The 72,089-nt window shown below is 44.2% G+C and overlaps 1 protein-coding gene across 1 annotated transcript; it reads left to right on the top strand.

The window, feature by feature from the left end:
- The first annotated feature begins 10,939 nt into the window (after positions 1 to 10,939).
- Positions 10,940 to 41,465, top strand: LOC134947823 (NTPase KAP family P-loop domain-containing protein 1-like). Its single transcript, XM_063935691.1, has 4 exons — positions 10,940 to 11,004; positions 21,957 to 22,088; positions 24,213 to 25,981; positions 41,120 to 41,465. The coding sequence occupies exons 1-4, from the start codon at positions 10,992 to 10,994 to the stop codon at positions 41,417 to 41,419; spliced, it is 2,214 nt and encodes a 737-aa protein (XP_063791761.1). The 5' UTR covers positions 10,940 to 10,991; the 3' UTR covers positions 41,420 to 41,465.
- Positions 41,466 to 72,089: the final 30,624 nt, after the last annotated feature.

Below are 72,089 nucleotides of genomic sequence, written 5' to 3' on the forward strand. Positions count from 1 at the left end.
ATGTACAAAGATCTTTTCAACCCCCTAGACAACAACACCACACACGACATTGGGAGCAGGGTCCACAGAGGCGGAGTTTTGAGCCACATACAGGGGAAACAAAAAGATATCCCCCAAACAGAGATTGGCATGCCTCTGGTAGTTCCCAGCTAACCCCCGCACAAGTAGTTGCTGCCAATGGGATTCAGGGCGGTCAGCATACCCAATAGGGGTGTGGCCATACCTGTAATCTGCAACCAGTTAAATTGATTGCCAGTCTTGGAAGCGAACCAGAGATTGCAATCAATGTGGCTGGTAAAACTTTAAACTTTCTTGTAGACACAGGGGCGGCCAAGTCAGTGATAAATTCGACAGTGGGCATGAGAACCACTGGTAGGACAGTTCCAGCCATAGGAGTAACAGGAGTAGTCCAGCACTACCCTGTTAGCAAACCAGCCGAGATTACAATAGGGCCTCTGCACACCAAGCATTCCTTTTTGCTGGCTGTATCGGCACCGACCAATCTCCTGGGAAGAGACTTACTATGTAAAATGGGTTGCGTCATTTATTGTACTCCTGAAGGTGTATTCTTGGACATACCTGAGAATCACGCTCAAGAAGTACGAGATATGTTAGACTCCCCATCAAAATTAATGTCACATTCCATTATGACAAATAGGAATCCATCCCAGGTAGAAGAGATGACATCTCAGATACCAGATTCACTTTGGACAAAAGATGGACAAGACACTGGATTAATGGCAAACGTAGCTCCAGTAGTAGTGCAAGTAAAAGATGGTAGGATAGCTCCAAAAATCCCACAGTATCCTCTGAAGCCAGAGGTGGAGTTAGGAGTTTTTCCCGTAATAGAGCGCTTGCTACAACAGGGCATTCTAGTAAGAACGTCCAGCACAGCAAATAGTCCCATCTTCCCTGTTAAAAAGAGTGGGGGGAGGGGTTACAGGCTAGTGCAGGATCTAAGGGGGATTAACAAAATAGTCGAGAGTCAGTTCCCCGTAGTGCCTAATCCAGCTGTCATCCTAATGCAAATTCCTCCCACTGCCAAATTTTTCACTGTTATTGACCTCTGCTCCGCTTTCTTTTCGGTACCTCTGCACCCTGACAGTCAATATTTGTTTGCATTCACATACAGAGGAGTCCAATACACGTGGACTCGATTACCCCAAGGTTTCATAGATAGTCCAAGTATATTTTCTCAGGCTTTGCATGATTGTTTACAGTCTTTCCAACCGGAAAGTGGATCAGTGTTGATACAGTATGTGGATGATCTACTACTGTGTTCTGATTCATTGGAGGCATCCCTGAAAGATACGAAACAGCTCCTGTTTCACCTTTCAGACACAGGTCACAAGGTCTCCAAAGACAAGTTGCAATTATGCCAAGCTAAGGTAAAATATTTGGGACACTGTCTAACACAAGGACTGAGACACCTGACCGCGGATAGAATCCAAGCCATTAGAGACATGACACTACCACAAACCCAGCAACAGATCAGAACGTTTTTAGGAATGTGTGGATATTGCCGTAATTGGATCCCAGGGTTTTCCATATTGGCACTACCTCTGCAGGAAATGGTCTCCTCAAACAAACCTGATCGGATTTCGCATACAGACGAATCTGAAACGGCATTTGAGAGACTCAAACAGTGTCTAACGCAGGCACCTGCACTAGGTATGCCAGACTATGGGAAACCCTTTGAACTATACGGAACAGAAAGTGCTGGGTGCGCAGCAGGTGTACTAACACAAAAACACGGTGACGCCAGCAGGCCAGTTGCATACTACAGCGCTCAGCTAGATACGGTAGCGCGGTCCCTCCCCACATGCTTGCGTAGCGTTGCGGCGATAGCATTGCTAGTGACGAAAAGCGAAGATGTCGTGCTAGGCCACAACCTCACAATCCATACACCACATGCAGTATCTGCCTTATTAAATTCTGCCCAAACCAGACATGTCTCATCAGCAAGGTTTACGAGATGGGAATTGGCATTAATGGCCCCAGTAAACATCACCATAAGGAGATGCAGCGCATTAAACCCTGCAACATTTCTCCCAGGTGTGCCTGGACAGGCACAAAGGGTGGGAGGTGAGAGTGATGGGGAAGGAGGATTTTATACAAAGGAAGATGCACATGATTGTATGGAATATTTGACCCAAAATTTTACCGCAAGGCCTGACATCAGTGACAATCCACTAGAAGATGCAGAACTCACGTTCTACACGGACGGTAGTTGTCACAGACAGTCAGACTCGGGAGACTTGTGTACTGGATACGCAGTCGTAGATGACCAAGACACCATAGAAGCGGAACCGCTAGGCCCACCTCACTCAGCCCAGGTTGCTGAACTGGTCGCCCTAACCAGAGCATGTGAATTGGCTAAGGGTAAGTCTGCCAATATCTACACCGATTCTAGATACGCGTTCGGGGTAGTCCATGATTTCGGAGCCCTATGGCGGCTCAGAAATTTCATGACGGCAGCTGGCACACCGATAGCGCATGCAGCGTATATAAAAAGGCTTCTAACAGCGATACAAGAACCCGACAGAGTGGCTGTTATCAAATGTAAAGCACATACGTATAGCCAAGACCCAGTATCCCTTGGTAACAGCCGAGCAGACGAAGCTGCAAAGCTTGCAGCTGCTACCCCCATACGGACAGACACCACACAGTTGATGGTATTTAATACCATCAACACACAGAAGTTGTGTGAGATGCAGAATTTGTGTTCCACTCAAGAGAGAGCAGTCTGGAAGGCAAAGGGATATGGCCAGGAGCCCTCAGGGCTCTGGACGGATGGACATGGTAAACCAGTGGCCCCCAGGGCATACCTTCCATGTCTGGCTGAAGCAGCTCACGGGCTGACTCATCTAGGCAAGGAGGGGATGTGCAAATTGGTAAGAGCATACTGGTGCGCCCCAGGATTCTCCTCTCATGCTGGTAAAAGAGCAATGTCATGCCTTACCTGTCTGAGAAAGAATATTGGAAAGGCAATACCTACAGAACCCTCCCATATCCCACCTGCCGGCGGCCCTTTCCAAGTAATACAAATTGACTTCATCCAATTGCCCCCATGTAGAAACTTAAAGTATGTACTTGTCTGTATAGATGTTTTCTCGAATTGGGTCGAAGCTTTTCCAGCAGCTACAAATACCGCCATGTTTACAGCTAAGAAAATTGTGCAGGAATTTGTATGTAGATATGGTATCCCTAGAATCATTGAAAGTGATAGGGGTACCCATTTTACAGGTGATGTCTTTCAAGGAATGTGTAAGTTGATGGGAATTGATAGCAAGCTGCACACTCCGTACCGTCCACAGGCGAGTGCGAAGGTCGAAAGAGTGAACAGCACTATTAAAAATAAATTGAGTAAAGTAATGGCAGAGACAGGATTGACGTGGCCAGAAGCTTTACCCATTGTTTTGTATAGCATCAGAACCACTCCCAGGTCCCCTCTTAATCTGTCTCCTTTTGAAATTCTGTTTGGTCGACAACCGCATGTCATGATTAACCCTCAGGATGATTTGAAATGTAACAATGAAGTAACTGTAAAGTACTTGATTAACATGAGTAAGCAGTTGAGGAGTCAAAATGATAATCTGAAGTTGGTGATTCCTGATTTACCAGATAGTAATTGTCATGACATTGAACCTGGGGATTATGTAATGATACGAAATTTTCTACGCTCAGGTTGTCTTATTGATAGATGGGAAGGACCATACCAGGTCTTATTGACTAGCACCACAGCATTGAAGGTTGCTGAGAGAGAGACTTGGGTCCATTCATCCCACTGCAAGAAGGTTGCTGACCCAGAGAAGTCCCGTGATAAGGAACAGACGGTAGAGGTTGTATCACTGGAGTGTCTGTTCCAGGAGGACTGAGGCGGCACCTGAGCCTTGAAGATCGAAAGCAGTTGTCGACTCCCTTCTCCCTTTTATTGTTTTTCTCCACTTCCCATCCCTTCTCCCTTGATATTTCTTTTTCCCCTTTCTCATTCTTCTCCATTTCCTCCTCAAAGATGGACTTGCCCAAAGAGACTGTGATCCGGATTTTGATGTTAACCATGATGTTGACCAGAGCAGTCTGTTCCGGCGAGAGTACCATAGAGGTCGAGAGAGGTTCTGGAATGGGTTCCGATAATGATGATGGAGGCGTAGTTTTCCAAGATCAACCAATCCAACAAGCAAAGGCGAGTATCAGAAAACGATCCGATAGAAGAAATTGTGATGGATTGTTAGCTGAGGAAAATTGTATCTGTAGGCTCTGTGGTAATCTGGTTGAAGATGGATGCATAAAGCAATGCCAATCTAGTTTTAATATCCATATGGACCGGCATCCATTGAGTGACTATCACTCTCTAGTGGGTAACGTGTTGAACCAAACAGATTGTTGGGTATGCTCTCAAGTACCTCAGGGTCACAGCAAATCAGGGCTAGTACCATTTCCTTTAACGTTAGGGGAAGTACTTGAGCTAAGTGGTGGGAGACCGGTGGACCGGAGGTTTAACATCTCCAGCCCTCCTAGTTTGAAGCTCCACCAATACCATGTGGATAGGTCCCTCTTATGTTTTAACATCTCCAATCCTAGAAAACCGGGAAATTGGGAAGTGTCATGGAGCAACCTTACCATGACCTTTTCACACAGAGCAGATAGAATGCCTACAGATACAGAGCTTGTACGCCACATAGCCAGTAGAGGAAAATCTTTCCGGTATAGGTATACCTTAGGAAATAGAATTACTAAAGTTGGAGAGGTATCACCAGGATACTGTGCACATATCGTACAAACCGATACATGTATTAGACAGATGGAAGAATTAGGGTCAGGAGATTTCACCTGGAAGGTTTGTAACATGGTCATGTCCTTCTCCGTCCCTTATGTTCTCCCCGATGATGCATATTTCATATGCGGGAGAAAGGCGTACAAGTGGCTTGCCCCAAACTCTGAAGGATTGTGTTATATTGGAAAAGTATTGCCTGAAGTGATGACTGTAACACATGACAAAATGAAGGACATACACCGTGGTGCCCAAGCTCCTTATACTCACACTCACTACGAACACCGAGTTAAAAGACAACTGTCAGAAAGGTTAGAGCATCCGGCCTCTGATCTTATCCATGAATCCACCGGGATTCAGGTTCTGGTAGCGTTAGATTTCACTCGTACCGCTCGAGGAGTGATGAATTATAAATACATTTCCGCACTCGCCAATTTGTATATTTAGATGCGGGCAGGCTTTAATGAGGTGCAAACAAAGTACGAAAGTGATGAGCTTGAGGAGTGAGGAAACTGTAATTAACCTGGATTTGATTTATGACCCAATGCTAGAAACCATGACGTAATGATGTAATGAGTATACGGTCCGTCTTTCACCCATTTCTATGTTTTCCTCCGAGGTACAAAGACCCACGTAGACGAAGGACCTGATGAGCCAAGGGGCCGACAACGGAAAGATGGAAAGAAGAAGAGCAGACGACCTGATATACAAGATTTTATGGACAATGCCATGGGTACCCCAGTTTCCCTAGGAACTTTAAAATCACGCTAGCCCAACATTTTTTTGTAAATCCATGGACGTTGTTTGCTTTACTCACGATTTATGAGCAAAAGCACAAAGAAGAAGACTGCAATCAAACGACACCACTCAAGACCTCAATCGACGAACGTACATTAACCTGACATAGAATATCATTGCATTTTTCGTAAGTGTTCTTTATCTTCATCTCTGCAACCCTCAGGTAATAACACACATAGTCGATAGGGAATACAGGCACAGATGGCAGCAACCACATACCCCCCCAATTCATGTATCATCAACTAAAATGTGCATCCCCATTGTGTTACAACCACAGCCGAAATGAGCTCGGTAGAGTTTGACAGCCCATCCACAGACCTGTACCACAGGATAAGAAGGAATTCAAATGTATACTTCGCAATACCTCGAAGCTTGATTTACCACACGTACGGCACGATGATACATGACCCCCCCAAACATGGACTCATACACACATGCTCCTGCTTTCTCACTAGGTCATACTCTCTTCACACCTACTCCATTCTTCCTCCTTTCCCCACCATGGAAATCAATTAACCCCTGACTTACATTTTTCTCCTTAAAAATTTTGTGGCAGTTATTATTGACTGCCAAAGGGTGGACTGTCGAAGTCAGAAAAATGTCTCAATGCACACTGCCATATTTGCACCGCACACTGGTCCGTGCTGCGCATGCGTACGCTCTCCCGTGGAAGCGCATACCCGCAATAGCGTGCACTCGCACGCGCAGTATGCGCATTTACGGTAGAGTTTATGTGATCGTAGCGTGCGACTCATTCGTTACAAAAGTTCACAATTAATGTCGTTTATAGATCATGTTCCCCTCAATAGTTTCTGTAAGTTTGGTTTAGATAGAATGTCCCTGAGCGGAGGAATCCCTCTTTGTATTGTACGAAGGGTCTAACAGGAGTCATACAGCAGTATTTGGTACCCATCGGAAGAGTATTTAATTAGCAATATTCCGGTGTTGGTTTGGAGCGTATTAATCGCTCGTGCGAATAGTTATGAACATAAGAAGTTTATGTCCATTTCTATTATTTACCCATACTCAGGTATGCGGCGGGAAACCCAGTTTCCCACCCACCTGAGCCGTTTAAACTCAGCACAGCCCACCTGTATGAATCAACCTATGACCTTTGGTTACAGTACAGGGCCGAATTCCTGTGTCCAATAAGCTGAAGGATTGTAGGACCAGGAGATTGCATTGTGTGTGGGGCATAAATAGGCAGGCCGACCACATCTAGCTCTCACTCTCTCATCAACGGTTATCTGCTGATAATCGGGAGCTGGATATCGAGGCGCAGGCGATCATACCCTTTGTGCGTAAGTTCTCTCCGTAATCATTGTCTTTCTGTGAGCCAATTCCTCTCTCTCCCTCTGTGTCTATTTCTCTCTCTCTATTTTCTCTTTTCTCTCGTAACTCCCCTAGACTAAACTTTATTGTATAGTATTGTATTGTATTGTACTAGATCAGGATAGTATTGTAGTTTATCCCTTAGTTAGGTGTTTGGTTAGGAAGGCTTTGTTATATTGTAGTGTATCATATGTACTGTGTTACTCTTTTACAAGTATACTAGATATAATACAGATAATAGGCTTTGGAACCCTAAAACAGTATCTGTGTATTTACTATAGTGTTAAGTGTTCACTTGAGCGTCGGTGACGCTCAAACAGCTTTGTAGGTAGTCAGGTTACACAAAGTTGCATTTACACCCTGTATTCACATTAAGGTATATAGCGCATTACATTGTTAAAAGGTTTAAATATAAAGGTATTGTGCTGTGAGCGTCTGCACCGCTGGTGACCTCCTCGTGGTCTCGAGTGTATGCTACGCCATAGCGAATCTTTCCCCTAGACATAACCATTAACGTGTCCTGTGATCGCTGGGCCGTGAGCGAACGTGACGCTTGAGCGTCTCGCCTACGGCTGAGCGATCGTTACGCAAATAGCGTACCATTACGGTATTTCTTAAGTAAACAGCGTACAGTGTTCTTAGCTTCATAAGGGTTGTTTATACGACATAGGAATTTAGCATTGTCAAGGGGGATGTACACAGTGAAAGGGGTGAGGAATCGGACGATCAGGAGGAGGGGCACATCTTGCCTCTGTAGAGCCAGTTTGTGCAAGGAGAGATTGATTGCTTCTTTTTTGGTTGGGTCCCAAACCAACCAGTCATTTCAGTCACAGTCGTGTGGCAGACCCTGTCGCTGAAATGATGGGTTTGTTAAAGTGTGCATGTCCTGTTTATACAACATAAGGGTGGGTGGGAGGGCTCAAGGACAATTCCGTCTTGCACCTCTTTTTTCTTTAATTTTTCTTTGCATCATGTGCTGTTCGGGGACAATTTTTTTGAAGTGCCATCCTGCCTGACACTGCAGTGCCACTCCTAGATGGGCCAGGTGTTTGTGTCGACCACTTGTGTCATTTAGCTTAGCCATCCAGCGACCTTGGTGCACCTCTTTTTTTCTTTGCATCATGTGCTGTTTGGGGACTATTCTTTTGAAGTGCCATCCTGTCTGACAATGCAGTGCCACTCCTAGATGGGCCAGGTGTTTGTGTCGGCCATTTGGGTCAATTAGTTTAGTCATCCTGCGACCTCGGTGCAAATTTTAGGACTAAAAATCATATTGTGAGGTGTGAGGTGTTCAGAATAGACTGAAAATGAGTGGAAATTGTGGTTATTGAGATTAATAATACTATGGGATCAAAATGACCCCAAAATTCTATGATTTAAGCTGTTTTTGAGGGTTTTTTGTAAGACAACACCCGAATCCAAAACACACCCGAATCCGACAAAAAATTTTCAGGGAGATTTTTCCAAAACGCGTCCGAATCCAAAACACGGCTGCGGAACCGAATCCAAAACCAAAACACAAAACCCGAAAAAATGTCCGGTGCACATCACTATTTGTTTGTATTTATTTATTTATTTATTTATTGGGGGTGGGCGACAGCAAATTACTGCCTTGCCCCGGGTGACGAAAATCTTAATTTCGGCCCTGGGCAGCTATCTAGTCAGTGACAGCCTGTGGGAGTATTCAGCCAGCCCAGCATTCAGACATTTTTGGCAGAAATCAGAAATGCCCTCCCGACTCCATGAACCTGCTGGGCTCTTGCAGCTGCTTTGGCTGTCTAGTGGTAAATCCGCTATTGCATGGGGGTGAGTTTGCTAACTTACTGTAATTGTCAGACTTCGTATAATGGAGTCACACTACAGGTACTTATATATAGTCAATACAGTCACTGATACCCCTTTCAGACATACGACCCGGGAATTTCCCTGCTCAGTCCCGGGTTTTTGCTGGGACCCCCTTTCACACTACACCTGAGACCTTGGTAATTCCTGGGTTGACCCCTTTTACACATAAGCCTGGTCTGCCCTGGCAGCCAGGGCAGACCAGGCTACTCTCATGTCACACACACACACACACACACACACACACAGACATCACACTCGTACATGTCTTACACACACGTCTTACACATACACATGTCACACTCAAACAAACACGTACAAGTGATATACACACACATGCCAAATTCATACACATACATAAACACACACACACACACACACACACACACACACACACACACACACACTTTCACCACAACAGGCCACCTCTCTGTTTTTAGGCTGCACCAGCTGCTTCAACTACTCCCAGCATCACGGACTACAGCAGCCAGCACACGCCCCCTCTTCACTCCGGCCCCCTCCAGGAAGCCCCACCCCTTCCACAAGTACACACCCCAATCAGGTGTGACCTGGGAGCAAATTCCCGTCTTGCACCTTTCAGATCTAAGCCGGGTTGTCAACCCGGGACTAAAGTCCCGGGAAAAACCCTGCTCGTTGCAGGGTCGGCAACCCAGGACAGTGTTCCCGGGTTGGTGCCTTTCAAACATGACAAAATCCTGGGTTGATGCGCGTTCATGTGCAAAAACCCGGGATTTTGGAGGATGTCTGATAGGGGTATAACTGAGGGGCACAATAATGGATATTATTAGTGATGGAGAACCTGCTAAAAGGGGATGGGGGATGTGCTACAATCAGCGGGGTGGGGGCACTTATATATAATGAAGGCACCCATACCTTATAATACTTATTATTACACACAATTACATTTTGTTGACTGCATTATATATGAGTGCCTCTCCCCCGGCCCCCACCCCTTACTGATTGTAGCAGCCTAGCAGGTCCCCCATCCCTTATAATGGCCCTCATTGAGAATTGATCGCTCGCTAGTTGCTTTTAGCAGCCGTGCAAATGCTAAGCCGCCACCCTCTGGGAGTGTATCTTAGCTTAGCAGAAGTGCGAACTAAAGGATCGCAGCGCGGCTACAAAAAAAAGATTGTGCAGTTTCTGAGCAGCTCCAGACCTACTCCTACCCTGCAATCACTTCAGACTATTTAGTTCCTGTTTTGACGTCATGAACACGCCCTGCGTTCGGCCAGCCACACCTGCGTTTCCCCAGGCACGCCTGCGTTTGTATGTGACACGCCTGCGTTTTGCCACACACTCCCAGAAAACGGTCAGTTACCTCCCAGAAACGCTCACTTCATGTCAATCACTCTGCGGCCAGCAGTGCGACTGAAAATCTTCGCTAGTCCTTGTGTAAAACTACTTCGGCTGTTAAAGTGTGTCGCACATGCGCATTGCGCCGCATACGCCTGCGCAGAAGTGCCGTTTTTTTTCCTAAACGCTGCGCTGTGAACGAAAACAGCTAGCGAACAACTCGGAATGACCACCAATACCCATTATTACACCTCTCAGTCAGTGTGAATGTATAGATTACATATCAGTGCCCCACTGATTGAAGCAGGCATCTCCTATACCCAGTAGTACTTAAAATAGAGTATAATAGCATATTGATATATCACCAATCGGTGTGTGCCTCCTCCCAGCCATGATTGTGGTGGTTGTTAGACACTGTACTTAAAATAACAATTGTGTACTATCTGTTCTATCTATTTTATTATTTTATTTCATTTGTAAGCACTACATGGAATACTGACCATTATTAATATTGTATAGTAAATATAACCATATCACATTTTCTGCCTGGAATGTTACAGCTGTTGCCAAGACAAAAGTGACCATTTGACTGCGGGATAACTAGAACTCACAGTAAGTCTCATTAGTATTCAGAGAGTTGTAGGACGTATTGTATGTCTGGTGTGTTAGAACTAATCTGTATAATAATATATACACCTCCAGTCCCTATACACACATATGGTATTAATCGGAGTATAAATATTACCTCATTGTGTTTTCACAAGAGAACAGAGAGAGGACATTAGTGAGGGGAGGAGAAAGGGGCGGACTAGTGTTTCTGCCAAGCACTTAGATCCATTGATGACTGAGAGGTCACAATAACACAAATGTCTCCCGCTCTCAACAGGTATACGGATCTCTGGTGGAGCACCTGATATCAAGTGCTGACATGGGGCTTCATGGTAAGGAGCTGCTTTCTCTCTATTAATCCATCTGTCTTTCCTACACTCATTTTATGTTATAATGGTATAATTTTTTCCCACCCCCTTGTATATTGTGATCTTTTATTCCGCACCACAGGGGCACACTCCCGCCCTGGCTGCTAATTCCAAGCCAGTCCAAGTGTGTGCTCCGTTCTCAGGCAGTAGAGGAATGTTATTTTATCTATATTACCGCTCACCTAATCTCCCCTCCCTCAGTCATTAAAGGCATACTAAGCATGTATGCATCATACTTGCCTACCTGACCCTCTCCATGAGGGAGAAAATGCTCTGTTCCTGGACTTTCCTGGTAATGTATGATTGCCATCACCTGTGGTGAAACACCTTTCTTATCAATTAACTAGCTCACCACAGGTGATGGCAATCATACATTACCAGGAAAGTCCAGGAACAGAGCATTTTCTCCCTCATGGAGAGGGTCAGGTAGGCAAGTAAGGTATGCATACCTCCCAACTTTCTAAATAGCAGAAGAGGGACGCACGCGCGCTCCCTAAAAGGGGGCGTGGCTTATTAAAAAGGGTCCGTGTCTTCGCGGTAGGACCCGCGATCGCGAGTCACGCCCCCGTTTTGGTCACTGAGGGGGCATGCGCACAGCGTCTATTCACCGCTGCTCTGCTAAGCAGGGCAGCGATGACAGAATACTCCCGAATGCCCCCCCCCCCCCACCGCGGGACACTGTGGCCCGCGGGTGGGACAATGGGACAGTCCCCAAAAACCGGGACTGTCCCGCGAAAATCGGGACAGTTGGGAGGTATGTGTATGGCTTGCATGAAAGTTCAAACAGTTGGTTTTGAGTATCTTTGTAAAGTAAGGATTAAAGTTACGGAGAAATTACTTGAGCTTAGTTACTCAGTTGAGTAAAATGACTGTTTCACATCAATAAATTAATGGAGTGCATGTTATTTCAGTTACAAAGGCAGGGGTTATTAGGGCAGTAGGACAATTACTTTGCATGCATAGCGCATCAAGTTTACATGAAGAAAATTCTTAAGTGACAATAATTAAGAATCACTATAAATTATACTAGCCATGGGACTGTAATTCTTATTGATCAAAGGTGAACGGCAACTATAACCTCTATGAATATACAGGCAAAAGGAGTATGATATCACAGCTGGAAGGGACACATCAAATTCTGATGCCTTTGATATGTAAATACAATATTATTGTGTCCAAAAAAGAAAAAGAAAGCATATATCTGCTGTCATAATCAAAAGCAATAATTTGCCTGAAGATAAATGTGACTAGATGTAGTGTTGCCTTTTAAAATCTTTTAAATTATAAAGTAATCTATCTTCCATTACAGACTCTCTCGCTCTCTCTCTCTCTCTCTCTCGCTCTCTTTCTCTCTCTCTCTCTCTCTCTCTCTCTCTATAAATATAGTGTGATATAGTGTGACAAGGTCACTGGAATAATGGTGAAAGGCAAGTATATTTGTCCCAGGTTTCTTACTTATGTGTTTTAAAACCCCAGGAATATTGTGTTGACGCTGCTGAGAGCTTTTGGTAAGAAGTGGATAAGTATCCTGGGGTTGGATGTGAGAAGAGAAGGCTGGTCTCAATCCTTTAAGGCCAAGTTCGGGTCTTTGGGCTTTTAGCTTCGCAGAAGGTTAATTAGGGCTTTCAGCTATATGGGTGTGTTAAAAAGGCTGCCAGCCTGATCATTGCTCTCTCACACTGCCTTGGAAAAGAGGAGAGAAGTATCTGTGAGAGAGAAACCTGCTGTGAAAAAACAAGGTGGTCTGTGCCTGGTAAACTTCTCCTTGTATTTTTTTAGTGAGCTAGGATTATCCTGTGTTTAGTTAGTGCCAGACGGCAAGGTATTTTATTTTGATGTCTCTTTCTGCTTTACTGCACAAAAAAACTGGTTGAGGACAGTTACACCAAACCAACAGCCTTGTGTGATCTCTCAGGTGCTGCTCACAGCCATCTACCCAGGAGATACTACCTGTTCCCTTGACCCTCTTATAATAAATAAATAAATAAATAAATAATTGAAATTTATATATATATATGGCTGACCCCATGAGGAAGGTGCAATAACCCAAACAGGCCATAGGGATAACCATGTACCTGAATGCTGACTGCATCCTTAATATCTGGATGAGTATATTGTTGCTATGTTTATAAAAGGACTAATGCGTCTTTCTTATGAAAGACTGTTTTTCTATTTTTTTTAATTGATGGTGTGCTGATCTCCTTGTGTTTGTCCCATGTGGACTTCCCGTGGTACGGTTTATAGTTAAAGTTGACCTGGCACCCCCGGACTGTTATATATAAGTGGGTGCAATTTGCTGCTGGATTTTATATATATATATATATATATATATATATATGTGTGTGTGTGTATATATATATATATATATATATATATATATATGAATATGAATACCGGATAGGGGTATAAGCGACCTGAGGTGTATGTATGTGACCAAGTGTAATAAATATATAAAAGATATATAAAAATATAATGTCAATTTATTTCACAACATTAGGAATAAGTTAAAGTACAGTACCAATGAAATAAAAAAAAATTTACATATAAGAATTAAAAAAATGAGAGTCCTTTACATAAAATACAGTTCTAAAAAACGGTTTTTAAAAAGGGAATGGACATATATTAAATTCTCAAATAAAGTGCGAATTGTTTGTGCAAATAAGCTAATTTAAAATGTGGAATACAGGTTGAGTATCCCATATCCAAATATTCCGAAATACGGAATATTCCGAAATACGGACTTTTTTGAGTGAGAGTGAGATAGTGAAACCTTTGTTTTTTGATGGCTCAATGTACACAAACTTTGTTTAATACACAAAGTTTTAAAAATATTGTATTAAATGACCCTCAGGCTATGTGTATAAGGTGTATATGAAACAAAAATGAATTGTGTGAATCTACACACACTTTGTTTAATGCACAAAGTTATAAAAAATATTGGCTAAAATTACCTTCAGGCTGTGTGTATAAGGTGTGTAAGTAACATAAATGCATTCTGTGCTTAGATTTAGGTCGCATCACCATGTTATCTCATTATGGTATGCAATTATTCCAAAATACGGAAAAATCCGATATCCAAAATACCTCTGGTCCCAAGCATTTTGGATAAGGGATACTCAACCTGTAATAGCATATATAGTCTTAACTGATATAGCAGGAGGTCTCTGGGTGAAGGCCCAACGCGTTTCGTCTCCAAGACTTCTTCATTGGGTAAGTGACAAGCTATAGCAGAGCTCCTATATATACCCCCCTAATTGGGAGTTCGCACTTTATTTGAGAATTTAATATATGTCCATTCCCTCTTTAAAAACAGTACTTTTTTAAGTACTTTAACTTATTCCTAATGTTGTGAAATAAATTGACATTATATTTTTATATATCTTTTATATATTTATTACACTTGGTCACATACAAACACCTCAGGTCGCTTATACCCCTATCCGGTATTCCTATCTTTTGTTTTGCGGCAACTTACCATTGCCGTTTCCTTAGGGGGCAGCTGACGCCCAAATAACTGGGAGTGTTTTTTCTAATTGGGAGTCTGTGGTATCATAAGTGGCGCGGCATTCTTTTGCAATCACATATATATATATATATATATATATATATACTGCAACCAAAGACCCAGCACTCCAGCATACAAAGCTTTAACATGGTATGGTGCCTGAGCAGAAAAAACAATATAGGTTCCCAATCCTCACACACGCCACTTAGGACTCTCGAATAATGAATCACAACTCAAGTTGATATGTCAACGTTTCATCAGGGACAGCAAAAGTATAATATATAAATATACCTTATAAGGCTGTAACACCTATGTGCTCCAAGCCTCTCTGGACGCATCCCGGGGAGTCTGTCGTGGCATCTACCAATCGGTGCAGTCTACAATGTCATCGCGACCCCACCAGAAGCAGTGTCCTGTGACTTGGAGCACATGGGTGTTACAGCTTTATAAGGTATGTTCTTTATATTAACCTTTTGCTGTACTGATGAAAGGGGTGAAATAGAGATCCCTGAAATGTTGATATATAAACTTGAGTTGTGGTGATTCAGTATTAGAGAGTCCTGAGTGCTGTGCGTGAGGATTGGAAACATATATATATACATTCACTGAAGAATTTGTGTATTTGTGAGAGTGCGCCCGCCACCTTCGTGGACACCAATATACTTAGCGGACATCGTTCTGTTGGGATAGCACCCACCCTGGAATAATTGATGCGAGTACAGGACTTTTGTTGTATATTACATTACTGGAGAATTTTCTCTGGCTTCCTGATACCCATCTATGCCAATTTGGATTTATTTGAGAATTGACTATACATGGGCTATGTTTTGTTGTATATGTTACATGTTATGTTTTAGTTTTTATTTGTGATGGTGGAGTATCTGAGCTTGCAAATTTACAGTAATATCCAATAATTGATTGAATATCCAACTATGACGCAAGAAGGTACATATTTGTTGGACGATGGGTTATTGTCATTGGCAGAACAGGGAACAATCTCCTTCACTGATGAAGAGGTTGAAAAGCTACTCTTTGAAAAGATAGATTTTGAGTATCTGCCTGCTGATACACCGGTCGATGTTTTCTATAGACTTATTAAACAACGTCAAAAAGAAGTTGACCTAAGGCTGCATGGTCAATTCCTATCAGAGTATCATCGACGACGGCAGATTCCCAGAGGATTGCGCATCACCAACACACCTACACTAGGCAGGAGTAATCCTAAATTCTGTAGTCGGTGGTACGGAATCCTCAATAAATGTTCCTTTGACCTTATGGCCCTAGTCATTGAAGAGGTCGGTTTGGAGTTAAAGAACATCAAGATTGAGATTGAGGCTGCCAACACCGCAGCAATACCACTCCTGATGGAGGATAAATCACAAAATTGGATTGACAAGCTGCAAACACAGATCGATACTTATCACCGAGAGCTTATCTCTTTCAAACGTAAAAAATTAGCCGTTGTCACCAGTGATTATAAAAATCATATGGTGTACAGATGGCTATTAGGTAATACTCAAAATCCTAACAACCAGACAGGTAGGTTCCCTAGGAGAAGACGAGCTCCCATGTACACACGGGAGTTCGGATCCTCCATTTCAACATCTGATACTGACCCTAATGAGAGCACTCAACAGAGACGTTTTTTAGATCAGGGTCCCGAGTCCACAACAACAGCAGGAAACAAAAAAAGCAGTGTAGACCACATCCAAGGAGAAGCTGGTACTCGAAGAAGAGGGAGACCAAAAAAGACGTGAATGTCGTCTTTAATCTATCCAGTATTCAACTGGATGAGGCTGATTTGTCACTTTTAGCACATGGCCTGTCGTTTGTTCCCACTTGTCATCATAACAACTTTGAGAGCAGTATTGACCAATTTAAATTTGGTCGGCAATTAAGATTAAAATAATTTTTTTCTGATAAAACGAACAAAAATACACCATCACTTTTTAAAAAAAGCTCAACATTTGATCCACCAACACAGAATGCTAGTCTTAAAACGTTCTTGAGGGTGGTCCAGAGGGACACCAGTAATTTTTCTCCACCTAGACACTTTGATAATTTATCACAGTCGGAAAGGAAATCTTTGACTAAGTTGAGAGCAGATCTTAATATTGTTATACGCCCTGCCGATAAGGGCGGGGCGGTGGTTGTTCAAGATTGGCAGGATTATGATCATGAGATCATGCGCCAGCTAGCTGATCGTGAGACTTACAAACAAGTTGATTCCAATCCTGTACCAGGTATTAAACGTATTATAGACGAGTGTCTAAGAAGAGGGAGAGATAATGGATGGTTTGATGATGAATTATTCTCTTATTTATCTGTTGAGCATCCTCGGTGTCCGATTTGATATACCTTACCTAAGGTTCATAAAACCTTGGTGCAACCCCCTGGACGACCTATAATAGCGTCAGAAGGCTCTTTGTTACAACCGCTGGCTAAATTTGTTGATAGTATTCATCAGCCTATTGTGGTCGAAAGTATTAGTTATATTAAAGATACAGGTGACTTTCTTCAACAATTAAAAAATGTTGACTGTAAATATACATCGTGTCTCTTAGCTACAATGGATGTGAATTCATTATATACAGTTATTCCACACGATGGTGGACTGGAAACAGTTCGAGCTGCGCTGGTGTCTCATTCCACATGTACAGTACCAACGGAATGTATCATTGAATTAACTGAATTGGTTTTGCGATCCAATCATTTTATGTATAAAGACATGTACTTTGTACAACTCGCGGGTACTGCGATGGGGTCGAATCTGGCCCCATCGTATGCCAACCAGTATATGACGGATTACGAAACAACCTATATTTTTCCACATTATGGTCATCAAATTTTATTTTACCATCGATTTATCGATGATGTTTTTTACTTTGGCTTGACACTGAGTCAGCCTTTCACACTATGGTCAATAATCTTAATCAGTTGGATTGTCCCATAAAGTTTACCTCCAGCATATATCATTCTGAAATTAATTTTTTAGATGTTCACATCAGTAAGGTTGGGGATTCTTTCGTCACTTCTGTTTACAGAAAGCCTACTGATAGAAATTTGACGCTTCATGCCACTAGCCATCACCCTCCTGCATTAAAGGAGAATTTGCCAGTGTCCCAATTCTTAAGAGTACTAAGAATTAATTCAGATAGAGCCAACACTGAAGTCCAACTTGAAGAGGTTAAAGCACGTTTCCTGGAACGTGGGTATACCCATAGGACACTTTCCCGCTGTTTATCTAGAGCTCGTGATATATATACAGGGACACAGACCAGGAATAAGGACAGACTAGACAACCGTTTAGTTTTTGCGACACGTTATGATAACCACTCAGGGCATCTTAATAAGGTCCTTAAGAAACATTGGCCAATTGTAAGTACCGATCCAGCATTACCCTTTACGCGTATGGACCCCCCGATGTTGGCATACCGTAGAGGTCCTAACCTTAAGCAAATGCTCATGAGACCTGTATTATATCCTAATGCACCCATGTCTACCACACAGGTGTTGCAGCAAAAACCAGGCTGTTTCTCCTGCGGGAGCTGCACAACGTGTCGCTCGATGATGGTGGGGCCTACATTTTCCCATCCTCACAGAGGTTCCACCATTAAACTTAAATATCATCTACATTGTAGATTAGATTTCGTTATCTACATCCTAAAATGCCCATGTGGACTGTTTTATGTCGGGTTAACTACCCATAATTTCAGGGATAGAATGGCGAATCACCGCTCATCTATACATGTCGCATTGAATAGTGGTAAATCAGATAAGCCGGTGGCCCGCCATTTTGTTGAAGCTCGTCACCAGGTTGCTAGTCTAAAATGTAAAATCATCGATTGGGTGCCCCCGATGGTTGCCGGTGGAGACCGAACCAAGAGGTTGAAACAAAGGGAGTGCTTTTGGATCAACCACTTGGATACGGTGTCCCCAAGAGGACTAAATGAATGTAACCCCTATGGGGTGTTCCTGTAGAGATTTATGAACATTTTTGTTATATTCTATGTTATCACTGTTACATATGTATATTTATGTGTGTATTGTCTTGTGTATTACTTTTGTGTTTATTAGCCCATCCTCTCTGGTCCCTGATGGCAAGAATTTAAATAATTCAAATAATATAAAATTTTATCATTTTACTTAATCAGAGCATCCATTGGAGATACTAAGCCCCCCTTAGGTTTAATTTGAGTTAATTGTGTTGTTAATTACATATATATTATTCTAATGGAGAATGGCAGTGTTTTTACACTTTTCACATGTCCCTATGGAACTGTGAGTAGGTGGGGTTGGTGTAAGGTCCTCAGGTGATGTAAATGAGCCTGAGTGGTAAGCGGCTTACAGCTGACTGGACAAGTGCGGGTCCGCTGTTACAGCTAAGTACTGTGAGACGAGCCGCGTGTCCACTTCCGGAGTTTGGAACGCATCGCGTCCCACTTCCGGTCGGTGGAAAGCAAGACGCGGCGGTGAGAGAGCCAGCAAAGGCTCTTTTGCCCTTTGACTGTAGCGTTTACATTTGAAACACGGCGGACAAGCGGGCAGCGCTGGGAGACAGTGTGTACTGTGATAATGTATCACATTGAGGTGTTTTGTCCATGGGGACACACTTCCGGCCTGAGGGTGTATATACATTTTGAATTGTAAATATCGTTCCAATAGGTTGTGTTGATCAGCAATATGGAGTATCAGTGAACTCAGGACACATTATACTAGGATTGTGACCTATATAGGTAAAAGTCAGTTTGAATTGTATGTCTCTTCTGTAAAACCGTGGAGTCTTTTGGTTTTCTAACAGTCTCACATTATACATCTAGTCTCTATAGAACTGCACATGCTGCTGGCAGTTTGTTGGATCCTGATACTGCCCTCCTTTAAGCTTTTTTGTAAGTGATACATATTTCTATCTAGACACTTTAATAAAACTTTTTGCATGAGTGGGTTAAATGGTTGAATTAGGCACGCACCAGTGGATTGGTATACTTTGTTAAGGGGAGTGTGGTGGTTATTCTGATACCTTTGGTGATATGTGTCACTTTTGTCCATGGTGTCTAATTATGAGAATATTTTTTTTTATAAATTGTATATTATATTCACTATATGAATAGGGTGTTTAAGCCCTGTTTATATAGATTGATACTTTTTGCCATTGTCATGGGGCCTGGGAGGCTGAGTCTTTTCTCATTTTTGTATTCATTTTAGGCCTTGTTCAATGATTGTGCATAATGAAACATATGATATCGTACTGCCTTTCTTGAAAAAGATCCCTTGGTAGGATCGAAACGTCGATTATATGAGGCTACAATAAAGAACAGTCGACATTCACTGAAGAATTTGTGTATTTGTGAGAGTGCGCCCGCCACCTTCGTGGACACCAATATACTTAGCGGACATCGTTCTGTTGGGATAGCACCCACCCTGGAATAATTGATGCGAGTACAGGACTTTTGTTGTATGTATATATATATATATATATATATATATATATATATATATAAGCATATATATAAGCATATATATAAGCAAGTGGCAGCTGCGGCACTCCAAGTGGCTTGGGTTACGGTCGTTAGGTCGACACAACTTACGTCGACACTCATTAGGTCGACCACTGAAGGTCGACAATGCCATTAGGTTGACATGTATCAGGTCAACATGGCTGTTAGGTTGACATGTACTAGGCCGACCGGTCAAAAGGTCGACTTTTCGGGATTTTTTTCATACTTAACGATCCACGTGGACTACAATTGGAATGGTAATCTGTGCGCGAAGCAGTAGCAGAGCAAGGCATCTTGCCCAAAGCATGGCGAGCGAAGTGAGCCATGCGAGGGGACACAGTGCACTAATTTGGGTTCCCCGTCACTTTACGGAGAAAACGACACCAAAAACAGTCAAAAACCTCATGTCGACCTTTTGACCTGTCGACTTAGTACACATCAACCTAATGACCATGTCGACCTATTGTCCCTGTCGACCTAATGCATGTCGACCTTCCATGGTCGACCTAATGACTGTTGACCTAAGTTGTGTCTATCCAAACGACCCATACCCAGGGGCTTAATCAAGACAAGAGAGGCGGCAGGGTGGTGGGCAACGTTTCAATTTTAATGTGCTTTTAATGTGGCAATATATATTATATACAGTATTGTCTAGTGATCTTTTATTTGACTTGGTGTTTGTAATTCTCTTTTAGTAACTACACGGCAGTGGTAGGCATCTGCTGCCTGGAAGTATTTTTTACAGAGAGGGAAAACTACTTTTAGATGCACTTAAAACTTTTAGTGGAAAAATGATTACACCAGCCGGCGGTATCAGTTTAGATTTGTCATGAATACAAAATTGTATGGTTTCTTTATGTTCAATACCATTGTGTTCTCTCACACCAATCCGCTAAGTACACCATTGTGTTCTGTCTCACCAATTCATTAGCAATACCTTTGTGTTCTCTCCACCAATCCACTAAGTATACCATTGTGTTCTCTCCATCAATCCGCTAAGTATACCATTGTGTTCTATCCACCAATCCGCTAAGTATACCTTTGTTTTCTGTCCACCAATCTGCTAAGTATACCATTGTGTTCTTTCTTATCAATTCATTAGCAATACCAATGTCTTCTCACACCAATCCACTAGGTATACCATTGTATTCTCTCACACCAATTCATTAGCAATACCATTATGTTCCCTCACACCAATTCATTAGCAATGCCATTGTGTTCTCTCTCACTAAACCATTAGCAATACCATTATGTTCCCTCACACCAATTCATTAGCAATACCATTATGTTCCCTCACACCAATCCACTAGGTATACCACTGTGTTCTCTCACACCAATCCATTAGCAATGCCATTGTGTTCTCTGTCACTAAGCCATTAGCAATGCCATTATGTTCCCTCACACCAAGCCATTAGCAATGCCATTGTGTTCTCTCTCATTAATCGATTAGCAATACCATTATTTTCCCTCACACCAGTTCATTAGCAATACCATTATGTTCCCTAAAACCAATTCATTAGCAATGCCATTGGGTTCTCCCATACAATCTATTAGTAATACCAATATACAACTACTTCTTCTATGGAGTAGAACCCAAAATATTTTGCGATAACAATATCGATATATAATATAACTTTTGGACTTAGTGGCTTTTTTTGTTTCTGTTGTGCTTTCTACAGTATCTACTACCTATAATGGTAAAACCAATTCTGATCCTGCCTCACATGCATCACAAGCTTCCTCTTTTAAGACTGAACCATACATATCTGTAGTATTGAATGGGTAGGGATTCTATTCCTGACAAATACTGTATATATTACTGTTAAATAAATAATAGTAAAGTTACATTATGTTACCACCTAGATCTATCACCATTTGTCTTGATCTGTGATTTCCATTTACTCTTCCTTAAGGCTTCAAGACCAAGGATGACATCTATTGCTATTCTCTGGCCAAGGCTCTATATTATGTTGTCTCTCCTGTAACAGTTGGATTTTATGCACCATGGGGCAGGAGTAAGGATATCCTTCTCAACAAGGTTGAATGTGAGTATTATAAGGGCAACATTTTGTGCGGCTGTCTCTGACTTATTGGCTACTACTGGTACTAGTGAGTTTCTTCAGCTAGGTGAATATATGAGTATTTCACTTATGAATCGCAAGGTGGATACATGTGTTCCTGTAATGCACCTTCATATATAGAGGACGCTGAGCAAAATACCTGTGACCCATCTTCATCTATAGAAAACTGAGCACAATACCTGTGATTCACCTCATCATTAATAGGTGGTCTCTAATGGTAATATCTTCAGCAGGGCCGTAACTAGGGTAGTGTCAGCGGTGCTTTGCACACAGCGCATATGCAATGCATATACTCTGTGGGCAGAGGACCGGCTGACAACAACCGTAGGGCCGCACTGTGCTGCTATTGTCCTCCTCCTTGATTTCTTTCATCCTTCACCGCCACTAGTTGCAGCGCTGTGATGTATGTAACTGTGCACCTGGCTCATTCTCTGCCAAGCACACAGTTACATACACAGGGCTGTTTCTAGCCAATTTGGTTCCCAGTGTGTGATGTAAAAATGCACCCGGCAAATGGGCATGGCCTCATGCAAATGGGTGTGGCATAGTCTGAAAAGACTACCTCCCATCCCAGTTTTTGACCCTGCACCAACAGATCACGCCCACCATAGGAAAAAAATTGTACCATATTAAGCCCCACACAGTAATGCCCCCTGCACCATATTATGCTACACACCGCAATGCCCTTGATACATTAAATCCCCACATTACGGCAGGCAAGAGTCTCCATTTTGCACATTACGGCAGGCAAGAGTCCCCATTTTACACATTACGGCAGGTAAGAGTCCCCATTTTCCACATTATGGCAGGCAAGAGTCCCCATTTTCCACATAACAGCAGGCAAGAGTCCCCATTTTACACATTACGGCAGGCATAAGTCCCCATTTTACACATTACAGCAGGCATGCGTCCCCATTTTACACATTACGGCAGGTAAGAGTCCCCATTTTACACATTACGGCAGGTGTCCACATTTTACACATTATGGCAGGCAAGTGACTGTGTCCCCATTTTACACATAGTGAGAGCGAGAGAGAGAATACTTACAGAGGCAATTCCCGCTCTTCGGCCCGCCTCACCAGTTGCTCCTCGCGCCGGCCGCCTCTCCCTCTTCATAGCTTGGCTCCCCCTCCTCCTTAGAACTCTTCTTGGAGGAGCGGAGTTTCACAGAATGATGCAGTTGTGTCGTGACGTCACAACGCAACCGCGTCATTCCGCGAAACTCCGCCCCCCCCCCCCCCCCGAGCGGGGTACTCGGGAAGAGGGGGAAGCAGGGAGACACAGTCAGTGCTGCAGCAGGTGCACGGCTCGCCTGCCCCCAAAAATGGCCCTGCACATACATTACAAAGCCGGCAGCGCTGCAGCTGCCCACGTGCAAACTCAACCGCAGTGCCCCAAAAGTTTGGTATGGATTTATTATCTATTTTAATACAATTTATTACACACCTGAATCAAGGTTGTGAAGGGGAGGGGGGGGGGTGTGGAGAGTGGGAATCATCTTCATGCTTTAATATAATAGTAATAGCATAATAGACGACAGTAGATGACAGGCTAGGCCAATGTGTTGTTGTTTTTTTAGAACTTTTTTTATTGAGGACGGAGCAAACAAAAACATAAGAACATTCCAGCAGTAAGAACATGTCAGTATGAATAAATGATAAAAAGATAAATAAATATACAATTGGGTATAAGACATATCAATTAGTATCATACATGACCAAGGCGATATAGGCATAGTCATTTTATCCCCATTGAATTAAAAATAGTTAGACTAAAAATGATCCCCTTTGATTCATGTGTCTAATAAATTAATAATAGAGGAAGTATGGGAGAGTGTTTTATTTTAATAAAATATTTTATTGCAATGTCAGTTTTTGGTTTTATAATATTACTTGTTTTGTAGTGCACAGGTTCAAGTGAACCAGAATACTCTGGCAGCCTTGAGTATGCTGAAACTTAAAGTTGTGCGTAATTTGGTATTTTTTCCCATTGTCAGATTTCACTATTGGGGCTCAGTAGATTAGATCATGGTATAGATTCTGATGAATGAAAGGGACAGAAGCTAATTTTACTTTCCTGTTATATAAGCATACCTATGTGCCGAAACATGTAGGAAGGAAAAGAAGGAATTCCTGAAGAACGGACAGAATACAAGGAAAACCACTGGAAAAGACCTCATCAAGCTTATCTTCCTTATAATATTTTACCATCCTGTCATCACAAAGGAGCACGACCTACGACAGAACAAACGTTATGTCTTCATCCGGTTCAGTGCATGGGAATTCGCAGGCAGTGACCAACTCTGGGCTGGGCTGATTACCACGCTATGTGATGGCATTGAGAGATGCTTTGGATTGGCGCCCATTAGTGTTTATCGAACAGTGGCCAAGAAAACCAAATTTATAGATGCTCCACTTAAACAGGAATGGGTTAGTAAGAAATTTTTATGTATCCCACTTTGGATTGCTACCTTGCTGGTCATCACCATTGGGATCACTGTAGGTGCTTTGATTCTTATATTTGGCTTTCCATTTGGTGATCCCACAGGAGATATGGTTGCTGCCGCTGAAGGTGTCGGGGCAACCGTGGTTGGCATCTCTGCAGCAGGAATAATTAGAGTTGCTATTACAGTGATTAGAAATGCTATTGTTACCCAGAAGGTCACAGTGGAGCAAAAAATGAATCGTACAGACATGAGCTCCCAGTTGGGCTTCATGAGCGATGTGAAGAGAGAGATTAAGACAATCACTTGTTACCTCAAACTCATTGAGGTCTTCCAAAGGCAGAAAATTAAAGTCATCCTAGAGATTACAAACTTAGACAAGTGCATGCCGGACAAAGTGGCAGGAGTTCTGAATGCCATGAATATTCTCCTCTCTGATCCCAATGCTCCATTTATTTCCATCTTGGCTGTAGACACCAGTATCATTGTGGAATGTGTTGAAAGCTCTCAGATGTTAAAAGGCATGGCTAACAATGGCTATCAGTTCCTAAACCGAATCATAACATTGCCATTCAGTATCCCCAAAATGGACTGTGAGACTAAAATGTTCTGCCTGGGAAATATAATTAATAAGAAGGGTGAGCTAATTCGAGAAACGGAGGAAGATATGACAGTAGACTCTGATATAACAAGTGAAAAAGATCAGCCCCTGCTTCGAAAAGTTGTCCCACACAATGATTCTGTTGTTAGTGACATTCCCTTGAGCAGGAGCAATGAGCAGGGACAATCCAACAACTTTCTACCAGATAAAGGAAAAAAGACAAAAACCTTAATAGATGAAGCCTTCAAATACCTTATTGATGAGAGGATGAAAGATGTCACTGACAATGATGTCCACATCAGGAGGGTGGTGAATACCATCATCGTAACCATCAGACTAATGATTATGGATGTGCCAAGAACACAGATAAAGCCTCACAAGGTGGCAGAGTGGGTGCTTCTGGCTACCCAATGGCCTTGCCGCCTAAGTTGGATATTGCAGTGCATAGAAGATGAACAACAGAGGATTTGCCTTGATGAACAAGATGTGGCTAGTAAATATTCTATATACTCTAAAACTTTACTCTGGAAAGTTTTTGAAAAGTCCCTGGAAGAGCTGGATGTCATTAAGTCAAGCCTTAAACATCTCCTGGAGCTGGACGGAGATCCTGAGATTTTTCAGAAACTATTATCTGAAAACTTCACTGTGGAAGATGCTAACTTTTTTCTGCCGTATACTGTTAATTTAGACTATTCCATTAAAAGAGAAATGGAACTTCTACGAGGCAGCAATAACATGTGGGAATCCAAGAAGAGCAACAGACTGACCATACTGTCTTTGCTGAATATGAGCATAGAGGAAGTCTGCAAAGAGGTAGGTGTATACCGTTATTAGTATGTCTGGTAAAAATTCACAATGGTTTCTTATAGCTATTAAATAAATAAACAAGTTTCTACATTCCATAATTCTGTATTTTTTTTACAATAAATGCATAATGAGTTAACATGGTATTAGTGCATCTGCTTTCATATTAAAATCTTGCGGTGCATTCAGTATCCTGACTGTCAGTATGCCAACTATCATGTGACCGATACCGGAATTCCAACACCACTCATGAGACCGGCACCAAAACATGACAGCCGACATCCCGTAGGTTAGCATCAGGGCTCGCCTTAGGGTTAGGTTCAGATGGAAGGTTAAGGTTATGCACTAGGGGGGTGGTTAGCCCTAAGCCGCCCCACCTGAGAAATAGCCCTAGACACCACTCCCAGAGTATTAGCCCCAGGCCGCCACCCCCGTAGGGTTAAGGTAGGAGATGGGAGAGGGTAAAAATACTTACCCCCTCCAATGTCAGGATCTTCAATGTCGGGGTGCCACTGTCAGTCAAGTGACTGCCGGCTTCCCGATCGCCAGGATGCCATACCAAACCCATAAGTTTATTGCATTTATGACTTTCCAGGTTTTCCAAAGTTTGCATGTAAACATCCTAGGACTGAACATATCAAAGCAAGTTGTGTACATATTGGGCCTGATTTGGAGTCACATGCATATTTAAATGCAGTATTTAATGCATTGCGCATGTGTCACAAGCTGTATGTGAACCTTTATGAACTTACACATGATTCAGAGTCCTACGTGTCTTATCTGTTTCTCTGTAAGAGTTATAGGGGTTTTTCTGGGAGCTAACAATGCAAATACATGCAAGATAACTTTTGTATTGGTATGTAGTCAGAGTTACTTGCTGTTTACAGTTACAGTGGGGCTTAAAAGTTTGTGAACCCCTAAAAATGTTCTATATTTCTGCTGAAATTTGGACTAAAACTACCTCAGATTTTCACACAAGTTCTAAAAGTAGATAAAGAGATCCAAATCAAACAAATGAGTCAAAAAAATTAGACGTGCTCCTTTTTTTATTGAGGAAAATAGTCCAATATCACACATCTGTGAGTGGCAAACATATGTGAAATTAAAGTACAGTATTTTCAATCTATGGGATGACAATCAGGTGTGATTGGACATCCTGTATTTTTAAAATAACTGGGATCTATCAAATTCTGGTGTTCACAGCACGTTTGTAGAAGTGTATCACGCCATGAACAAAGGAGATTTCTAAGGACATCGTGGAAAGTTATGTGATAATATACTTTATTTAGTCATTAACAAAATCAGCAATGAGATGTCAATGAAAATACAATATGGGCATTTCAGTGCAAAAAGATGACAGTAAAACTAGTGATGTGCACCGGACATTTATCGGGGTTTTGTGTTTTGGTTTTGGATTCGGACGCGTTTTGGCAAAACCTCCCTGAAATTTTTTTGTCGGATTCGGGTGTGTTTTGGATTTGGGTGTTGTTTTACAAAAAACCCTCAAAAACAGCTTAAATCATAGAATTTGGGGGTCATTTTGATCCCATAGTATTATTAACCTCAATAACAATAATTTCCACTCATTTTCAGTCTATTCTGAATACCTCACACCTCACAATATGATTTTTAGTCCTAAAATTTGCACCGAGGTCGGTGGCTGGCTAAGCTAAGCGACCCAAGTGGCCGACACAAACACCTGGCCCATATAGGAGTGGCACTGCAGTGTCAGGCAGGATGGCACTTCAAAAAAATTGTCCCCAAACAGCACATGATGCAAAGAAAAAAAGAGGCGCAATGAGGTAGCTGTGTGACAAAGCTAAGTGACCCAAGTGGCCAACACTGGGCCCTCCCACCCACCCTTATGCTGTATAAACAGGACATGCACACTTTAACAAACCAATCATTTCAGCGACAGGGTCTGCCACACTACTGTGACTGAAATGACTGGTTGGTTTGGGCCCCCACCAAAAAAGAAGCAATCAATCTCTCCTTGCACAAACTGGCTCTACAGAGGCAAGATGTCCACCTCATCATCATCCTCCGATTCCTCACCCCTTTCACTGTGTACATCCCCCTCCTCACAGATTATTAATTCGTCCCCACTGGAATCCACCATCACAGATCCCTGTGTACTTTCTGAAGGCAATTGCTGGTGAATGTCTCCACGGAGGAATTGATTATAATTCATTTTGATGAACATCATCTTCTCCACATTTTCTGGAAGTAACTTCGTACGCCGATTGCTGACAAGGTGAGCGGCTGCACTAAACACTCTTTCAGAGTACACACTGGAGGGAGGGCATCTTAGGTAGAATAAAGCCAGTTTGTGCAAGGGCCTCCAAATTGCATCTATTTCCTGCCAGTATACGTACGGACTGTCTGACGTGCCTACTTGGATGCGGTCACTCATATAATCCTCCACAATTCTTTCAATGGTGACAGAATCATATGCAGTGACAGTAGACGACATGTCAGTAATCGTTGCCAGGTCCTCCAGTCCGGACCAGATGTCAGCACTCGCTCCAGAATGCCCTGCATCACCGCCAGCGGTTGGGCTCGGAATTCTTAGCCTTTTCCTCGCACCCCCAGTTGCGGGAGAATGTGAAGGAGGAGCTGTTGACGGGTCATGTTCCGCTTGACTTGACAATTTTCTCACCAGCAGGTCTTTGAACCTCTGCAGACTTATGTCTGCCGGAAATAGAGATACAACGTAGGTTTTAATTCTAGGATCAAGCACGGTGGCCAAAATGTAGTGCTCTGATTTCAACAGATTGACCACCCGTGAATCCTGGTTAAGCGAATTAAGGGCTCCATCCACAAGTCCCACATGCCTAGCGGAATCGCTCTGTTTTAGCTCCTCCTTCAATGTCTCCAGCTTCTTCTGCAAAAGCCTGATGAGGGGGAATGACCTGACTCAGGCTGGCAGTGTCTGAACTGACTACACGTGTGGCAAGTTCAAAGGGTTGCAGAACCTTGCACAACGTTGAAATAATTCTCCACTGCGCTTGAGTCAGGTGCATTCCCCCTACTTTGCCTATATCGTGGGCAGATGTATAGGCTTGAATGGCCTTTTGCTGCTCCTCCATCCTCTGAATCATATAGAGGGTTGAATTCCACCTCGTTACCACCTCTTGCTTGAGATGATGGCAGGGCAGGTTCAGGAATGTTTGGTGGCGCTCCAGTCTTCGGCACGCTGTGGCTGAATGCCGAAGGTGGCCCGCAATTCTTCGGGCCACCGACAGCATCTCTTGCACGCCCCTGTCATTCTTTAAATAATTCTGCACCCCCAAATTCAATGTATGTGCAAAACATGGGACGTGCTGGAATTTGCCCAGATGTAATGAACGCACAATATTGGTGGCGTTGTTCGATGTCACAAATCCCCAGGAGAGTCCAATTGGGGTAAGCCATTCTGCAATGATCTTCCTCAGTTTCTGTAAGAGGTTGCCTGCTGTGTGCCTCTTCTGGAAAGCGGTGATACAAAGCTTAGCCTGCCTAGGAACGAGTTGGCGTTTGCGAGATGCTGCTACTGGTGCCGCCGCTGCTGTTCTTGCTGCGGGAGGCAATACATCTACCCAGTGGGCTGTCACAGTCATATAGTCCTGAGTCTGCCCTGCTCCACTTGTCCACATGTCCGTGGTTAAGTGCACATAGGGTACAACTGCATTTTTTAGGACACTGGTGACTCTTTTTCTGACGTCTGTGTACATTTTCGGTATCGCCTGCCTAGACAAATGGAACCTAGATGGTATTTGGTACCGGGGACACAGTACCTCAATCAAGTCTTTAGTTGCCTCTGAATTAACGGTGGATACCGGAACCACGTTTCTCACTGCCCAGGCTGCCAAGGCCTGAGTTATCTGCTTTGCAGCAGGATGACTGCTGTGATATTTCATCTTCCTCACAAAGGACTGTTGGACAGTCAATTGCTTAATGGAAGTAGTACAAGTGGTCTTCCGACTTCCCCTCTGGGATGACGATCGACTCCCAGCAGCAACAACAGCAGCGCCAGCAGCAGTAGGCGTTACACTCTATGATGCATCGGAGGAATCCCAGGCAGGAGAGGACTCGTCAGACTTGCCAGTGACATGGCCTGCAGGACTATTGCCTTTCCTGTCTAAGGAGGAAATTGACACTGAGGGAGTTGGTGGTGTGGTTTGCAGGAGGAAGGGATTTAGTGGTCAGTGGACTGCTTCCGCTGTCATCCAAAGTTTTTGAACTTGTCACTGACTTATGATGAATGCGCTGCAGGTGACGTATAAGGGAGGATTTTCCGAGGTGGTTAACATCCTTACCCCTACTTATTACAGCTTGACAAAGGTAACACACAGCTTGACACCTGTTGTCCGCATTTGTGTTTAAATAATTCCACACCGAAGAGCTGATTTTTATTTTATTTTGACCAGGCATGTCAATGGCCATATTCGTCCCACGGACAACAGGTGTCTCCCCGGGTGCCTGACTTAAACAAACCACCTCACCATCAGAATCCTCCTTGTCAATTTCCTCTCCAGCGCCAGCAACACCCATATCCTCATCCTGGTGTACTTCAACAGTGACATCTTCAATTTGACTATCAGGAACTGGACTGCGAGGGCTCCTTCCAGCACTTGCAGGGGGCGTGCAAATGGTGGAAGGCGCCACCTCTTCCCGTCCAGTGTTGGGAAGGTCAGGCATCGCAACCGACACAATTGGACTCTCCTTGGGGATTTGTGATTTCGAAGAACGCACAGTTCTTTGCTGTGCTTTTGCCAGCTTAAGTCTTTTCATTTTTCTAGCGAGAGGATGATTGCTTCCATCCTCATGTGAATCTGAACCACTAGCCATGAACATAGGCCAGGGCCTCAGCCGTTCCTTGCCACTCGGTGTCGTAAATGGCATATTTGCAAGTTTACGCTTCTCATCAGACGCTTTCAATTTTGATTTTTGGGTCAATTTACTGAACTTTTGTTTTTGGGATTTTACATGCTCTCTACTATGACATTGGTCATCGGCCTTGGCAGACGACGTTGATGGCATTTCATCGTCTCGGCCATGACTAGTGGCAGCAGCTTCAGCACGAGGTGGAAGTGGATCTTGATCTTTCCCTATTTTACCCCCCACATTTTTGTTCTCCATTTTTTAATGTGTGGCATTATATGCTTGTATCAATAGCAATGGCCTACTACTATATATACTGCGCACAACTGAAATGCACCACAGGTATAGAATGTAGATGGATAGTATACTTGACGACACAGAGGTAGGTACAGCAGTGGCCTTCCGTACCGTACTGCTATATATACTGGTGGTCACTGTGTCAGCAAACTGCACAACTGAAATGCACCACAGGTATAGAATGTAGATGGATAGTATACTTGACGACACAGAGGTAGGTACAGCAGTGGCCATCCGTACCGTGCTGCTATATATACTGGCGGTCACTGTGTCAGCAAACTGCACAACTGAAATGCACCACAGGTATAGAATCTAGATGGATAGTATACTTGACGACACAGAGGTAGGTACAGCAGTGGCCTTCCGTACCGTGCTGCTATATATACTGGTGGTCACTGTGTCAGCAAACTGCAAAACTGAAATGCACCACAGGTATAGAATGTAGATGGATAGTATACTTGACGACACAGAGGTAGGTACAGCAGTGGCCATCCGTACCGTGCTGCTATATATACTGGCGGTCACTGTGTCAGCAAACTGCACAACTGAAATGCACCACAGGTATAGAATCTAGATGGATAGTATACTTGACGACACAGAGGTAGGTACAGCAGTGGCCTTCCGTACCGTGCTGCTATATATACTGGTGGTCACTGTGTCAGCAAACTGCAAAACTGAAATGCACCACAGGTATAGAATCTAGATGGATAGTATACTTGACGACACAGGGGTAGGTACAGCAGTGGCTTACTGTACCATAATGCTATATATTATATACTGGTGGTCACTGGTCAGCAAAACTCTGCACTGTACTCCTCCTATATAATATTATACTGGTGGTCCCCAGTCCCCACAATAAAGCAGCACACTGAGCACAGATATGGAGTGTTTTTCATGCAGACAACGTATACTGGTGGTCACTGTCAGCAAAACTCTGCACTGTACTCCTGCTATATAATACAGCTACTCCCCAGTCCCCACAATTAGGCAGTGTGAGCACAGATATATGCAGCACACTGAGCACAGATAAGGAGCGTTTTTTTCAGGCAGAGAAAGGATAAAACTGGTGGTCACTGATCAGCACTGTACTCCTCCTATATTAATATAAAGCTGCTCCCCAGTCCCCACAATGATATAAGCAAGCTCAAATATTTGCATCAACTCAACAATGAATAAACGGAGAGGACGCTAGCCACGTCCTCTCCCTAACATTTCCAATGCACGAGTGAAAATGGCGGCGACACGCGGCTGCTTATATAGATTCCGAATCTCGCGAGAATCCGACAGTGGGATGATGACGTTCGGGCGCGCTCGGGTTAACCGAGCCATATGGGAGAATCAGAGTATGGCTCGGACTCGTGTAAAAAGGGAGAAGTTCGGGGGGGTTCGATTTCCGAGAAACCAAACCCGCTCATCACTAAGTAAAACTATGCCACATTTGTAAGCATTAACACAAAACCTGGTGAGCATTTAGCAACCGAACAGCAGTTGGAAAGAAGCTGTTTGACATACGATTTGTATGAGCACGGACACTCCTGAACCGTTTTAATGATGGCAATCTTTCGAAGATCAAACAATTTGGATGACTCTCATCAATGAGTATACACCTACCTTTCCTTAGTACACTTCTAGTCTAAAAATCCTACATACTTGGCAGGGACACCCCAATGATCCTACTAGCAGTTTTGACCACCCATTCAAAAGCTATTCGTTCCACTACAGTGCAGTTTCCAAACCACACTATAATTCCGTACGTTAAAACACTCTCTATAATACTACGGTAAAACCTAACTAAGGTACTTGTGCTCAAACAAACAGCTCTAAGTCTCCTCAAAAAGAAAAGGCGTTGCTGCGCCTTCTTGATCAAAAAAAAAAAACTGTTCAAGGACCAAGTTAGGTCAGTTGAAATGTACATGCCCAAAAATGTAAACGAAGCCACCTCCTCAATCGGCTTTCCGCCCAGGAACACAGGAAATAATGGTCTATTGCAACCCTGTCTAAAATCAACAACCATTTCCTTTGTTTTGGATGTATTTAAAATCAAACAGTTTGCTTTACTCCATTCCTGTAAACGTAAAATTTCGGATCTATAAGATAACTCATCATTTCCACTTATCAAACCAACAACCGCCGTGTCGTCTGCAAATGTCACCACTTTAACTGAATCAAAAATTGAAAAACAATCATACGAAAATAATGAATATAATAACGGGCTTAAAGCACACCCTTGTGGAACCCCCGGGCCTATGCAGACCTCGCCAGACACAGATTTACCTAGCCTGACTACTTGAGGCCTATCTGTCAAAAAGTTTAAAATCCAATTGCACGTGAACCCATTTATGCCTAAGTTAAAAAACTTAGAGACCAAAGAAGCCGGTACAATGGTATTAAACGCAGAACTAAAATCCACAAACAAAATTCTCACACAGGTCCCTTTCTTTTCTAGATGGCTCTGTGCCTGATGTAAAACAGTCAGAGCTGCGTCCTCCGTAGACCTATTCTGCCAATATGCAAATTGGAAAGGATCAAAATTCGCAGGAAAATGGGATGTGATATTTTTTTTAACATCAATCGTTCAAAGCATTTCATAACTAATGATGTTAACGCAATGGGCCGATAGTCATCTAAACATTTAGGCAAACCCTTTTTGGGTATAGGAATAATTTCTGTAAACTTAAAACAGTTTGGTATTTTACATACTTGTAGAGAGATATTAAATATTACCGTAAAAATCCAAGCTAATTCATTGCTACATTTTCTAAGAACTTTACCTTGAATTCCATCTGGACCAGCAGATTTTCCCATACTAACACCTCTGAGACACTTCAGCACATCTTGCTCATCCAAGACTACCGAGGCCTCACCAGGTCTGGTCTCAACCGCTTTAGCAATAATTAAATTATTCCTATCGAATCTAGAATAAAAGACATTTAGGTCTTCCGCCATCGTACTGTTTACTGCACTAGATACCACTTTCCTAGGTTTATAATCAGTGATATCTTGCAGACTCCGCCACATACTCTTGGAGTCATTACACTGCTTAAACCTGTCCTCCATTTTATTTGAGAATTCCATTTTAGCCTTTTCTATCCCTCTCCTCAAGTCAGCTCTAGCAATTGAATAAGCATCCTTATCCCTCAATTTAAAAGCTCTATCCCTAGACTTTAGCAGGGAACGGACTTTGGCGTTTAACCAAGGTTTCTCATTTTCAAAGACTTTAAAACACAGCTTGGTTGTTACACTTTCTACACAGCAGTTTATATAGCCTATCACTGAAATTGCTAATAAATCAATATCAATGGACCCACTCCTTGTGGATTCCTCAATTAACAGCTCCCAGTTAGTAAATGCTAAAGTGTCCTGAAGCCTTTCTACAGCATTTTCTGGCCATACAATGATGGATTTCTTTGCAGGCCTAACCCGCTTAACCAGGGGTATATACTTTGGGATTAGGAATAAAGAAACATGATCTGACTTCCCAATATGCGGGAGGACAGCAGTCTCGTAAGCAAGATCCATATTAGTGTACACTTGGTCGAGAATATTGTCACCTCATGTGGGCACCTGAATATTTTTATAAAATTTAGGTAAGACCGACTGTAAATCAGTCTGATTAAAATCCCCTGCAATAATAAAAGCAGCATCCACGTATTTAGACTGTAAGCCAGTTAACATATCATATAAAGTGTCGAGTGCACAACCTGCATTAACCTGCATTAGCCTGCAGGCAAATGTAATTAGCCATTACCATAATAACGGAATATTCTCGGGGCAAATAATAGGGCCTGCACTTAATCAATAAATATTCTAAGTCCTCAGAGCAATAGGATTCAACAAGAACAGCATTTGAACACCATAACGTATTCACATAAATACAAACCCCTCCACCTCTACATTTCCCCAATGCATTAGTTCTATCAGCTCTAAACAAACTTCTGTCCGTGAGTCCCAAAAAAGGAATCAGGAACAGACTTCGACAACCAAGTCTCAATAAAAATTAAAAGAGAACCATTCCTCAGGCAACGTTTGCTAGCTATTTCTGCTTGAATGTCATCCAGTTTGTTTGTCAAAGAACGCACATTTGCCAGGAGTAAACTGGGCAAAGGAGGCTTCACAGGACAAAGCTGAAGTCTCACTTTTACTCCTGCCCTCTTACCATGCTTCTGCCATCTCTCCCTGCGTGGACACCGCTTCCAGCCTCCCACAAGATTAAGGCCCCATCCTGGATCATCTCGTCCAGGACCATATCCAGCTCTCCTGTAATGGTGGCGATAGGAGTAACGGCCATGGTAATCTCCTCTACCCTGGCCACTTGTGCCCTGCACCGGCGGCCTCGAGCCCAGCTCACTCAGGCTCTCACACTCCATGGAGGCCAGCCCCCCCGGCACAGCAGCAACACCCGGAACCATAGCGCCACCAGCAGCAGCTGCAAGGCCAGAGGAAGCAGCAGCCAGAAGAACTCCCACAGCGCCAGCTCCAGCGTCGTCGCCTCCGACAGCACCAGCGCTCACGGACCGGAGCACACAGCCAGCAGCGTCCGGAGCATCACCTCCCGCAGCTACAGCCCCAGCTCTCACAGTCCGGAGCACAGTCTACAGCACACAGCCGCCTCCCGCAAATGCACCGGATCTGGCATTGCTGAGCCTCTCCGCACCACCTCGGGCCATTGGTGATGCTCATCAGCCTGGAAAAGGTTAAGAACCATCTCTAAAGAGTTTGGACTCCACCAGTCGACAGACAGATTGTGTACAAATGGAGGAAATTCAAGATCATTATTAATCTCCCCAAGAGTGGTCGACCAACAAAGATCACGCTAAGAGCAAGGCGTCTAATAGTTTGCAAGGTCACAAAAGAACCCAAGGTAACCTCTAAGCAACTGAAGACCTTTCTCGCATTAGCTAATGTTAATGTTCATGAGTCCACCATCAGGAGATCACTGAACAACAATGGTGTGCACAGCAGGATTGCAAGGAGAAAGCTGCTGCTCTCCAAAAACAACAATGCTGCCCATCTGCAGTTTGCTACAGAATCCCTTTATGAGCCAGAAGGCTTTTGGAACAATGTTTATAGAGCTTTTTGTTTAAATAAGAATCGTTATGTTTGGCGAAAGTAGAACACTGCATTCCAGCAAAATCCTTATTATTATAAACGAGTGCTCCCCAAAAAGTTTTTTTTGTCTTTTTCTCTCATTTCCAGTTGTATTCCAGCATAAAAAACCTGATTCCATCTGTGAAACACGGTGGTGGTGATATCATGGTTTGGGCCTGTTTTGCTGCATTTGGACCAGGACGACTTGCCATCATTGATTGGACAATTATGAATTATACCAGAAAATTCTAAAGGAAAATGTCAGGACATCTGTCCCTGAGCTGCATCTTAAGAGTGGGTCACGCAGCAAGACAATGACCTAAAGCACACACGTCATTCAACCTAAGAATGGTTAAAGAATAATACATTTAAAGTTTTGGAATGGCTAAGTCAAAGTCTTGACCTTAATCCAATCGAAATTTTGTGGAAGGACCTGAAGTGAATAGTTCATGGGAGGAAACCCACCAACATTTGAACAACAGTTGAAGCTGTTTTGAATGGATGAATGGGGTAAAATTCCGCCAAACCAATGTTCCGGACTAATCAAAAATTACCGGAACATTTACATGCAGTTATTGCTGCACAAGGGGGTCATACCAGATACTGAAAGCAATAGTTCACATACTTTTGCCACTCACAGATATGATATTGGCTAATTTTCCTCAATAAAAAAATGAGCACATCAAATTTTTTGTCTCATTTGTTTAATTTGTTTCTCTTTATCTACTTTTAGGATTTGTGTGAAAATCTGAGGTAGTTTTAGGCCAAATTTCAGCAGAAATATAGAAAATTCTGCAGGGTCACAAACTTTCAAACACCACTTTATACTTGTTTAAAGATGATGCCACATTCAGATGGATCTCCTCCATGGTAGATGTAAGTACAATACTAATGATGGCAGATGCTCTTGCATCATACTTGCTTACTCTCCCTGAACAGCCGTGATCCGATGCACATCCGGCCTCAATCCGATGCACAGACACCCACTTGCCGAGTAAAGTAGATGGACCCGGCAGGCGATGATGCGATTTGTGCTGAATTGCATCTACATAGGTTAGCCCCCTTTTTACAATGCCTGCCATCTCTGCATTGTACAGAGGGAGGCGAGACCGCAGCTAATGCCTCCTCAGCTGCATCACACCCCAACACCACCCACCGCCCCCCATATATCAAGCCACGCCACCAACACCACCCCACTTTGAACAGACCAAAAACCGGAACATTGGCAACTATGTCTGGCATACGGAAGTGTGCAGCGGAGTGATCACATAGATATGTACACGTGAGAATGTGGGTATTGTCACATTTGTGTTCCATTTTCCTTTTATTTGTATTCCATTCTTGTTGGGCTTCCACAGTTGCAGTCACTCAGTAATTATACAAATTAACAGTTTATGACTTTTTCCAAGGAGGACAAAATGGCAGTCACTACAGAGGCTTGTCTAACCATTAGAGAGTGCATTGTCTGGGCCCCATTTTAAATATATTTTGTAAATACTGCTAGTTCAACATGATAATATTAATATTATCATATTAATAACAGGAATGCACTGTAGAACATACACCATAGTCCTGTGCAGTATAATGTAGCATACAGTACGTATAATTCAAGAGCACAGTCTGGGCAATGGGGCCCACTGGGGGGTTTCCCCTGTACCCTAGTGAGCCAGCCCAAACCTGCACAGTGGGGTATATGTTATAGGTTGTAATTTTTGTGAACCATCCTGTTCTCGACAATAGGGCCTGTAGATTTAAATTGGCAATAATTTGAAAGGCAAAACCAACCTAGTTTTGCTTTTAAAATGTTTGCCCCTTTAACTCTACAAGCTTAATTACAGAGATTGTGCTGGTTTACAGAAATCTCTCTCTATTCCATATACCACAATATGTCCAATGGTCAAAATGTTTTGGACACACAGGGGGAAATTTACTAAGATTCGTATTTTCCCGTTTCAGGTCAAAGTTCAATCACGAATGACATCGAAAGTGTAAAACTGCAACTTTTTGAATTTATTACGACTAATTTACTAAGCTGTCGTATTCGGGTTTTTCTTTTGTTCCGATGTCGATGTCATTCGTGGTTTTTTTTCTTTTTTTACGGCAGTGATTAGCAAAACACTGCCGACTTTTTTACAATTAATCTCGGCCGGATCTGTGTGATCCGTGCTGGGGTTCATTTTTTTTGTTTTTTTTAAATTAAACACTGCAAAATATTTTAAAAAAAATTGCGTGGGGTCCCCCCTCCTAAGCATAACCAGCCTTGGGCTCTTTGAGCCGATCCTGGTTGCAGAAATATGGGAAAAAAATTGACAGGGGTTCCCCCATATTTTAGCAACCAGCATCGGGCTCTGCGCCTGGTCCTGGTTCCAAAAATACGGGGGACAAAAAGAGTAGGGGTCCCCCGTATTTTTAAAACCAGCACCGGGCTCCACTAGCTGGACAGATAATGCCACAGCCGGGGGTCACTTTTATATAGTGCCCTGCGGCCGTGGCATCAAAAATCCAACTAGTCACCCCTGGACGGGGTACCCTGGGGGAGTGGGGACCCCTTCAATCAAGGGGTCCCCCCCCCAGCCACCCAAGGGCCAGGGGTGAAGCCCGAGGCTGTCCCCCCCCATCCAATGGGCTGCGGATGGGGGGGCTGATAGCCTTTGTTGTCAAAGAAAAGATATTGTTTTTAGTAGCAGTACTACAAGTCCCAGCAAGCCTCCCCCGCATGCTGGTACTTGGAGAACCACAAGTACCAGCATGCGGCGGAAAAACGGGCCCGCTGGTACCTGTAGTACTACTACTAAAAAAATACCCAAAAAAACACAAGACACACACACCGTGAAAGTATAATTTTATTACATACATACACACATACATACATACTTACCTTATGTTCCCACGCAGGTCGGTCCTCTTCTCCAGTAGAATCCAAGGGGTACCTGTTGAAGAAATTATACTCACGAGATCCAGGGGCCCAGGGTCCTCGGAGAAATCCTTTGTAATCCACGTACTTGAAAAAAATAACAAAACGCTAACCCGAGCCACGCACTAAAAGGGGACCCATGTTTTCACATGGATCCCCTTTTCCCGACTGCCAGAAACCCACTCTGACTTCTGTCTAAGTGGGTTTCCTCAGCCAATCAGGGAGCGCCACGTTGTAGCACTCTCCTGATCAGCTGTGTGCTCCTGTCTTCACTGACAGGCAGCACACGGCAGTGTTACAATGTAGCGCCTATGCGCTACATTGTAACCAATGCTGGGAACTTTCTGCCCTGCGGTTGACCTAAAGTGACGTCACCGCTGAGCAGAAAGTTCCCAGCATTGGTTACAATGTAGCGCATAAGCGCTACATTGTAACAGTGCCGCGTGCTGCCTGTCAGTGAGGACAGGAGCACACAGCTGATCAGGAGAGTGCTACAACGTGGCGCTCCCTGATTGGCTGAGGAAACCCACTTAGACAGAAGTCAGAGTGGGTTTTCTGGCAGTCGGGAAAAGGGGATCCATGTGAAAACATGGGTCCCCTTTTAGTGCGTGGCTCGGGTTAGCGTTTTGTTATTTTTTTCAAGTACGTGGATTACAAAGGATTTCTCCGAGGACCCTGGGCCCCTGGATCTCGTGAGTATAATTTCTTCAACAGGTACCCCTTGGATTCTACTGGAGAAGAGGACCGACCTGCGTGGGAACATAAGGTAAGTATGTATGTATGTGTGTATGTATGTAATAAAACTATACTTTCACGGTGTGTGTGTCTTGTGTTTTTTTGGGTATTTTTTTAGTAGTAGTACTACAGGTACCAGCGGGCCCGTTTTTCCGCCGCATGCTGGTACTTGTGGTTCTCCAAGTACCAGAATGCGGGGGAGGCTTGCTGGGACTTGTAGTACTGCTACTAAAAACAATATCTTTTCTTTGACAACAAAGGCTATCAGCCCCCCCATCCGCAGCCCATTGGATGGGGGGGGACAGCCTCGGGCTTCACCCCTGGCCCTTGGGTGGCTGGGGGGGGGGACCCCTTGATTGAAGGGGTCCCCACTCCCCCAGGGTACCCCGGCCAGGGGTGACTAGTTGGATTTTTGATGCCACGGCCGCAGGGCACTATATAAAAGTGACCCCCGGCTGTGGCATTATCTGTCCAGCTAGTGGAGCCCGGTGCTGGTTTTAAAAATACGGGGGACCCCTACTCTTTTTGTCCCCCGTATTTTTGGAACCAGGACCAGGCGCAGAGCCCGATGCTGGTTGCTAAAATATGGGGGAACCCCTGTCAATTTTTTCCCCATATTTCTGCAACCAGGATCGGCTCAAAGAGCCCGAGGCTGGTTATGCTTAGGAGGGGGGACCCCACGCAATTTTTTTTTTTAATTTTACAGTGTTTAATTAAAAAAAAAAAAAAATTGAACAATAATTGAAAAATAAGCACTTTCCCACCCCTTCCCACTGATATACATGCACGGATCTCATGGATCCGTGCATGCCTATCCAATCACGAATAAAAAAAAGTAGGTCTGTTTTTTTTTAGCACTTTTTTACGAGTTGTAATTTTTCACGGCAGTGTTTGCTTTTTTTTTGCTTTGCACTTCTTAGTAAATGACCGAGATTCATACTTAAACAGCCGCGTTTTGACCGATGGTGTATTCATTCGTGATTTTTTCCTAGGACTTCAAAATATTACGAATGCCCTCATCACTGCCGTGATTATTGCTTAGTAAATTACCGAGATGACACTTTGATGAAAAAACGGCATCTCGGTCAAAATAGGGAGCTTAGTAAATTTACCCCACACTCTCTTCTCTCATGTGTATTGTGGTATGTGCAAGGTCTTCATAACTATGCCATTTACATAATATTCCTTATGTACAAAACTTACCAGTGTAATACACCTTCACGTCTCACATGTGTTTCCTTCTCTTCTAGATGGGCAAACTAGGTTTTCGGGAAGACAATCTTACAAAGTATCGAAAGAGGATAGAAGAGAACAATTTGAATGGTAGAGCCCTTGTCTACAGTGATAATAATGAGATAAGAGCAACCTTGGGTATGGACCTGGGAGATTGGACATTATTCAGTGTATACTTCCTAGGAGTTCTGCCACCGCCTCCTGCTGCCCCCGCACCAACCCAAGTTATTAACAAGCAGGAGGCTCCAAAATCTGGTGCTGAAAACCTCTTAAAAGGAAGCATAATGTCTCTATACCTCTCAAATGAAAATCTCTGACAAGTGAAGGAAATGGTCAATACAAAACTGTAAATTTGATCACCCTTACTGTGGGCTGATGATGCGATCATCTTTAATCTGTGGTGGTTATCATGAGATATACATTTGCAGAATTTAAGAACAAGTAAAAAATAGAGTAAAGAAACTTTATTTGGGACAATTACATTTACATACCTGTTTAATTTAAATATACATCTGTGGGGGAATTATATTAACCAAACCATAGTTTCAGCACTACTGAAGTATGACAGACACTGGCTGCTTTGTATATTGGCAGTTATTTGTTTTCCTAAAGCAGTGTCATTTAAGTGATATACTGCATACCTACTTATTGTGCACATTGAGGATAAATACTGCTGTTATATATATTGGCAGTACAAACCTGTCTAAAAGCATAATATAGATTCCTTTTTACTCCACTGTGGCAAGCGCCTCTGCTTTGTAACTTGACAGCTATATACCAGTCTACAGTATAAGCGTTTTTGAGTTTACACCAGCAGCAGTGGCGCACGCAGGGGGAGTTTCTGAATACCCCAAAACCCACCCTGACATGATTATTTTTCCACATCTCCTGAGCAGTCATTTACAGTAGGTGTGCACTGAGAATCAATACTGCTGTGGTACATATTGGCAATATTTATCTGCCTAAATGCAGTACAGGTTGAGCATCCTTTATCCAAATATTCAGAAATATAGAATTTTTTGAGTGAGAGTGAGATAGTGAAACCTTTATTTTCTGATGTCTCACTATACACAAACTTTGTTTAATACACAAAGTTATTAAAAAGATTGTATTTCAATTACCTTCAGGCTGTGTTTATAAGGTGTATATGAAACATAAGTGAATTGTGTGAATGTACACACACATTGTTTAATGCACAAAGTTGTTAAAAATATTGGCTAAAATTACCTCCAGGAAGTGTGTATAAGGTATATATGAAACATAAAGGCATCCTGTGCTTAGATTTAGGTCCCATCACCATGATATCTCATTATGGTATGCATTTATTCCAAAATACGGAAAAATCCGATATCCAAAATACTTCTAGTCCCAATTTTGGATAAGGGATACTCAACCTGTATATGTATCCCCATAATCCAATAGTGACAGCTGCTACTATGTAGTCTGCCAGTTATATATCTGCCTAAAAGCACTACATATATTCTCATTAATCCCACCAGGGATGAGTGCTGATGACTTGAAATTTGCCAGCTATACAGTATATTTGCCTAAAAGGAGTGTATCTGTTTTACTACATTCACATTTGTTGTTCTTATCATATTATATTTATTCTGCAGGTTTTATGGTCACACCTAGAATTCAATGGGCATCAAAAATCAGATTTTCTGCTCACATACACACAGGCTTTTCGGTATATGGCAATACGTTTTTCAAAATAAATGTACAAATATAGATTTTGGATGTATTTATGTCATCTTTATTGTCCAAATAAATGCAAACCAAAAGAGTTCTAGATGAGATATTTTATTATTGGTTCACAGTGCAGCATTTGTGTAATAAACATATTATTCACATTAATCAAGGAAAGAATATTAACAACCGCAACCATTACATAACTAATTGTTAAGAAATTGTTACATGCTTTACTGGTGTTAACGCATTACAGATTGGTTCCCGGCAGCACACTGTTTGTTTCAAGCTGTAGTCGTATACAAGGCATGGTTTTGTCCATTTAAAAAATTGTCTGAGTTCGGCAGGGGGTGGTCTTCAGTTTGCCGGCCGTTGGGATCCCGGCGCACAGTATACCAGCGCCGGAATCCCAACACACGGCACACCAACACCTTTTCTCCCTCTTGGGGGTCCACAACAGGGCCGGTTCTGGCGCTCTGAGCGCCCCGGGCGGAAATAGGGGGCGTGGCTTCGTACAGGGGGCGTGGTCTTTACGCCCCCTGTACAGACTGATATGATGTGCGGTGCGCGATGACGTCATCGCGCACAGCACAGCAAAGGTCCTCTCCACGAAGGGAAACTAGACGTAGCGTCTAGTTTCCCTTTGTGGAGAGGACCTTTGCTGTGCGGTGCGCGATGACGTCATCGCGCACCGCGCAGTAAAGGACCTCTTCAAGAAGGGAAACTAGACGCGTACGCGTCTAGTTTCCCTTCAAAGCAGCAGCGGACGGCAGCAGGCGTGCAGCGGCAGCGGGGGGCACCCAAAGCAGCAGCGGATCTTGCCCTGGTGCGGCGCCCTCCGGATGGCGCCCTGCGCCCTCCGGATGGCGCCCTGCGCCCTCCGGGAGGCGGCGCCCCGGGCAAAAGTCCTGCTTGCCCGTGGCAAGATCCGCTACTGGTCCACAACCCCCCTGGAGGGCCCCGCAAGGGACTCATTTGGCGCTCGGCCAGCTGTCTGTATGCCGGCGGTCGGGATTACGGCGCCAGTATGCTGGTCACCGGAAGCCCGGCCACCGGCATACCATACTACACCCTTCGACAGGGAACCCGCACCTCCGGCAAACTTGGACTTCATTACAGCTGGCCCATTGTACCAATGAGTTTATATTTGTACGAAACTTTCTGCTTTTGAATACAAATGATACTTATAGTGTCTACCGAGCCACGTGATTTTTTTTTTTACATTTTGAACATATTATTATTATTTTTTTGTTATTGTGTACTATTTGGGTCAGGTATTTGTATTTTTTATATTTCCCTCTTGCATGTTTGTAATTATTTTCAGTAATCAGAGTTTATAATTTTAAGGTATATGGATTAAAATCTGTTTTACAATTTTTAAATAAATCTATGTATATTCATGCCTGCAGAGAGTGCCTCATTGGGAATTTTCTTGTGGTTTGAAAATTTCTTTCATTATAGTTACCCAAGTGAACAAAGCAACAGATTACTCCTCTCCTGCTTTTCTTCCACATTACAGACGCACGGAGTCGGACTGGCCCACAAGTGTACAGGGGAAACCCCTGACAGGCCCCATACACATTATACATATGTGACATTATACTGCACAGGACTATGGTGTATTTTCTAAAGTGCATTGCTGTTATTAATCTGGTCATTGTCATGCATGCACTAGCAGTATTTATAATATATATATTTATAGACCATGCAGATTTTACACTAGCTGTCTGGAGGGATTACAAAGATTTAATGGGATAATCAGGGAGGGCAGAAAGGAGGGATCTATAAAGTATAACTGGTGTGGAGAGGGGGGGGGGGGGGTGAAGGATGGTCAGTATAGGTAAATCAAGAAATACACAATCAACCAAGGACACGGGAATAACTAAACTGAAATGTATGCTTGCAAATGCAAGAAGTAAAATGGGGGAATTAGAAACAATTGCACTGAAAGATCAATACGATATCATAGGCATTACGGAGACATGGTGGGATGATTCTCACGACTGGGCAGCAAATTTTGAAGGATATACTCTTTTCAGGAGAAATAGGACTAACAAAAAAGGAGGAGGTGTATGTCTTTATGTTAAGCCATTTTTAAAACTGTATATAAAGGAGGTTATTTACGAGGGGACTGGAGATAACATGTAGTCATGATGGGTTGAGATTTCCAGTGGGGGGGGGATACAAAAAAGCTATTAATAAGGACATGCTGCAAACTGCCAAATATTAGTGTGACTGAAGGTACATGCGCAGTTGCAAAAATTTGCTCAACTACATCAACATCAGCATTGCATGCAGGTTACATGCGACTAGAAATTATTCCCTATTTCTCACACACACGCACATTTCTCATAAACACTGGCTCAAACTCATATACTCTCACTCACACTCTTTCACACAAACTGACATTGCTCACATACATTCCTTATCTCACACTCTCATAAACTGACTCACACTCCTCCACTTACACTTATTCCGCTTTCACATCGCAATGCCCGGGTCACACCTGGGAATTGGAAACGGCTCCTTTCCAGGTGCGACCTGGCATTGGACCCTTTTATATTGGCTACCCGAACTGGCAATATGTCGGTTCGGGTTGCAGTCGTGAGTGGTGAGTGGAGCTGGCATCAGGTACGGAGGCAAATCATCTCCATGCCAACTCTGCCTATGCTGTGAACAGGTCACGGGTCGCATTGACTTGGCAACACGTTCACACTACACCTGACCCAGGAATAACCTTTGTTTATTTCCAGGTTGAATTACTGGGTCAGACAACCCGGGAATTCGTCAGTGACCCCTTTCACACCGCACAGTGACCGGCCAATATACTGGGTTGATACCGGGTTATTTGTGTGGTGTGAAAGGGGTATTACTGATACACAGTCCCTCTCTTATTCAAACTGTCAAACACTCCCTTTTACATAGACATTACCTCACTCATACACACGGACTCTCTCTTTCATACATATGGTGCATTTTCAATTGAAGTCGGATCCATTCCGACATTCATTTGTCGTAATGGATCTGACCTGGGCTATTCAATGCATTCTCAATTCGACTTTAAAAAAAGTTGAATTGAGATGCGGGAGCTGAGACTATATAGCCACAGCTGTAGCGCTGCTCTCCCCTGTCTGTCCGTGGCTCTCCCCTGTCTCCCCTCCAGCTCTGCCTCTCCCCATCCCCACATTACAGCCACCGCTCATGGCAGCATCCACTCGGCTCCAACAAGTGAGGTTGCGTGTATTGTCTGAAGCGTGGCCAAACCCGGCAGGTTTTACCCTTGTTTCCAAATATGTCAATCTAACTTTAAAAATAGTCAGATTCACAGTGTCGGAATGGCCCAAACCTGTCAGGTTTGGTAGCGGCACTGAGTACTGACCTATCGGATCCTTTCCGTTGGAAAGGATCCGACAGGTATTGAATATACCCCTTAGTGGTTGACTGGTTGGTAGTATATCTCTCTCCACTGTATCAGTCTCCAAGACTTAACATCTGCCTCTTAGAGCTGTATCACTCCAACTCTCTTTGCAATTGTGGACAATAAAGTGGGCATGTGGGTGTAATACCCCACTATGAGCAGTATTATGTCAGACATTGTGCATCACGTTACAGTGCAGGTGTATGTCATTATACAACTGACAGACCACAACTCCCAGCAGCCCTGGCAACTGCTCAGGAGCAGGTCACATGACTAATCAGGTGGAGAGGTCAGTGACAGTTGGGAGAAAGGCAGTTGTTGAGAGCAGAGGTGAGGTAAGTGACCTTGAGAGGAGAGCTATGCTGTCAGTAGTGTGCTGAGGTGACTGAGAAGATGGAGGCAGACCCTCCTCCCGCAATGGACAGTAATATGACTCGTTCCCCATACAAGAGAAGATTGAGGATGTGGTAGTAATAAGAGTGACAGCGGCAGGAGCAGTTCCCAATAGTGACAGGTGGAGCAGAGGTGAACTTGCCAGCCCTCTGTGTGTATTATTAAAGGCAGGAGGCGGACTGGGAGATGTGCCTAGACTCCCCAAATAAGGACAATAATGGGCAGTGTGGAGCATTATCAGCCTATTGGGCATGAAAGCCAGCACAGGTCCTGCACTAACAGCTGTCTACAGCACAGCACTTCCATTACTACTGGACAGGTATCACTGCAAACAGCTGTAGCAATACTCAGTAATTGTGAGTCACCACAGTTCACTACACACTAAGTATACAAAGAATAAAGCAGTTTCTGTACTTGTGAGTAAACTAAGGAACCCTGCTGCAATATTACCTATTACACAGGAACAGTTATATTTGCATTGAGCAGAATTTAAGTAAATGAGTGATTCTACCCTGCAGGATTTAATGTAGGCCTCATCCTGTTCGTGACGCCAAAAATGAATATGTAATATCCAGGTGGGTATTATACTAATATCTAGAGGTAAGTATTCAGGCAGGGTTCTAATGTAGTACCTTATCTCTCTCTTCCTAATCCACAGGTCCTTGTAATCTCCATAGAGAGGCGAGAAGGGAATCTTACACAAAGAAGTTTATTCACTGTTGTACAAACATTGTGCTTCAATAATATTACTAAGTTATTATTGAGATTCAAAAATTCCAACGTGAATTGACAACAGTGAATAAACCTCTTTGTGTAAAATTCCCTTCTCGCCTCTCTATAGAGATTACAAGAATTAGGGAGAGAGAGACAAGGTACTACATTAAAATCCTGCCTGAATACTTACCTCTAGATATTAGTATAAAACACATCTAGATATTACATGGGCAGAGGCGTAACTAAGGGGGAACAAACAGGGCATGTGCCCTGGGCATCATGGCCATGGTGCCAGCATCACACTCCCTCAGCTCCCTGCTGCTTGGCACCCCTGCTCCTGACTTCATTTGAAGGCTCCCCGGCTCCCTGGCTTCAGGAGCCATGACTCCAGTCCTGGATACTTGACTCCCGAGTCCCAGCTCCCTGACTCTTGACTCCCAGCTGAAGGTAAGGGGGGTGGGGGGGAAGGTGACACAACACAGACACACACACACACACTCTCACTCAGGGTGGGATGTACTAAAGGGAAAATGCTGTAAAACCCCCATTTTCAGGTGCAATTCACATCTCTGCGGTAGGCGTTGAGAGGCGGCGATGTATTGTAATACATCCCGCCCTCTCTGTCAGAATGCCAGCACAGGGTGCTCAGGTGCGGTGCAGTCTCCCCGACAGAAACAGCATGGGCTCCCAGCGCATGGGACACACACAGAGACACAGAGTGCGATGGCGTGCTGAATGACGATGCAGGGGGAGGTAATGGTGTGCTGAGTGACGACGCAGACGGAGGTGATGGTGGTGTACTGAGAGATGATGCAGTGTGGGAAATGGTGTGTACAGAGATAACACAGGGGGAGATGATGGTATTTAGAGAGATGATGCAGGGGAATGATGATGTGCAGAGAGACGACATTCACGGAGGTGATGGCCTGCTGAGAGATGACACAGGGGGTAGGTGATGGTGTGCTGAGTGACGACTCAGGGTAGGAGATGATGTGCTGAGAGACAATGCATGGTGGAAGGTGATGGTGTGCTGAGAGACTTCACTGGAGGATGTGATTGTGTGGCTGAGAGATGATGCAGGGATGGTGATGGTGTGACTGAGAGATGTCACAAGAGGGAGATGATGGTGTGGCTGAGAGACTCAGGGGACAGGATGTGAGTATTGTTGAACCGCTGTTGTATGATGTTGACCTTGTTAATATTCCTACACAAACAAGCATCTTCTGGACAATGGGATCTCCTACATGAATAGTGAATAACAACTGAAGACGCCGTCTGCCTTAGAGGATACATTTCTTCAGAGGTTCCACATGGTGAAAAACCATCATACACGTATGGTGCATGTTGAATTCAAAAAAATGCTCCTAGTGTGATGTGATTATGGGCTCATGTTGGCATGCATGCTCATGTTCGCATGTATCATGTTGGCACACCCCATTTTCAGTGACCATGCCCCTTCTGGTATGTGACCACACCCATTTTTTTGCAGCACGTGCACACAGTTTATTTATAGGGCTTTTTATTTTTTCTTCAAACTATCTTTGCGATATCTACCATACCTGTGCTACCCTCAACACTTCAATTTAACCCTCCAATACACCTGTATATATTACATATACTGTACATATAATTCTAACCAAGGGTTAAGGAGAAAAGTGTTCACATTTGGGTGATCTATAGACAACCAGGCAAGGAGTAGGAACTGGATAGGATTGTGGAGTTTTGTCTTCCACATTATGAAAATATACCCCTTCATGTCATGTTTAATGTTTTTCACAGTGCAGGATAAGGCTTTTTGTAACATGCATCAGTAGATGAGATCCTCTGATAACCAGTGCACAATACAGAGTCCATTCCCTTGTGGCCTTGGCTGCAATATAGAGTCCTATACAGACTATATTCATGGTAGCCGTCAGTGTAATATAGAGAGCCCACTTCCCGATGACACTTACTCGTGGATAGCCAATCTGTCATCTCTCCTCTACAGAAATAAATGAGCTGGTGACACTCATTGATGGGATTAGTCCCACCGAAATGTTAATCTGTGAATAATAATGTAGAAATATTGCGCTTCTGACGCCTTCCGACTTGCAGCATAGATCCTGAGGCTGCAGTCTGTAACTGATTGTGGCGTACGAATTGCCCATTTATCTGATGCTGCAGTCAGCCTGGGGCCCTGTTCAATGCACCCCACTGACCACCGGACAACTAAACCACACTCTCTGCACTGCTATTTCCAGAACTGGGGTACATACACAAAATCCAGTACAGTCCCAGTAAATCTGGGATGTAGAGCATCACTACCTAACCCTAGTATCCTAACCTAAACCTCACCCTAAACTTAATCCTAATACCCTAACCTGAAACCTCTCCATATCCCCTACACCTAATACTGTAACTCAAACTGCTAAATCAACCTTAATATCCTATCCCAAATACCCTAACACAATCCCCTAAACTAACCCTAATACCTTAACCCCTAGCCCAAACCACTAAACCAACCCTAATACTTTAACCTAATCGACTAATTTAACCCTAACAACCTAACCCCTAACCCTACTACTCTAAACCGTAACCCTAAAAGGCAGACTGGATGGGCCATGTTGTTCTTATCTTCCATCAAATTCTATGTTTCTATGTTATGTTTCTGTTGCAGGACATCACTTAAATGGCATTAAAAGGAGAGGTAATTGTCACGGGAGACTTAATTTACAAGACGTAAACTGGGGGGGGGGGGAGTCTTTTGCATATTCTCCTAAAAGTTGGGACTTTCTAAATTCCATGCAGGGAGCATCCCTCAAGCAATTGGTGCAATAATAGACTTAATACAAATGGTGACAGAATATCAGATGGAAATGTGGGTGAGTATCTAGGATCCGGTGACCAAGGATCCAGTGACCAAGCAGTGTGGTTTAGTATAAAGACAGGGACCGACTCATGCCACACAAAAACATAGGTGTTAGATAATAGGATGGCTGATTTTGCAGAGATGGGGAGATGTCTAAGCTATTCATTGGCAGAACTGAAGGAACTTGGAAGGAGTGCAGGAGAGGTGAGAAAAACTAAAAAGTGCAATACTAAAGCAATATACCTTTAAATCAAAAGGGTAAGGAAAAGCAGCAAGTAAGCCAGTGTGGTTTACAAAAATAGTATTAACTAGTGTAAAAGCAAAAAAGATGACCTTTACGAAATATAGGCCGACTCAAAATGATGAGGACAAGGTGGTGTATTTTAAACAATAAACAATTAGCCTAATGGTGGGAATGGTTATATAATTAAAATTAATAACCTATCAATGATATGATTGTATTATTGATAGATTCAAATGCGGCAAACCTGGAAACCCGTCTGCACAAGTTTCAGTTATGGAAACAATCAAGATATGAATAGGGTCGCACTTATAAACCAGCTGGATTGATTATTTGTCACAGTATATGCCAGTGGTTTCATAATAAAATTGTTTGTTAAATTTATTAAAAATACATACATATAAATCACAATAAAAAAAAAATATAAAAAAAAAATAAGAAATTTAGCATCAGACAGGCAGCACTAATAGATATATCTAAATGTAAATAAGACCGTTGACTGAGTACTTAATCCACAAAGTGGATTTCTGAATGGTAACACTCACAAACGATCCCCTGGTAAATGCTGATCATTGCCGCGTGATGGTATGCCGTTCTATATTGGGGTTCACACACCTGGCAGCATTGTTTTTCTATTAATGACAGGTGTGTAAAACCCAATATAGAAGTAGAAAAGGGTTCTTTGAGCAAAGGAGTGCTACCTATTGAAAAAGTCACAGGAAGTGACGAAACGCGTTAAGGACTCCTAGTACAACCAGAGAGTACTGGGGATATACTTTCCAATTGACCAGATCACAAAAAGTCTCAGCTGCTTGCCCCCTGTGTCTAAACTACGGCTGCCGCCATCAGCAGTAAGCACGTCCAGCAGCATCATCTGAGGGCGCTCAGTAAGGACTCCTTCCTCTCACCTTAAAATGGGTACCATATTGCAGGGATAGAGAGAGGAGCGGTATTTGTTACAGCATACCATCATGCAGCTATGATCAGCATTTACCAGGGAATAGGTTTTGAGTGGTACCATTCAAAAATAAATTTTGTGGATTAAGTACTCAGTCAGTGGTCTTATTTATGATTTCATACATTAGACCCCAATCTCCAGCCAGTCTACATTATTAGGCTGAACCAAGTTTTAATCATTTGTATTTATTTGTTTGGACTGCAACATCTATAAATACGTTAATTTCCCATGGAAAGGGTTTCCAGAGCCCAGGGCAAGATGAAGAGTAGCACCCCCTTCCCTCCCCAAAAAAGCTCTACAGTAAAGTATGAGTGCGCGCTGAAGGCGTGTGCCAAAAATGAGTGTGGCCATGCACCAGAATGGGCGTGGTCACATACCAGAAGGGTGGTGACCACTGAAAATGGGGTGTGCCAACATGACTATCACCTATCCGCTGTGTCGCCTCTCAGCACACTATCACCTACCCCCTGTGTCGCCTCTCAGCACACTATCACATAACCCTTGTGTCAACTCCCAGCACACCTTCATTAAATTTTTGCCCATTACGGCAGTAGAGTCCCCTATTTACACAGGATGCAGGCAGAGTCCCCTTTTTACACAGTACGCAGGCAGAGTCCCCTTTTTACACAGTACACACAGTGCCAGATACACATTACCCCACAGTGCCAGATACACATCGCCCCACAGTTCCAGATACACATTACCCCACAGTGCTAGATACACATTGCCCCACAGTGTCAGATATTCATTACCCCACAGTGCCAGATACACAATGCCCCACAGTTCCAGATACACATTACCCCACAGTGCTAGATACACATTGCCCCACAGTGTCAGATACTCATTACCCCACAGTGCCAGATACACAATGTCCCACAGTGCCACTGCCAGATACACAATGCCCCACAGTGCCACTGCCAGATACACATTGCCCCACAGTGCCAGATACCCAATGCCCCAAAGTGCCACTGCCAGATACACTTTGCCCCACGGTGCCACTGCCAGATACACATTGCCCCACAGTGCCACTGCCAGATACACAATACCCCACAGTGCCACTGCCAGATACACATTGCCCACAGTGTCACTACCAGATACACATTGCCCACAGTGCCATTACCAGATACACATTGCCCCACAGTGCCACTGCCAGATACACAATGCCCCACAGTGCCACTGCCAGATACACATTGCCCACAGTGCCACTGCCAGATACACATTGCCCCACAGTGCCACTGCCAGACCCCCCTCCCTCCTGGGGGACTTGCCGGGAGCAGAGGAACAGTAATGGGGGTGAGTGGGCATGATGCCCTGGCCGCCGCCGCTGCCCCCCTATGCTGGGCCTGCCAAGGCACCCAGGGCACATGCCCTGCTAGAATCCCCTTAGTTACGCCTCTGGTCCTACGGAGGAATAAAGATTTATGCATAACTTGAACTGCAAAGTTAGTAGCTAGTTTATCTTTCACTGCTACATTTAGATATATCTATTAGTGTTGCCTGTCTAATGCTAAATATCTTTTTTTCTTAAACATTGTTCTTTTTATTGTGATTTATATGTATGCATTCTTAATAAATTGAACAAACAATTATATTCTCTAACCACTGGCATATACTGTGTCAAATAATCAATCCAACTGGTTTATAAGCGCGACCAGTGGTGGATCCGGGGGGGGGGGCCCTCGGGCCCGTGTCCCCCTGTCATTTGTGGCCTCTCCCCCCCCCCACGGCGTCGGCGCAGCACAGGGAGATGACGGGCGCCCGCTGAGATTGTGTTACCAGCGGGCGCCCGTCTCCCTGCACAGCGGTAGCCGGAGGCAGGAGCTCAGTACTGAGCTCCGGCTTCCGGAGCTGTCACTGTGCCGTGCGCTATGGGAGGGACGTCAGTCATGACGTCTCTCTCATAGTACTGAGGAGAGGACGCCAGCCAGGAGGAGGACTGCAGCAGCGCGGGAACGGGGCTCGGTAAGTATTATGTTTTTTTCTTCCTTAATGCAGCGGGGGCATCTCCTGGGGGAAAACTATGGGGGGACATTACTACTGGGGGGGCATCAACAAGGGGCATTACTACTGGGGGGGAGCATTACTACTGGGGGCATTATAACTGGGGGCATCACTACTGGGGGGGCAGCTACTGGGGGCAATATTACTGGGGGGCACCTACAGGGGGCATTACTATTGGGGGGTCATCTATTGGGGGCACGTAATGGGTGACATTTTTACGGGGGGACATCTACTGGGGGCATTATTACTGAGGGGCATCTACTTGGGGCATTACTACTGGGGGAGTCATCTATTGGGGGCAGCTACTGGGGGCATTATTACTGGGGGGTATCTACTGAGGGCATTACTACTGGGGGGTCATCTATTGGGGGCAAAGTCCTAGGGGGCATTACTGCTGAGGGCAAACTACTGGAGGACATTATTACTGGGGGACATCTACTGGGGGCAAACTGCTGGGGGACATTATAACTGGGGGGCATCTACTGGGGGCAAACTACTGGGGGACATTATTAATGGGGGGCACCTACTGGGGCAAACTGCTTGGGTACATTATTACTGGGGGCATCTACTGGGGGCAAACTACTGGGGGACATTATTACTGGGGGCAAACTGCTGGGGGACATTATTACTGGGTGGCATCTACTGGGGGCAAACTACTGGGGGACATTATTACTGGGGGCCAACTACAAAGGTACTAACTACTGGGGGCATACTACAGGAGGGCATTACTACTGGCGGCTTAACTACAGGGGCATTACTACTTGGGGGCTAAACTACAGGGGCATTACTACTTGGGGGCTTAACTACAGGGGCATTACTACTTGGGGGCTAAACTACAGGGGCATTACTACTTGGGGGCTAAACTACAGGGGCATTACTACTTGGGGGCTAAACTACAGGGGGGCCAAACTACTGGGGGCATAACTACAGGGGCCAAACTACTGGGGGCATTACTAATGGAGACTAAACTATAAGGGGGGCATAACTACAGGGGCTAAACTACAATGGGGCAAACTACAGGGGGGCATTACTACTGATGGCCAAACTAGTGGGGACATTACCACTGGGAGGCTAAACTAAAGGGGGGAGGTAAACTACTGGGGTCATAACTGCAGGGGCATTACCACTGGGGGCATAATGACTGGGGCATTACTACAGGCAACATTACTACTGGGGGCAATACGGGCATTGCATAAGGGGCACCACTACTATGGGGTCTATATAAGGGGCACTACCAGTACAGAGGACATTGCATAATGAGGGCTACAACTGTGGGCATTGGGCATTGTATAAGAAGCGCCACCTCACATGCACCGAAGCCGCACGCAAATGTACTTGCCCCTTCCATGGTGCCCCCCATATCATTTTCTTCTGGATCCGCCCCTGAGCGCGACCCTATTCATATCATGAAAGTGGTGTATTATGTCAGACAGAAGGAGGCGAAGAAGGTGATCAGATGTGCAGAGGCAACAAACTGAAGAGAAAACGGTCCAGTCAGTAGGTAAAAGTCCAGTATATAAGTGAAAAGAGAAAAGCAAACAGAGGAACAAGAGGATTTTGGTACTTACCGATAAATCCATTTCTCTGAATCCACTCGGGGACACTGGGGATTTGAGACAGCTGGGGTGTGAAGGATGCAGAGCGGAGGTAGCACAATATCACAAAAAAATTATGCACAGCTGGTTCCTCCCCCTTCACGCCCCCTAATCCCTCCTGTTTGAAAAATTGACGGAGAGAAGAGGGAAAATGAAAGATCAAAGCCATATGGGAAGGAACGAACCGTACAAACAAGTCAAACAGCAATTGAGAATTCTGAACATAATTAATAATACTGTTTGAGCTCATTTTAACCAAAACACGCAGACTGACAGCACCGAGGCGGGCGTCCAGTGTTCCCGAGTGGATTCAGAGAAATGGATTTATCGGTAAGTATCAAAATACTCTTTTCTCTTTCATCCACTTGGGTACACTGGAGATTTGAGACAGCTGGGGACGTCCCAAAGATACTCCCAAGGGCGGGAGTGCTCTCCGAAGACTAAAGAACCAAACACCCAAACCTTGCATCTCCAGCTGTAAATGTATCCAACCTGTAGAATCGAGAGCTGATGACCACATTGCAGCACTGCAAAGTTGGGTAGTGGAGGCTCCTCTAGCCACAACCCATGAAGCACCCACTGATCTGGTGGTATGAGCACATATCCGAAATGGAACACTCTTACCGCTAGAGATATCTGCTTGTTTGATGGTTAGCCTTATCCATCTAGCCAAGGTTTGTTTTAAAGCTAGCCAACCCCTGCTGGGCCTATCATACAAAACAAACAAGTGTCAAATTTCCTAATAGAAGCTGTAGCCTGTACATAAACTCTAAAGGCTCTCACTACATCCAAGGATAAGTCTCCCTGTGCCAATTCCTGGACGGAGGGTAGCACAAGGGGTTGGTTTATGTGGAAACCCGAAACTACATTAGGGAAAAAATTCCGCTTTTGTAGAGAGCTCTGCTCTGTCCTCATGAAAAACTAGGAAAGGACATTCACACGGCAGAGCCCCTAACTCTACAGCCATCCTTGCTGATGCCAAGGCTAGTAATAGGACTACTTATTCGGACATGTATTTCAGATCTGCCTTCTTCAAAGGCTCAAAAACCGTTGATTCCAAAAAAAATCCTAGCACCAAAGTTAGATCCCACTAAGCTGTGGGAGGCTGAAAAAGTGGTTGTATCCTCAACACACCCTGCAAAAATATTTGGACCTCAAGCAAGGCCATCAGACGTTGCTGGAAAAGAATGGAGAGGGCTGATACTTGTACCTTCATGGATCCCAATCTCAAACCTCCATCCAAACCATGGGGGTCATTCCGAGTTGTTCGCTCTGTAAATTTCATAGCATCACATCGATTTTCCGCTTAGTGCGCATGCGCAATGTTCGCACTGCAACTGCGCCAAGTAAATTTGCTAAGAAGTTTGGATTTTTACTCACGGCTTTTTCTTCGTTCAGGTGTTCGTAATGTGATTGACAGGAAATGGGTGTTACTGGGCAGAAACAGGCCGTTTTATGGGCGCGTGGGAAAAAAACGCTACAGTTTCTGGGAAAAACGCGGGAGTGGCTGGAGAAATGGAGGAGTGTCTGGGCAAACGCTGGGAGTGTTTGTGACGTCAAACCAGGAACGACAAGCACTGAACTGATCGCAGATGCCGAGTAAGTCTGAAGCTACTCAGAAACTGCTAAGAGAGGTGTAATCGCAATTTTGAGAATCTTTCATTCGCAATTTTAAGAAGCTAAGATTCACTCCCAGTAGGCGTAGGCTTAGCGTGTGCAAAGCTGCTAAAAGCAGCTTGCGAGCTAACAACTCGGAATGACCCCCCATATTGGCGAAACCTCAAAAATATAATTAGGCGGAACTGAGACTGACACTAGTCCATGTACTTCTTTGCTATTCTATAGTAGTGTGCTGCAGTGACTGTTTTCCTTGCAGCTAACATGGTGAAAATAGGCAATTTCGGAATACTTCTATTAATAAGTATCCTGGTTTCAAAAAACCACGCCGTCAAACGTAGATGGTTAAGGACTGGGTGAAGGAATGGACCTTGTGACAACAGGTACTCCCTCTATAGCAGCTTCCAAGGATCCTCCGCAAGGAGTCCCCTCAGATCCGAGCACCAACCTCTGCGAGGGCACTCTGGTACCATGAAAATCACCCACGCTCTTTCCTGTTTCGCCTCTTTTTTAACACTCTCGGTAACAGGGAAGATGTGCAAAAGATCGTATTTTCAGAGAATCGCCAGCGCTTCCACCGCCTCTGCTGCTGGAATCCGTATTCTGGCCACATATCTTGGCAATGGATGGTAGTTCCAAGAGGCTATTAGGTCTATCCACCGTAGAGCCCCCTCTCATACTACTGCACTGAATACCCATGGGTGAAGACACCACTCACCTGGATGCATATCTTGACAACTGAGGTAGTCTGCTTCCCCACTTTCCATTCCTGGAATGAAGACTACCGTCAAGAATATGTTGCACTCTTCTGTCCAAAACATAATCTCTGTGGCCTTTCTTAAAGCCCCGCGGCTTCTTGTTCCTTCCTGATGGTTTACGTATGCTGTCGCAGTCACATTGTCCGAGTGCACTCTCATGAGTTGAGCCCATACAAGGTCTTCTGCCAAACTAAGTGCATTGTAAATAGCTCTCAGCTCCAGTAACTTTATTGGGAGACTGCTCTCTTGTTGCGACCATCTTCCCTGAAACTGATGGCTGTCCAGTACTGCTCCCCATCCTCTGAGACTGGTGTCTGTTGGCAAAATATTTTAGTCCCAGATTCCAAACCTCCTTTCCGTCGTTAGGTTCCTGTGGACAGATGACCAAATTAACGAGGTCCTGGCCTGGGGCTCCAAGTGAATCCTTCGGTACATGCCTGTCCCCTGAGTAATCAGAGTTAGCTGAAAGGGTCTGGAATGTAGAGTGCCATATTGGATAACTTCGAAGGCTGCTACCATCTTTCCTAGAAGGCATACACAAAGATGCAGAGAGACCATCTGGTTTTGTAGAACCTGACATACCATTTCCTAGATGTCTCGAATCTCATCTTCTGGGAGAAACACCTTCAGTTGTCTCGTATCAAAAAGTGAGGCCCAGGAATTGAATCCTCTGTGTTGGTTGCAAATTGGATTTCTTAAAATCTATGAACCAGCCGTGTCTAATCAGAAACTGGTGAGTGATCTGAGCATCCCGGATTAACTGGTCCTGAGAGAGAGACTAGATAAGAAGGTCATCCAGATACGATATTATTGTTACCCCTAACAATCTCAATTTCACCACCCTGACTGCCATGATCTTTGTGAAGACTCTCGGGGCTGATGCAAGGCCGAACTGTAGAGCTCTGAACTGGTAATGAGTCTTGCCTCCGGCAAAACGTAAATAGGCTTGGTGCGGGATTCAAATTGGGACATGGAGTTACGCATCCTTTATGTCCATCGACATCATGAACTCCCTTGGTTCCAGTCCCGCAATAACTGACTGTATTGATTCGATCTTGAATCTGAAAGTTATCAGGAATTGAATAAATCCTTTAATTTGAGAACTGGCCTCACAGGCCCATCTGTTTTTGGAACTACAAACAGATTTGAATAAAATCCCGTTCCTTCTTGAGAAGTCGGGAAAGGCAGAATCACTTCCCTCTGAAGTAACTTTTGAATAGCCGTTCTAATGCCTTCGCTTTCTGAGGGCACCGAGGAAGGCTTGTGGTAAAGAACTCACTGTGAGGTTGGTTCAAAAATTCTATTTTGTAACCCTGGGAAATAGTATTGTAGGTCCAGATTTGTGGTGAGATTTCGGCCCAGGTGTCCTGAAACCTTTCCAACCATGCACCCATCATAGAAGACCCAAGGTGAGCTGGGAGACCGTCATGCCACGGTGTTGTCAGCAGGATTTAGGGTCCTGTTTTTGGGCTGTGGACTGAGAACGGGCTCTGCCTCTGTTTCCACGAGCTTGTCCACCAACCTCTACCTCAGGTATGAAAGGAATGGTTAGTAAAGGAATTAAGCCTCGGACCAGAATAACTTGTTCTTACTGGTTGGGTGGTTCTAGGAGAAACATGGATTTACCCATCATGGCCAGTGAAATCCACTAGTCCAATTCTGGACCAACAATGCGTTCCCTACAAGGGGGATCACTTCCACTGACATTCTCTGAGTCAGACATCCGTCTGCTTGCTATTGCTGTATCCTGCTAGCATCTTTTGTGTCTTGACAAATGTAAGTGGCCAACTTCCAGATATGTACCGCTAGTCTAATTATAATTTCCTGAGTATTGTCTTCCATATCATAGTAACATAGTTATTGAGGTTGAATAGAGGCAAATTGCCCATCGTGTTCAACCTGTTTTAAGTTGTGATGAATCTACATACCCGCTGAATAATGTTTTATGACTAGTTAGCTACTATAACTCATGTCATCCCTGGATTAACCACGTTTATATTTTAAGTATTATAACCTTGGATAGCTTTTTCATTTAGAAATGTATCCATTCCTTTTTTAAATCCATTTACAGAGTCTGCCATTACCTCCTTCCCTGGCAGGGAATTCCTCATCCTGATTGCCCTAACAGTGAAGAACCCTTTCCCCCGTTGCGTTCAGAACTTTCTCTCCTCCAGTCGCAGCGAGTGCCCACGTGTCCTAAACTGTGTTCTTTTAATAAATAATTCCTCTGATAACTTTTTGTGATGTCCCTTTACATATTTGAAGATATTAATAATATCTCCTCTTAGGCGCCTCTTTTCTAGTGTATATATATTCAACCTAGAAAGTCTTTCCTTATAGTCCAGTCCTTCGAGGCCTTTAATCAATTTAGTAGCTCGCCTTTGAACACTTTCGAGTTCATTTATGTATTTTTTGTACAATGGTGCCCAAAACTGAACACAATATTTCATGTGCGGACGTACCAATGCCTTATACAGCGGCATGATTACATCCGAGTCCCTTGTCTCAATTCCCCTTTTTATGCACGCTAGCACCTTACTTGCCTTCTTTACTGCGTTTTGACATTGTGTATGGTCATTAAGCCTATTATCAATGAATACCCCCAAATCTTTTTCCAACTCTGTTTCCCCTATGCGTTCCCCATTTAATATGTAGGATGCAAATTTGTTTTTAGTCTTAAAATGCATAACCTTGCATTTGTCTGTATTGAACCTCATTTTCCATTTAGACGCCCAGAGTTCAAGTTTAGATAGATCATTCTGCAAGGACTCCACATCCAATTCTGAATTAATTACCTTACACAGTTTAGTATCATCTGCAAAGATTGACACTGTGCTTTCCTGGCCTATTTCTAGGTAATTGATAAATATGTTGAACAGTAGTGGTCCGAGTACAGACCCTTGTGGTATTCCGCTGACTACTGGGAAGCAGGTTGAGGCCTTCCCGTTGACCACTACTCGCTGTACCCTGCTATCCAACCAGCTGTTTATCCATGTGCAAATAGTTTTTCCTAGGCCAAGCGCCTTTAATTTGATCATCAGTCTCCTGTGAGTAACTGTATACAAGGCTTTTGCAAAATCTAGGAAGACCACATCCACTGCTTTTCCTTGATCAAGATTATTGTTCCCTTCCTCGTAGAAGCTAATTAAGTTAGTCTGACATGACCTGTCCCTCACAAACCCATGCTGGTTCTTGCTAATTTACCTAGCGGACTGTAGATACTCCTGTATGCCATCCCTTCCAATATTTTCCCCACTATAGATGTTAAACTAACTGGTCTGTAGTTTCCCGGAAGATTTTTGGAACCCTTTTTAAATATTGGCACTACCTCAGCTATACGCCAATCCTTCGGTACCATGCCTAATCTAATTGATCTATTGAAAATCAAGTATAGGGGTCGTGCTAGTTGTGAACTAAGCTCCATAAGAACCCTTGGGTGAAGTCCATCAGGACCAGGTGATTTATTAATCTTAATTTTGCTTAGTCTCTCCTGGACTACTTTTTCGCTTAAACAAATATCTTACCATGAATCATTACTGTCACAATTGTTATGCTCTACTCCCACCATCAGTTCTTCACTGGTGAATACTGATGAAAAGAATTTGTTCAGTATTTCCGCTTTTATTTCATCATCATTTATCAATTCTCCTAATTGGTATGGTTTAAGTGATGGTTTAACATAAAGACATACACCCTCTCCTCTTTTGTTACACCTGTCCCTCCTGAAAAGAGAATACCCCTCCAAGTTAGCAACCCAGTCAGGAGAGTCGTCCCACCATGTTTCCGTAATACCTATAATGTCATACTCAGCCTTTGATGCTAACATTTCCAATTTCCCCATTTTACCTGCTAGACTATCCTTCTCGCTCCCTCTCCAACCCCACTGTACTTAGTATTGCCCACCTTACTTTTCTCTTTGGTCAACCCAATGTTCCCGTCTAAATTCACCGCCCTGACATAATTTTTTTCCCCTTAAGTCCCGTACAACGGCCCTCATTCCGAGTTGTTCGCTCGGTCTTTTTCATCGCATCGCAGTGAAATTCCGCTTAGTACGCATGCGCAATGTTCGCACTGCGACTGCGCCAAGTTATTTTGCTATGAAGATAGTATTTTTACTCACGGCTTTTTCTTCGCTCTGGCGATCGTAGTGTGATTGACAGGAAATGGGTGTTACTGGGCGGAAACACGGCGTTTTATGGGCGTGTGGCTGAAAACGCTACAGTTTCCGGAAAAAACGCAGGAGTGGCCGGAGAAACGGGGGAGTGGTTGGCCGAACGCTGGGTGTGTTTGTGACATCAAACCAGGAACGACAGGCACTGAACTGATCGCACAGGCAGAGTAAGTGTGGAGCTACTCTAAAACTGCTAAGTAGTTTGTGATCGCAATATTGCGAATACATCGGTCGCAATTTTAAGAAGCTAAGATACACTCCCAGTAGGCGGCGGCTTAGCGTGTGTAACTCTGCTAAATTCGCCTTGCGACCGATCAACTCGGAATGAGGGCCAACATTTTCTATAGGCTGTAATGATGACACATAATTGTTATTATTTAATGCTTTAGCAATACCTTTCTTAACACCCTTATTAGAACCCATGTAAATACCCTTACCGGCTGCACTTTCCCTCCCCCCTTCTCCACCCCCCTTTTATCTCACTACCACCATCCTTACTATAGCTTGAACTGTTCTTCTGCCTCAGCGACAATAGCTTTATTGACCCATGCACCTATAATGGTAGGTCTCTATGATGCACCTGCAGGCACGAAAATGGATTTAAGAACCGTATCCAACTTACAATCTGATACATTCTTAAGCGTGGTCACATTCGGTGTAGGTAAGATTGTCTTTTATGACAATCTAGCCAAAGAAGCATCCACAATTGGTGGTACTTCCCACTTAGACATCACTCCCTTAGACAAAGGGAATTTAACTGTAAGTTTTTCAGGCAATTTTAAGCATCTATCTGGCTGCTTCCATGTCTGATCGTGTCAGAGAAATCTGAAACATCGCCGCTGTCGGCTTCTGTGATTCAAACAGATCAAATATTTCAGGCTCCTTAACTTTCTTAATTGAAATTAAGTACATGTCTTAAAGCCTCAATAAGGGATTCCAACCCTTTTACCCCTGAATTAAAATAAAAAAAACCCAACCAACCGTTTACCACACATCACCAACTGTTGAGACAAGTTGATCCGTGTCAGGGTTGATATGTGTGATGCTCCTTCCTCTGCAGGACCTGTCAGCAGCGTCCCTTGGAAGACAATATATATATATCATTTATCACATATGAGGAATAACAGAAGATTCTCTAACAGTATGCTCCATCCTTCTTACTGCCGCTGTTAGCATAAGTCAGCGCTAGATAAAGGCTTTTGCTCATCCTGCAGATTGCTTCAACTGCCATTCTTGATAATATAATAATAATAATAATAATAATAGAAATGGCTGCTGCTATGACTAGTTACCAGGGGAGGGAGATTGCAATTATAATGATGATGATAATAATAATAATAATAATAATAATAATAATATTAATAATAATAATAATGGCTTCTGTTCTGACTATTCACCAGGGGAAGGAGTGTTAATTCCGCCTCCCCTCTTTGTGCACGCTCTACCAGCACGCCCAATCTGGTCACAAGATGGCCGCAACTAATTATTTTTATTCGCCTCACTGCAACCTGCAGTGAGGAAGGACCGCACCGCTTGTAAGCAGCGTATGCTCCTCTCTGGGAAAGCCACTACTGATTTCCTCCATCAAATACATCTGCCCGCTAACATCTCCGGCTTCCTTGTTAGCAGTGATGCCCGCAGTACAGCCACCTCTGCGCCCCTGCCGCCCGGCTTCCTCCTGCACTTGTCTGCCCTCTTGAGATGCGCTGTGACCTGCCATTCTGCTCCGGAGCTGCACACTGCCTGCACCTGATAGCTCAGCATGGGACAAACTATATTCAATAGCAGCGCCATCACAGCCATGACGTACTCGCTGCTAGAAGAGAATCTTCTGTCAGAGATGCTGATCCCTTCCACCGTGATCTTAGTCTCTGTTGTACTTCTAAAGCATGCCCCAGTTTTGCCTGCACCCTCCTTTCTGTTAGTTAGGATTGGGCTACAGATAATAAAAATTATAAGAAATTTTTCGTGGAGCAAGAGCTCCTGCTGTGCTTCCTCCTAGCACAATTTTTCAAACTGGAGGGATTAGGGGACGTGAAGGGGGAGGAGCCAGCTGTGTCAAATTTTTGTTGTTATATTGTGCTACCTCCGGTCTGCATTCTTCACATCCCAGCTGTCTCAAATCTCCAGTGTCCCTTAGTGGATGAAAGAGAAAAAGGAGAGTTATGGTAGATTTACCATGGTTAACGCTCTTTCTGCGATGTACACTGGGTTCCATAGGGAATACATCAGGGTTTAGAGTGGGATCTTGGATCCAGAGGCACTATCAGGCAAAGCTTTTACTGTCCCAGGATGCATTGGGGCCTCCTCTTTAACCCCACCTCCAGGCACTGAGAGCTCAGTTTTGTTCACCATTCCAATGCAGGAGCTGGTAAAAGAGGAGGCAGATGTTAGTCACATAGAACCACAATCCCACAACAGGATAGGGTACCAGCGGCTAATGCCCTACATCCCAAAGAAGCTAGGTGCGCCAGGGTGGGCACCCTGTGGAACCCAGTGTACCTTGCAGAAATAGAGTTAACCATGGTAAGTCTACCATAAATCTCCTTTTCTGCAGCGGTGTACACTGTATTCCAAAGGTAATACATTGGGGATGTCCTAAAGCAGTTCATCAAGGGAGGGGACATGCCTTAGCGGGTAAGAGAACTCAGTGTCAAAAGGAAGTATCCTGGGAGGCGGAAATATCAAAGGCATAGAACCTAATGAACATGTTCACTGAGGACCACGTAGACGTAGACGCCTTGCACAACTGTTCTGGGGATGCGCCACGGCGGGCCGCCCAAGAAGGTCCAACAGACCGAGAAGAATGAGCTTTAACTGCAGCAGGAGCTGGGTGTACAGCCAGGATCAGTACGTAATCCCGCTGGACGGGATCCCGGCGGTCGAAATACGACACCGGAATCCCGACCACACAATCCCGACAGGGGTGGCGAGCGGAACGCAGCCCCTTGCGGGTTCGCTTCGCTCACCATGCTGCGGGCACTGTGCCTCGCCACGCTGCAGGCACGGTGCCTCGCCACGCTGCGGGCACGGTGCCTCGCTACGCTCGGCACACTATTATATTCTCCCTCTGTGGGTGTCGTGGACACCCACGGAGGGAGAATATGTCAGGATTGTGGCAGTTGGGATTCCGGCGTCGGTATTTCGACCGCCGGGATCCCGTCAAGCGGGATGTTGACCGCATCCCGTGCAGCCTGCGCATAGGCTTGTGCAATCACCATTCTAATCCACCTGGCCAAGGTTTGCTTATTCGCAGGCCAGCAACGTTTGTGAAATCCAAAGAAAACAAAAAGGGAATCTGACCTCCTGATAGAGGTAGTCCTCTCCACAGAGATACGGAGAGCCCGTACCACATCCAAAGAACGTTCGCTGGGAGACAAATCTGAAGAGACAAAGGCTGGAACCACAATCTCTAGGTTAAGGTGAAAAGATGACACCACCTTAGGCAAATAATCTGGGCGAGTTCATAGAACTTCCCAGTCCCAGTGGAATATGTGAAAGGGTGGATGACAGAACAAAGCGTCTAAGTCCGACACCCGTCTTGCAGAGGCAATAACCAGCAAGAACAGGACCTTGGCTGTGAGCCATTTAAGGTCCACCATTCAAGAGGTTCAAATGGAGACTCATGCAGAGCATTCAGCATCAGACAAATCCCATGGAGCCCCAGGAGGGACATAGGGAAGATGACTCCGAAGAATGCCCTGAATGAACATCAAGTGTAGAGGCAATTTTTCTCTGAAATCAAACCGACAAGGAAGATATATGAACCTTGAGGGAGGCAAGACGAAGACATAAGTCCAGGCCTCTTTGCAGGAGAGCCAGTATTCTGGAATTTCTGAATCTATGGACATCGTAATTGTTCTCAGCACACCAGGTGAAGTAAGAATTCCAAACCCTGTAATAAATCCGGGCAGAGGCCGGTTTGTGGGCTTTCAACATCTTTTGAATAACCAACTCTGAAAATCCTTTGGCTCTCAGGACTGATGCTTCAAGAGCCATGCTGTCAAAGCCAGTCTGGCCAGGTCTGGGTAGACACAAGGGTCCTGTACGAGGAGGTCTGGTCGTTGAGGAAGTTGAATAGATAGACCGTCGATGGACGGTGTAGGTCTGAGAACTCAAATGCCTTCTGGGCCACGCTGGAGCAACTAGAAGCAGCATTGCTCCTTCCTGTTTGTACTTCCATAGAACTCTGGGCATGAGCAACACTGGAGGGAACATGTAAAGCAGTTGAAAGTTCCATGAAATCGCCACTGCGTCCACGATCCCTTGTCCTTGATCTGAAGACCGGAACCTTGTGATTGTGTCGAGACACCATTAGGTCTACGTACGGTAGACCCCACCTGTCCACTAGGAGTTGAAAGACTTCTGGATGAAGATTCCACTCTCCAACATGTACGCCCTGATGACTGAGGAAGTCCGCTTCCCAGTTCAGGACACCCGGAATGAACACTGCCGATATACTTGGCAGATGGCATTCTGCCCAACAAAGGATTTTTGACACTTCCTTAATAGCCATGCGGCTTTGAGTGCCGCCTTGATGGTTTATGTATGCCACTGTTGTGGCGTTGTCTGACCGTACCTGAACCGGTTTGTTTTGTACCAGAGGCAGGGAAAGTGATTCTTCCTTGGTCCACCAACCTTGAAAAGAGTGTTGTTCCAACACCGCTCCCCATCCCCTAAGACTGGCATCCATCATCAGGAGGACCCAGTTGGGGATCCAGAAGGGACAGCCTCTACTTAATTGCTGATCCTGGAGCCACCAGGTCAGTGACAAATGAACCTCCAGAGTCAACAAGATCCTTTGGGATCTGATCCGATGAGACAGGCCATCCCAATTGGCAAGAATTAATCGTTGCAGAGGGAGGGAATGAAATTGTGCGTACCACACCATGTCAAACATTGACACCATCAGGCCAAGTACTTGCAGCACCAAGTGAATCGACACTCTGGGGTGACGGATGAAGTGTCTTATCCTGTCCTGGATTTTTTTAGGACCTTGTCTGGAGACAGGAACAGTCTCTGACTGTGTGTGTCCAGAAGCGTCCTTCTTCCAGTTGATAAGCCGTCTGTGGGCTTGTAAGCAACTCCCCGTCAATTGTAAATGATTGAGTAGATCATTGTGGGAACTCGTCAGAATCAGCAGCTCGTTCCAGTAAGGCAGGATTCTAACTCCCTGGCGATGGAGGTGCACCGTCATCATGGCCATAACCTTGGTGAAGATCTGAGGAGCCATGGCTAATCCGATCAGCAGAGCCTGGAATTGGTAGTTACTGTCGCCAATAGCAAACCACAGGAACTCCTGATGCGATATGGCAATAGGAATATGCAGATAAGCATCCTGTATATCCAGGGATACCATGTAATCTCCAGGTTCCATTGCCAGCACAATAGAGCGCAATGTTTCCATACGAAACTTGGCAACCCTCACAAACTTGTTCAGTGACTTGAGGAAGAGAGTAGGGCGAAAAGACCCATTGGGTTTCTGCACAAGAAACAGGGTCGAATAATAGCCTCTGGGACTGAGGTACCGGCACAACCACTCCTGTACTCAGGAGAGAACCTACCACCATTTGCAGAGCCTGCACCTTCAATGGATCTGAAGAGAGTACTGTAGTGCAGAACTGGTGAGGGGGATGTCTCTTGAAGGAGACAGCGTACCCGTGAGAGACAACTTCCAGTACCCAAGCATCTGTGGTGGTCTTTAACCAGACCCTGGGTGAACTGCAGAAGTTGGCCTCCCACCCTGGTGTACCCCAGGGGGAGGCCCGCCCTGTCATGCAGCAGTCTTGTCTTGTTTTGAAGCAACCTGACGGGATGCCCAGGCCTTGGGCTTGGTGGTCTCAAAGTCGAAAAATATCATGATTCACAATGCCTTGTACTAACCCCAATGCATATGCCCACTGCTCGTGCACCCACTCCCCCGTGCGTACGCATCCCCTCAGGTTGCGTAGGGGACGCTCCGACGTCTCCTGTGCATGGAGATGTGTATTTACGGCTGAGTTTGTAAGCGTCCAGCGATCGACTCGATCGCAACATATTTAACCTTTATAGTGTATATTTGTAGATAATATTTCCCTTAACAATGTCAGCAAGAATGTTTAGTGTAAATGGTTCGTGGACAGAGGGATTCCTTTTTGCATGATACGAAGGGTCGGATAAAGGTTGAACGGTGGTGTTTAGTATCAAACTGAAGAGTATTTTAATAGTAACATTTCAGTGTTGGTTAGGAAGAGATTGTTCGCTCCTGCATATAGTTATGTACAAAAGTAGTTTATAGACATTTACTGTATTTTCAGTTTATTACACATGCGGCGGTAATCCTGAGGATACCTCCCACCTGAGCAGTTGGAAGTAGACACAGCCCACCTGTTCGAATCCACCTATGACCTTTTGTCATAATGCAGAGACACATTCTTGTGTCCAATGAACAATGAGATTGTAGGGACCATTGTATTGTCACTGTATGTTGTGTATATAAAGGCCACTGTTCCCTGACCGGCCAGTACTCTCTCTCATCAACGATTATCTACTTGATAACGGAGGTCTGGATCCGGGTTGCGCATGCGAGTATTCTCACGTATGGTATGTTCTCTGTAGCCATTTTGTTACCCTTTGTGTATGCCATTCATTCTCACTCTATGGTGGTCATTCCGAGTTGTTCGCTCGGTAATTTTCTTCGCATCGCAGCGATTTTCCGCTTATTGCGCATGCGCAATGTTCGCACTGCGACTGCGCCAAGTAAATTTGCTATGCAGTTAGGAATTTTACTCACGGCATTACAAGGTTTTTTCTGCGTTCTGGTGATCGGAGTGTGATTGACATGAAGTGGGTGTTTCTGGGCGGAAACTGGTCGTTTTATGGGCGTGTGTGAAAAAACGCTACCGCTTCTGGGAAAAACGCGGGAGTGGCTTGAGAAACGGAGGAGTGTCTGGCCGAATGCTGGGTGTGTTTGTGACGTCAAACCAGGAACGACAAGCACTGAACTGATCGCACTGGCAGAGTAAGTCTCGAGCTACTCAGAAACTGCACAGAGATGTCTTTTCGCAATATTGCAAATCTTTCATTCGCAATTTTAAGATGCTAAGATTCACTCCCAGTATGCGGCGGCTTAGCGTGTGCAATGTTGCTAAAAGCAGCTTGCGAGCGAACAACTTAGAATGAGGGCCAATGTGCTTGTATTTGCGATCGCTTTGCTAATGTTTATATCTTATTTCTTGTTATTCTGTTTAGATATTAATGTTAGGTCTGTAGTGTATAAGCTGTAATTGTTTTCCCCTTTTTCATACTAAAAGTATCTTCTATGAAGGTGTTGGAACCTTACCAGGTCATGTGTATATCATAATTTATTACTAAGGGTATCTGAGCGTCTCAATCACTCAAACAGCTTTCATATTATCAAGGTCAATAAGCGTTACATTGTAGTAGTATTACAGTGCTAAGATTTACAGTATAAGCATACCCTTACAGTGTATTGTTAATAAGGTTTATTGTGCATCATCTGGTGAGCGTCTGTGCTGCTCGTGTCCCACTCTCACGGCACAGCGTCCGCTACGCCATTAGCGTAGCATTACGGTACTCGGGCCGCCCATAGCGTGCTCGATACTAAGTATAAGCCCGTGAGCGTACGTGCCGCTAGTGTGTCGCGATTACGGCTTAGCGTCTGCTACGCTAAGTGCGTACCATTACGGTACCACGTGCCCCAATTGCGTACTTAGTCTATAATAAGTATATAGCTTATGTTCAAAGGTAAATATTAAACTTTATCAATTGGGGGCTCTGCTGGTTCTCCTCATATCCGCAACCCAGCGGAACCAGGCAGACTTTATCCATCAGCAAAGGGCGGGAAGGTAGTATCCCCTGTAGCCGTGTTTGTGGTTGGGGATACGGTAGTGCTGATTAGATAAGCGTCTGTTCCGCTTGGTCTGAAGGGATGCTGGAGGGATCCGAGGAAAGTAAGAACATACAGCTATTGTTTTAAATCTGTTAAAATTTCTGTTTGGCGCCAATTGCGCACGCAACACACATACGCAACACACATACGCAACACACACGCACAGCCACTCTCTTGTTGCCATTTGAATTGATTGCTATACACGTGCTGAGGAAATTTGGTGCTATTTAGTTGATATTATAAAGTAATACTTAAGGGAGTAATTGTAAAAACAAGCACGCAGCACAGAAGATACTGTGTGGTGTTCGGTAAGCGATTATAGTTGAACATCGTTTACATTTATAGAAGCGTGTTATTTGTGTTACTGTGAGCGTATCCGGCCTTTTGTATACGTGTCTCGGGCAACATGCAAGATTACGTACGCAAACGCAAAGGCCTACACACGTGGCGTATATTACGCAGCGTGCGTACGGATACGCCCACTAAATTCAAATCACACAATAGCATTGTTTTAGTGTGGGCGGTATAGTAGTCACATGATAATAGCACAAGTTTGTTCAGTTTCCAAAAAGTTTAGTTTAAAAAGAACCTTTTTCTATTGCAAAACTCGGGGATTGAACTGTTTGCCTGAATGAAAGTAATGTCTGTACAGAAAAATCAGTGTGCATATGAGTGAACAGGAGTGAGTTTACAAATAAAGGTATTCTTTTTTTGTGAACCCAGAAATCGGGATCCAATAGGAGACCACACCAGGTGAGTGGACACTTGGTGGCGTGGGATTGGCTTGCTCACATTAACATTGTATAAGGTAAAGGAGCAATTAGTTAGAAAGCTCAGCCCCGGGGGTTGGCGTATTACCCATATAGGATAACGCTCCGGCTGAATGTTTCGCAGCCTATACAACCGATTCCGTTGGTCGTTCAGCGGATAAGTAATAGTTACTTATACGCAGTGCGACTGTACCGCATGTAATTGTGTGCATTAGTTAGTTGCCTTGATACCCATTACGCAATTTGCGTACGCTTTGCGGGATCAAAAACGCTATTTGTACACTTTAACGTGATTTGCGTAGGTTTTTGTTATTTTAAGGGAGTTTCACTGTTCACTCAGGAAATCTCCAACAACTGATATTTACTGGGAGGGGTAGCATACTCCCATACGCTCTCAGTAAATAGAGGTTACAAAAAGATCCCGAGATTGGGTACGACCAGTGGTGGGCACACTGCTGGAATTTGTATCGGCCAATAGGGGCGTGAGTGGGTGAAGGCACTTATTGGACTTTCACCGTCGCCTTGCTTCTGAGTGGTTGGTTTTTGTAAGGATTCACTGAAAGGCAATACCTGCAAAGAATGGGGACCAGTTGCTCAAGTAAGGGACGATTAACAAGGGTTCACGTTGGTATTTGTTGGCCCAAAGGGTCAGCACGGTATATAATGTGTGAGAAATATGGATCACACACACAGGTATTATGCAAAGAATGGGAACGAATGACTGAGGATGATGGTGAACAGTTCCCCAGGGTGGGCAGTTTGAATCCTGAGGTATTGCAAAATCTAAGAAAAAGGATATGTCTAATAAAATCTGCAAAACAGAGGATTAGGCATTATGATTGTTTACAGTTATGGCAACAGGAGAGTGAGATACAACAGGAATTAGCTCAAAGAGCTAATCCAAACCCTGGCAGAAATCTGATAGCAACGGCACCACCACCGTATATAGTAGGGGAAAAAGTGGCTGCAGAGAATGGCATACGGGTATACGAAAAGAGTGCACTTAACAAATGTATTAGTGATAAGAGTAAAATGGATGTTAATGTTAATGCTAATATTGATGCTAATGCTATCCCGTGCAAGTTGTATCCAATCTTAAACTTCCCTCAGGAATGCGACCAGGAATATGAGCCCACTACGATATCAGCTCTCTCTCTAGCAGCCACCATACACGATACTCCAGTGGGCACCAGTGAGAGCGGTAGCGAAGGCCCATAGTGCAGGGACAGGTGAGGTTGTGTCCACAGGTAAGTACGGTACTGTACAATATGCTGAAACTGTTACACCACACATTGTAGAATCAACCCAGAGTGATGTAATTGATCTTAATCCTGTCAGGGTGATAGCGGTCCCCAATGGGAAGACCGACACACATGGAGTCACTCCCATCAGGAACATTGCAATGCACTGTCCCTGGTCCTGGGCAGAATTAAGAACAATTATGTCTGAATTCCCAGATCCCAGAAAGGATCTAGCCGCATGTCAAAGGTTCATTAAAGACCTAGGTAACTCCACTGAACCCAACAACAAAGATTGGCGGACACTACTGCGGACATGTCTGCCCTCTAATATTGACCCAGTGAAATTCATTACTGATTGTAGGTTAGATGCAGAGGTAGCTCTCACTGACGAGTACAATCAGGAAAATGTTAAACAGATCAATCTGCAGTTAGGAGTATATTTCCCAACCATTGTCAAATGGAACAAAATTTTCTCCATTAGACAAATGGAAGGGGAAGCTGCTTCTGATTATTTCCACCGGGCACTGGAGGAAATGGCTAGATATACTGGGATCTTGGACATTGAGGCAAATGTACATCATAGGGAGGTAGCGGTGTCCGTATTGATGGACGGTTTAAAGGAAGTGTTAAGGACTAGGGTACAAACCATTCAACCTAACTGGAGAGGTATGTCGGTGGCTGC

The sequence above is a fragment of the Pseudophryne corroboree genome, chromosome 8 (assembly GCF_028390025.1).
Source record: "Pseudophryne corroboree isolate aPseCor3 chromosome 8, aPseCor3.hap2, whole genome shotgun sequence".
NCBI classification, from domain to species: domain Eukaryota; kingdom Metazoa; phylum Chordata; class Amphibia; order Anura; family Myobatrachidae; genus Pseudophryne; species Pseudophryne corroboree.

Bases quoted from the DNA above. Each gene is read 5' to 3' on its own strand.
- LOC134947823 (XM_063935691.1), top strand. The intron at 22,089-24,212 runs GTGAGTATTATA...CTGTTATATAAG, and splicing joins CCTTCTCAACAAGGTTGAAT to CATACCTATGTGCCGAAACA. The intron at 25,982-41,119 runs GTAGGTGTATAC...CTTCTCTTCTAG, and splicing joins TAGAGGAAGTCTGCAAAGAG to ATGGGCAAACTAGGTTTTCG.